This window comes from Mytilus edulis, chromosome 13 (assembly GCF_963676685.1).
Source record: "Mytilus edulis chromosome 13, xbMytEdul2.2, whole genome shotgun sequence".
NCBI classification, from domain to species: Eukaryota; Metazoa; Mollusca; class Bivalvia; order Mytilida; family Mytilidae; genus Mytilus; species Mytilus edulis.
This window is the reverse complement of record NC_092356.1, coordinates 36,775,376-36,842,812: the sequence shown is the minus strand read 5'-3', so window position 1 is coordinate 36,842,812 and position 67,437 is coordinate 36,775,376. Positions and strand designations below refer to the sequence as shown.

Sequence of the window (67,437 nt, the reverse complement as noted above, 5' to 3'; positions counted from 1 at the left end):
ATGTTGAAAGTAAAAATTTCAAGATTTTAAAAATATTTCTTATCTTCATTAAGAGATTTGATCTAGTAAACAGCTATGAACTGATAATTTAGAAACAATACTTTAAATTATGTCTTTGGTAAAGTTCTTAATTTCCACTATACAAATGTTGAGCAATATAATTGTGTTTTACTCACGTTATTTTTTTGTTGAAACGTTGAAGGATGTAATTAACAGTAATCAAAAAGTAATGTAATTACTTTTGATAAAGTAATAGATTGTAATCGATTACATACTAAAATTTGAGTAATCAATTAGTAATCGATTTCACACAATTCTTTCATGTAATCGATTTCTGATCGATTACATTTGTCAGTAATCGTGCCTATCCCTGATTTGCAGGTGAAATGTGCACAGTTTAGTGTATCAAACGTGTCTTTGTTCAGAAGTTGTCGGAAAGAATAACAGAGGAATGAATATCAATACAAAATCCTTTCACAAGAGTTAATATGAAAGAAAAGAGATCGGACTAGGTCTCTATGTAATCTATTTCACGCTAAGGTCATTGACAAAAAAAGCAAAGTATATCAGTTGAATACTTGTGTTTATCACTGAGAATATAGCAACAGTGCAGCGTATTTCTAAACATGTGATAATATTTTAACAGAAATTATGTTAGAATACGGTTAGTGTTAAGTAGTTATCTTCCAAATGAAAAGGAGACATTCTTAACCAAAATTGAAATCATATCAAAAGCATTGCCCTGTTTTGTCTTTCAGATATACTTTAACTGAATTATATTCTTTTGATGCAAAATTCTACGAAAACATGACTGTTAACTATGAGATATTGTCCAAACTCATAACATATTTTGAAGAATTATATTCTTATAGTATATTTGTCATTTGCCTGTCACATTTAAAAAAAAAGAAAAGGCTAGCATAAATGCAGAGGATTTGAAAATACATAGACAGGTTTTAGATATAACGTATGTATATTAACAAGGGTCCATCTTGTAATTCAGCATACAGTCTATTTGACACTTGATCTGCTTTTACTATTTATGTAGTCAATATTCATAAAATTTGTACCTTTATTTCGCTGTTCACATAATTATATATATATAGAAAGAATTCGTTGCTTAAAATCGAATTTCTTTTCAAAACATAAAAACTATTATCAATTTTTTTTATTCTAGATGATCGCATAACGCATTGTTTTCGACTTACCTCTTTTGAATGTGTATATTAATGTTTATTTACCACTTTTGAATGTGTATATTAATGTTTATTTACAACAAACAACTACCAAAACAGCGAATAAATAGGGATTGAATTGTGCATTACCTATGAAAACAACATAAAACATAAAAAAGTCGGGAAAACTAACTTTTGGTTATCATTAGTCGGTGATCCCATTTTTCTATGTGCTAATTTACTTGACCTCAACTGAAAATAATAATTAAAGAATATATTCTTGGTAGATCTGAATAGAAGAATTTGACAATAATTCTACAATCATTGGTTTACAGCTTCCAAAATTTGAACGGAAACATGCATGTATAGAATGATCATACTTTAATAATTACATTGCATGTATGGATCATTATATTACGTTATTTTGATTGGCTAAGAGCAAATTCTCGTCCTTCTGAAATTGACATTCATTACACATTGGAATTTATCATTCATGATTCATGATGACACGACGTTCCAAAATAACGTACACAGGTAAATTAGAACAAAAAAACTTGAAAGAGACCGTGTTTTCATGATCCTAGATAAAAAATGTAGTTATAAGTATTAAATGCTTCTTTTTGTAATTTCATAGGGTTGTAAAAGCGTTAATCGTGCGCGCATTTTTAGAATGAAGCGCTTCCACGCATCATACAAAATGTACTTCGGTCAACGCTTTTACACCCTAATAAACTTACAAAAAGGAGCATTCAATTCTTAAAACATATTTGTGAGTGTTCAATCTCTTTCTTATTTGTCCATACTGTGAAGTGATGTAACTAAACAGCATAGGAGCAAACTGTATATTAAACTCTTATTGATTATTTTTTTTATTGATTATCTCTTTTTTCATTGTTTCAGCATATTTCTTTTATGATGCACTAGACATTTTAGTTAGAAATATGTGGAAGAAAAATAAGGAGGTACTGGTTCACCATTTTCTCGTAAGTCTAATTAGATAAAATTGCAATATTTCAGAGAATCAAGATTTATGAACCTGGTTCAAAATATAATTGCAAGAACTTTTGTTTAAAAAAAAAACAACAAGATTTAACGAAATATAAGACTGTTTTTATTATTGTAACAGAACAGAATTTTACGAAGTCTTTAATGAAATAGATAAAATTACATATATACTCAACCCTAGATCACACATTCAGGTAAATAAGTTAGAATCCTTTTTAAAACAGTCTATTGAACTGAGGACAGGGGATTCTTGGAATATTTATTTCTATTATGTATATTAATGATCTTGTTGTTATTTTTATTTTCATTTTGTTATGTTATGTCACATACTATTAATATGTAGTTTTATATGGCAATAAAGATTTGATTTGAATTAAATTGAATATAATGATAGTGAAATGATCTTGATATTTAATTTTTTTTTGCAGATCTCTACTTCCTTTGTATATCTATGGCATGATAAACATGGAATTGGATATACACATTTATGCCTTCTATCGGAATCCAGCAGCTTCTTTCTCCATGCCAGGAAACTTTTACGTATAGCTAGATTTTCATCGGACTCACTAAAGTGCCGCATCCTTTCAATTATCAATGTGGTTGCATTTTTTATATTCCGTTTAATACCTCTAGGATTTTGCGTCACAAGGATTTATCCAGAATATTTTCTTATGCGAAGACATGTTGCGTATTATAGTTACCTGTCTATATCCGTGATAGTTATATTTTTAATTAATGTCGGATTCTTTGTCAGACTATTAAATACAGATTTTATACGACGCAATAACTATAGGAAACAAAAATGACATATTACTATATGTTTCAATCGGAACATTGGCAAATGATAATCTTTACCAAATTTCTTGATACAGTTTAATCAGTCCAGTATTCATTTACTTTTAGTCATACATATTGTATTACCAATACTTTAAAATATGCTCGATGCCTTAATAGCAATTCGAAGATTATTACAGAGCATTAATTTATGTTGTTTATTTTTCTATAAAAGTTATCAAAGGTACAAGGATTATAATTAAGTACGTCAGATGCGCGTTTCGTCTACATAAGACTCACCAGTGACGCTCATATCAAAATATTTATAAAGCCAAACAAGTGAAAAGTTGAAGAGAATTGAGGATCCAAAATTCCAAACAATTGTGCCATACTTGCTGACGATAATTATAGAGCATTTTTGTACTACATAAATTTGACTGCCGAGTATAGAATGTTTTGGCAGGGCAGATGTAAAACCTTCTGGTACTCGATCAAGTAAGAGCATTTAAAAGACATAAAGTCGAGCTTACGATTTGTGTAATTTGGTCGACAAATAACTCTCTCCCAGAGGTACCTGCAATAATTTAATGTATCACGAAACAGCAACAACAATACTCTCTTATCGGTCGCTGTACAAAAGATTTGAATTAACTTCATACACATAAACAAAATATTACGTTTAAATATTGACAAAGATAAAATGAATTGTAATCCAAAAGTATAAAGATGCGAGATAATTGGCAATGAGACTACTATCCAACCGAGACCAAAAAACAAGATGAAAACCGTCAGAGCATGCACGGTCGATAATATATTATTGAAAGGATTTTAATGTTTAACAGTTTAACGAAAACAATCCCGTCCATTACTTGATTTACATGAGATAGATGTATACATTTTTGTATTTGTAATTGTATTTTTATAACAATCTTTTTTATTTATTACTTAAATCGATATTAAAATGGGGTATACGCTTTGTTGTCACTTACAAAAGAAGGTCAGGTTAAATTAAATCTGTATACAATTAAAGAGCAAGCTGTGACTGATCGAATTAATGTACTTATAATACCAATTGCTTTATGGCCATTTTAATGGCGTTGTTAATCCCATCCACACTTATTAATAATTTAAATCCTTTAATTTAAATCGTTATAACCTGTGAAATGACTTTACTGGTCAGATGACTTTGTAGGAGTTAAAAACGTATTTAGAAAAAAGTAAAATCACAAAAATACTGAGCTCAGAGGAAAATCAAATCGGAAAGTCCCTCATCACATGGCAAAATCAAATGACAAAACATTTTAAAAACGAATGGACAAGAACTGTCATATGTCTTTGTGTTACCAGAGATATATCAATCGTAATAAGTTAGACAACCATGATAAATTCCTCTTTATAACATTAAGGATTTTTAAACATGATTGCCAATAAGACAATTATCCAACAAAGTTCAATGAAGTCGATGTAAGCAATAGTAGGCAACCGTACGACCTTCAACAATGAGAAAAATTATACCGTATATATAATATAGACGGCTACAAATAAAGGCAACAGTAGTATACCGCTGTCAAAAAGTCATAAATCGATTGAGAAAAATCAAATCCGGGTTACAAACTAAAACCAAGGGAAACACATCAACTATAAGAAAAAAAAACCGGAACAACAGAAACACTGATTTTATTTCACAAGAATACTGAACTCAGAGGAACATTCAAAAAGTTCATAATCAAAAGCTCAAACACTTCAAACGGATGGATAACAACTGTCATATTTCTGACTTGGTACTACAAAAACAAACACCAAATTGAATGCTACATAAAACATAGAAACGAACTATTTAATAACAACTGCCATATAAAAGTTGCCTCTGTGTGTGTTTGTGCGTATATCTTTAATATCTTTATTTTTATCAATATTTCAAATAATTTGACATTAGAGGTAAACAAAAATCTATTTCTCTATTTACTCTTTTTTTAACTCCCTTTCCCGGACTACACGAATTCAACGCGAGTCTTGGCTATCAATGATTTTTTTTATATAGTTTTATAGGTATATGCATATTTGTAAATACAACAAACCATTCATGTAACCCCAATGCAAATGTAATAGTATGGACTGTAATTTTCTGAAACTATTAAAACCTGCCTTTTTGTATTTAGGTGATGACTATGTTGTCTTTAAACTCACTGCCACATGACCCCCATTTTTTATTTGATCATTATTACCTTATTAACACTACAGAGAAAATAAACGTCTATAAAGGTTATCAATGTTGTTTTAGATAAGTTTAACTTGGAATTTTTAGTCTAAAAAATGAGAGAGACAAACCCAAGCAGGGCAACCCGAAATCATATATTGAATAGAAAAGTAAAACACAAATACCAAACGCCAAAGTAAATTTAGAAATGAATATTCCTTACACATTGTCAAAATCAAACTTGAGACTATCAACCGACGAAACGAACCGTCATATAACTTACTTAGAACGGGCGTTTACCGACGAAAATGGTAGGTAAAACCTGATTTTTATAACTAGCTAAACCACCCATGTATATGACATTTATTTATCATAAGCGTTACTTTATAGTGCCAAGACTGTATGAGCAATCCAAACATATCATACAAGTGAGAGGTTTAGTGCTATATAGCCAGGTTCTATCCACCATTTTCTACATCTGAGAATGCCTGTACCAAGTCAGGAATATGACAGTTGTTGTCCATTCATTTGATGTGTTTTATCATTTGAATAGGGAATTTCCGTTTTGAATTTTCTTCGGAGTTCAGTATTTTTTTGTTATATTACTTTATACAAAAGGTCAACATGATTATAATTTGGATGCTGCAGCAAAAACTGTATAAACAAAAATCATACTGAAAAAATGCAAACAAATATGCAAAACAAAATCTTACAAAGGCACCAACACATACGTTTTAGTAGTATATTGATAAAGTATAAATTCAGTAAAATATAAACCAAAGGTAAACAAAAGAAAAGCAACACTACAAAAACATCTTGCGTTCGAAATGCACTTATACATGTAAACCCACATTCGTCATGAATGTCCTTTCCTAATACGGACAATACATGACTAAAGGAAGAAAAATGACATAAAACAAAAAAACTACACTAAAACAAAATCACAGAAAAAAACACTTAATATATACCGAAAACTAGAAGTGAAGTTTAATGCGTTTAGGTAATCACAAAAATGTTAATATATTGCTAGTACTTTAAAATGTAATCCTATTTAATGAAAATAGTTTCAACAGGAATTAAATGTATTTGCACTATATTTTTAATTGCACCTTACCAACATGCATATCTATAGATAAGGACAAATAGAAGTACGCATATATTATTAATATAAATATAATCTGTTCTGGTTTTAACAAATATATTTGAAGAAAAAATGGATATATGTGGTATGATTGCGAAGAGTTTTCTAGTCATAACAAAACTAATAATATGGACATGAGCAATTATGAATATCAAGAAAACTTGGAAATAATTTAAACAAAAAACCACACGACAACTCCTTCGCATTTTTTATATTGACCTATGAGAATTATCTTTGAATTTGTACTAAAATGTATTACAAGTCTTATGCGCTGTACGACTGATAAGTAAGCAATTTAAATGGGAAATGAAAGATCAAAATTATTTTTTTCAGCCTGTTTTATTTTAGACGCAATGCTAGAATATATTGTATTAAGTAAGGTTGTTAAACATAAAAAAAAAAATGAACAAAGAGTCGATATTAAGATGTTAACCCAAAAAATGTACGGCATATTCAAAAATTATTTTTAATCACACGAAATGACGTACTAATAAGCCTTAATTATTTTGATTCTTAATCATATTCCAAACTTGATATGCAAATGTTTTCAATTATTTATACATTTACTGAATTGAAAATCATGTTATAGTTATCCCATGTTTCTATTTATAATTATTCTAAACAAAACTAGGATAATTTAAACTTGGATTTCAATGCTTTCTCTATACCTGTCGTAAAGAAAATGTATTGATACTGGTAACAAAAATTAACACACGTACCATTGTTATTTAACCTTTGTCGAACTATGCATTCCTGTACTTATACCTAGTTCCGTACATGTGTACTGGATTTATGTTTCATATAACTATGCGATACACTTATAGTAAAGCAGCATGTGATAATACTTAGAAGAATACTTACCGATATATAAATAGATATTTCTATATTTAAATATGTGTATGAAAGTCGAATTCACATATCTAATTCAACCAGTCAACTACTTTTCGTACGATCTGTATCCGCTACTGATATACTTTATGTATTTAAATGTCTGCATTGTTGTCAAATTTACGTATCCCATCAGGTCAGTCAACAACAAAGTACTATCGTACGAACTTTATCCATAAAAATCACAGTGGCTATCAATTGTATAGAAAATAATTCTAATACTTTAAATAACCAATATGTAGGAATAAGATTACATTTATATTATAACATGTTCATACAACAGTTGGTCATGTGTAGCGATACGGTGTTTCAACCGTGATAATGTAAATCCTGTTACACACCATTTTTGTATTACTGTTATGTGTTTTATTATATGAAATATGGATACAGGAAAAGAACGTGTAAATACAGTGTTTATTCGAAACAAGATGTCAGGTGACGACATTGGTCATGAACAAGGAGTTAGAGATTTCGAATTCTGGTACACGTATATTTTCTTTGCTCTTGTTGTGATTTTCTTTGCAGTTACAAATAGATTAATCAAATATTATGGAACACCGAAGTCATCATCATCTTCAGTGTATGATTCGTGGTTATGGAGAAACCTGTCTGTGTCGTTACTACATGGATTGTTGGTTGGTATTTGGAGTATAATGAGGTATGTTCAGGGCGAGTTACATCCCTTATAGAAAATAAATTCATATTGACACAATGCAAATCGATTGTCATCGGTTCGAAAAAAAAGATACAGGCGGCTGTCATGGTGCTTCAATAATTTTGCATTATCACTTATGATGGTATTTTCAGATCAACGTTAATAGTATGAAGAAAACTAATAGAATGGAAATAATTAGCAGAACGTGAAAATAAAAGATTCCTTATCATTTAAAAAAGAATGAATTAAACATGCAAAACTTTGTAAGATTTAACTAATATGATACTGTAAAAAATGTCTTTCTCGGATTCTTGCAACAGCAAGCCATTATATACAAAATTAAATCTGTATAATATTATGTTTTAGATAATTATGATATTGATCGGTTAAGAACGTTCGCCGAAGAAAATCGCACCCATCATTTATATTTGCCTTTTTATATAAATATATATATATATACATTTACAACTAAAACTATTGATTTTGTTTTAAAATCTTTGAAATTTTCAACATTGTGTTGTCATTCCTCTGACAATGCTATATTATTTGTATGAAAAAAATCTGTTTTATATTGGAATAATCCAAATATTAAATCATAATCAAAGTAGGTCAGATAAATCATATTGTTATAAAGGCTCACACAGAATAGAACAATACGGGTCGTAACAATAGTTGAATGGCCATTTAATTAGAAACAGCTATAACACGGCCGACACTCGGCTAACCGAGAGATTAGTCGGTTAATCTATATTGAGTATAAGGCTTTAACGGCAGTTGGTCTGTTAATCGGGTTGGCTAATGTCTGTTACTAATGTGTTATCGAGAAAATCATTGCAAGTTCAGTATGTTTCATTATATAACTTTTTAAGTATATTTTTATCATAAAAATTATTCATGTCTGACAAAACAATTCAATGTACTGAATCCAGTGGTGTAATTATATGTTGTCTAGCTTCGATAAACGATCTATTAAATGAAAAGGCGGGTTACTCGTCAATAAATGCATACACATTTTACACACACAAAATGTACACAAAAAGACACGTTGGTTGAATTTACTTGCATGCAATATTTTGAACATCGAAAAAAGACAGGCATTATGTTTTTTAACTACATTGATATCATTGTGTGAAAAATCTACACGAAAATCTGACTTGTGATGACATTAATCAATTTTTATTTAAAACCTGGACTGTTAATGGGTCGGATGTATAAAACCTGGTCTGTTAATTGGTCTGTTCAGAGTAATGAATGGCAGTAAAGTATAATTTTATTGCTATATGGGGTGTTATCGGATCAAATGGGTAGGTTCAAGAAGAGCGGCTAAAATACATGGAAACAACATATGAACAATGAAACATAAAATATACGCAAACAACACATGAACAATGAACAATTTAGACAATGGAAATTGAAATTTGATAAAAATTGTTTCAAAAAATGTAATATTAAAGTAATATTAATTTCATTCAAGAATGTGGTCCCATATATCATGTAGATTCTGTTAAATTGTCATGAATGCCACCACTTTGTCATCTACATTGGTAACCAGTATATAAATCAGAGATAAACGTCGTAATGTAACTAAACATCAGTAAGTAAAATATATTGGGATCATAATATAAAGAAAAGAGAAAGAATAAATGAGTAACAAATTAAATGTAGAGAAAATCTAAAGAATACAAAAATAAAAAACACCCCAAATCCGGACCCTCATGGTATACACGCGAAGAATCTGGAGAATAAAAGACAAGGATAGTAGAGAGTGATGCGTTGCTAAATAAAGAGAAAACCCTGGGTGTTGAAACAGTAACGGATTGCGATGTACTCAAATTGGTGACACATGTTAGATTATAAAAAAGAAGATGTGATATGATTGCTAATGAGACAACTCTCTACAAGAGACCAAAATGACACAGAAATTAACAATTATAGGTAACCGTACGGCCTTCAACAATGAAAAAAGTCCATACCGCATTGTCAGCTATCAAAGGCCCCGAAATAATAATGTAAAACAATTCAAACGAGAAGTTAACACGCTGCACTAAGGAACTAAACGGGATAAAATGAATTAAAACTTAAGATAGCCAAATGTAGCTGCATTCGCTTCTTTCCATTTACTTCTTTAGAATGAATTTAAACAACATATGATTAAGTAATAGAAGAAAATAACCAGTCGAATTAGGGTTAAACGTCCAGAGACACATATCATGTGCATATGAGAACGATATATATTGTGTTGTATTAGAAAGACATTTTCAGTCGGATTTTATAACGTGCTACTTTGAACAGACACAAAAATAAAGGTTGATTGAATCGTTAATAATAAATGAATGCATATTCCAGCGGCCAATCCATATCACGCTATATTAAAGTGAAACACTCTTCAATAAAATGCACAAAAGGGCAAAACAAATATGCTCTGACTAGAAGGATACTGTTGCACCATATTGTTATTTTTTCTAACTGAAGAACATCTCATTCTTAACTTTTTTCAATGAGGAAATATAAAGGTAGCAAAACTATTGTCGTAGCTAATTAACTCTTAACTGACACAATTTGAATTGTCCAACCCATTAACATACTTTATTTCTACAGTTTTCACTAAAACGGTGTTTTATTCACGTTATATTACAATTATGAAATATTTACTTATGTCAATGTATTTTTTTTAGAACCAAAGTACTATTTTGTGTCCTTTAAGTGATATATAAAATTGTTTGTTTCGCCTTTTATTAAAAAAAATGCTATACGTATAAGCATAAATACTACATACTTGCGCGTCGCCTTTTAGTTTTACTATAAAATGCCCGCCTATGAATTTTTTTAACAGGTGGAAAATGTTCTATGATAGATATAATTTTGTCAGACACTTTTTCTTTTTTGATTTGGTTCTTATAATATGCAAAAAAATTGTATATTTAACAGAGTTTAACATTAAAATGTGCGTTTTACTCTTAAAAGACGTATAACCATCCCGATTAACAGACCAACCGCCGATATAGCCGCATACTCAATATAGATTAACCGACCAATCTCTCGGTTAGCCGAGTGTCGGCCGTGTATAACAGTTGCAAATCTTCTTAATATAGTACTTAAACCACATTGATTCAAATTGTTAAAGGGCATTTCTAGTGATTATATATGTGTATGTTTATGTGCGTATTTCATTGTATCTATAGATCCTTTGTTTATTGCTTTTAAATAATTCAAATTTTCTTTGAAAGACATGTTTTATAAAGGTCGTTCCTCATTACAAATAAAACACCTCGGATGTAATTGTGTAACGTGTTCATTTCAAATACAGGAGATCTACAGGAAATCACAGATTTAGTTGTGAGCTGGCCAACTCATAGATTTGAAACTAGTATTTGCTGCTTCTCTGCTAAGCACGCAGCATCATTAAGGAGTTAGAGCAAAGGCTGGTCGACACGGAGTCCGAAAAATGTTTCGGTTATACTGACATTTATTTCATCGGTAACCTGATGAACTAGTATTTTAAAAATCCGACCCAGCGTGTCTTACACAAACCATTGTTCATATTTATTACGCATTAATATATTTTGTACTTATATTGCTTCCATTTTTTTTAACAACAGTCGTTCAATATTTCGTACATTAGACCGGGATTATGGGTCAATAATTATATTATACTGTGCCGTAACAAAAATAGCAATCATTTTGAAAAGAATTATTTACGATATTTCAAAATAAACATAATAATAAGTATTCCATTTATCATGTTATATATATACTAGTCAACAAAAGAAACGATACAAGACTTTTTTTCAAATTAAAGATAAAGTTTTCCGTTCATTGGACCAATATTGAAGGAAGTAATACTTAATCATTATGGAAATATAAATCCGTTTAAAAAAAATTTTTTTTTTGTTTTGTGACGTTTTTTCGCGATTTTTTTTTTACAAAATTTACCGTAAACGACAATTTAAAAAACAGAAGTTCCAACTAATGATGCCACCCTCTCATCTAAAGGTAAAGACAGTGTTTGCCATCAGTTTGTTTTTAAAAATCATACAGTTTCTTCGTTTATTAGTTAAGCAAAGTTCGGCCCCACGAGAAATCGTTAAAATGTATACATTATCAACTGATTTACCATAGACAGTATGTGTAAAGTGATATTCAAAAAGCGGTAACAATCTTAAAACTAATCCGAAAGGTTCCAAATTTACTGTGTATTGTTTTCATATCTAAAGCATTGATTTGAGACGAAAATAAAAAAAAAACATTTTTTGCAATTTTTGAGATTTCAAAAGACAGTTTTTTCCCAAAAATTAAAAAAAAACAATATTTCAACCCATTAGTTACAACATGAACATAACTTGATTAGCATATTGGATATTTTTAAACAAATTTGAAATTTTCTTGAGTACTTAGAAAATTATGTGTCGATTTTTTATTCAACTTTCCGCAAAACTAATTTACACCCTATGATCGTTTACACAGAATTTAGATACTTTCCGAAAAGTTTTGATTTTCATTATCACATGTGAATACATTGCAAATGAAAGCTTTTTAAAATAGTGTATATCATTTTGTTTTATTTGTAACACCTTTTGATAAATTTTATTTCAAAGTCGTGTATCGTTTCTTTTGTTGACTAGTTAGTATATATCGATAACAGAGCAATTTTATTTCAGAATTTTGATTATTTTATGTCTCTATTATCAAACAATGATATATAAATAAGATTTAAAGAACATTTTCACCGGTTGAAACAAAAGTTAGTTTGTGTTATAAAATGTTTTGTAAGTATCCAAGCTAAAAAAAAAAAAAAAAAAAATACAGAACGCCATGAAAGATTTAAACGGAAGTCATCCATTAATTGGCAAAATCATAATGTTAAAAGACGTCAAACAAATGGAGAGCTGTCATATTCCTGACTTGGTACAGACATTTACTTAAGTAGAATAGGATGGATAAAATCTTGTTTTATATCTTGCTTAACCTTTCACTTGTATGCCAGTCGCATAAAATTCCATTATATTGAATACAATGTGTCAGCAAAAGAAATGTCCTTCCGCGAACTGCTTGTAAATCTCACAAACTCTTTAAAGACCGATGTTTATTTTTTGGGCGATGACAGCGCAGTACATAAACTCACTGTCGTATAACCATCAGTGACATGCAATATTTGCTAACGCAAATGGAAGATAAAAAAAAAACGTTTTCATTAATTTGACAAATATTCAGATTTAAGTCGAATTAACAACCAGAAAGAACAAAAAAAAAAGACAGCAGCAGTACGCTGTTGTGCAATAGTAATAATTCGAATAAGTTAAAACCAACCCGGGTCAGAAACTACAAATGAGAGACACACATAAGAAACGACGAACAGATGAAAAACATTCCATAACAGACACAGTTAGATTTAGAATCACAAACCTCCAACATAATATACGAGGAAACTCCGGTGTTAGGGTAGTTTCCGCTCCACTAGTGACATACATCGTGAAAGGTAATCAGTCGTATTCTATGTCGTCACTATCCATGAATAAAGAGGTTCATCAAATTGAAAACAATATATTCAAAATAATATGTTATGTTATTAATTTTACTTGTTATAGACTCGACCATTTTAACCTACACAATTAACAACTTTTATAAATTATATTTCTAAAAAAAACTAGTGGAATTAAGTTAAATATATCACTGAATATGTTATGTTATACGCAATCATCAGAAATCACAGATTCGAAGCATTGTCTTTAATTATATATTTTCAGCTTTTTTTACCATTTAGAAGATAGCCCAACAATATATGAAGATCCGCTGTATTATTTTAATACCTCATCGTATTTAATGATGATAGCTTCAACTGGTAAGATGTCGTAATATATTCGGCTTATACTTACCTGCTAAGGGAGTCTGACGAGCACCTGCGTTATACCATTACATCCGATCTGCATAGTAGAGGGGTGGAAGGTACCAGAGAGACAGTCAAACTGATAGATCAAAAATAAAACTGTTAACGCCATGCTAAGGAATAAAAAGACAAACAGTCAAATAAAAGTACAAAAGACACAACATAGAAAACTAAAGACTAAATAACACGAACCCCACATAAAACTGGGGGTGATCTCATGTGCTCCGGAAGGGTAGGCAGATCCTACATGTGGCACCCGTCGTGTTGCTCATGTTATTACAAACCCGGTAAATTGTCTTATTCGGTAGGTCACATTCGTGGTGAAAAGGGAAGTGGATTGTAGTTACGACATATAGATTATCGCCGTTAGATTGCAGAATGTAATTAGTTTCCATACTTTGTAAATATTTTTATGCATTGAAAAAAAAACTGAATGATAGAAATTTAAATCAAATGTGAAACGATAGGTTTCATGAAATACTTTTTGAAAATAAAAAATATCCTGAGCTCAAATTCGTCTTTACAACAAAATGTGAGTAGGTAAAGATAATTTTATCCAACCTTAAAACTGAAATATGTTAGTTATATCAGATGTCTTGTCAAAACTTTGCTGTTGTGAAAGATTTGAATTAATAAAAAATGATATCATCAGATGATGTTTTCTTAATTTAAATTTCAAATCACACACAAATAATTTGTTAGTAAAACTTGCTCAAGAGAAGGATCATTAACCCTGATGATCGACCAAATAACTTTCAATACTAGTTGTTTAACGACATCCCTCAGCCCCAAAAGCAGCCGGGGGATGACATACCACCAAAATAAACGTACATTACTAAAAGAGGGACGAAAGATACCAAAGGGACAGTCAAACTCAGAAATCTAAAATAAACTGACAACGCCATGGCTAAAAATGAAAAAGACAAACAGACAAACAATAGTACACATGACACTACATAGAAAACTAAAGAATAAAAAACACGAACCCCACCAAAAACTAGGGGTGATCTCCGGTGCTCCGGAAGGGTAAGTATAGTGATACACATGTACTTATGAATAGTAGAGTAACTATGGGTTCAACCGAAGTGTGTAACATACTACATACTATATGCAACATGTGTATTTTATTAGGAAGCATGCAGTATATGTCCGGATTTGGCTATACAAGTTATATCTTTTTTGAATTGTTCAGCCATTAAACGTATGACAACTTTTTTTTTTTTTCAAATAGTTTTGTCATTTAATGTCGAAATACGCATCTGTTGCAGTAAAATATTGCTATACCGTTGCTGTTATTGTTATTGAAAGTAAATATAACTCTTATGCTTTTGTTTACTAATTCACCGAGCTATGATAAAGATAACCATTACGTCTTTTACAGAACATGTACATTAATATTCAGAATTTACTCGATCTTTATTTATAAAATGCTCACGAAGGCACTACATCGTTATGAGCAACGGTATTGTAAATAATGAATAAATTATACATACGCCTGAAAAAAGTCACAATCACACAAATATGAAAAAAGGACAAAGTAAATATAAGATTCAATAGATATTTCGGATAGCAGACATATGTCGTCAGATTTCCTATTATTATAGATGTATTGCTTCATAGTAATATATTCTAATTTTAATGATTGACGAAGTGACAGCTTTGCGGAAGATCTATTTTGTGTAGAATATGTACCACTTTCTGGTATGTTATTTTTGTCAGGGTCCTTATGTTATGTTATATCTTGATTTATTTCAGCGTATTTCTTCTACGATGCAATGGATATTGTATTAAGTAGGGTAATAAAGAAGAACATAGAAATTATCATACACCATTGTGTTGTAAGTATTTTTTACTTTCTTACATAAATCAAAAGATGCAGTACCAATCCTATTTTGTTTTTATTTCATACACAGACTCTTACAAAATATTCAAATTCGTGGGTGCACTGTTAAAGATTTTGACCATGTATTCTGGCATCTACTTATTTTTACATTTATACTGCCTAATAACAAAAAGATAATACATGTTGAATTTATTCATGACACAAATTATTTGTACATTTGATTAAAAGAGGGACGAAAGATACCAAAGGGACAGTCACACTCATAAATCTAAAACAAACTGACAACGCTATGGCTAAAAATGAAAAAGACAAACAGACAAACAATAGTACACATGACACTACATAGAAAACTAAAGAATAAAAAACACGAACCCCACCAAAAACTAGGGGTGATCTCTGGTGCTCCGGAAGGGTAAGCAAATCCTGCTCCAAATGTGGCACCCGTCGTGTTGCTTATGTGATTACAAATCCGGTAAATAGTCTAATTCGGTAGGTCACATTCATGAAAGGGAAGGGGATTGTAGTTACGACGTAAGGAACATATCCGATATCATTTGTGAAACGGTTATTCCATAACGGTCAACCAACTCGTGATGGCGTCCGTAAAATTTACGAAGGGATGATTTCAACTTCACCATTTGGAACTCTTGGTTTAATAGCTTCCTTGTGAGCAGTAACCCTCTATCAAGAAAATCATGATAGGAAATGCAAGCACGGGAATATCGTATCAATTGGGAGATATATACCCCGTATGCAGGTGCTGCTGGAATGTTGCTACTTATAAATGGAAAGTTCACAATTGGAAAGCTGAAATCATCTCTTTTGTCGTAAAGCTTTGTTTTCAACCGACCCAACGCAAAATGAACGGAGCTTTATTACTGTTCTCCATATCTAATTAATATTAATGAGATTTTCATCATGGCGCAAACCTTTTAATACACGACACTGTCTTGTGTGCCGTTTTTTTTTTTTATTATTGTTGACATATTTGTTTGTATTTATTGTGATTAAGAATTTTACACATGTTGACTTCTGTGCCCTTTTTATACATTTTTACCTATTATGTCTGTTTGCTTTGTTCACACAATGTTGTCAATATAATGGAGTTATAACATGCGAATGTCATACAAGTGAGAGAGTTAGCTAGTTATAAAACTAGTTTTAATCCACCATTATCTGCATAAGGAAATGCCTGCACCAAGTCATGCATTTGACAGTTGTTATCTATTCGTTTGATGTGTTTCAGCATTGAATTTGCTATTTGCTTGCGCTATAATTTTTGTTATTTACTATTCGCTAGAAAATCAATTTCACATATCAATATAAAACAATTGAAATAGAATTTTATTTTTCAGATTTTATTTTCATTTGGATATTACTGGCACGCCAAAGTTGGAATCGGATATGCCCATTTGAGTTTACTGGCCGAATTCAGTAGCTTCTTACTCCATGCGAGAAAACTAACGAGGATTATAGGATATTCGTCCGATTCTTTACAGTATCACATATTTTCAATTGTAAATCTGATCTCTTTTTTCATTTTACGATTAATTCCTCTTTCTATTGTTGTGTCTAATATCTATCCAGAATATTTCTTAATGCGGGTACATCTATTTTATTTTACTACTTTATCTATATCGGCGATAATTATATGGATAATAAATATTGGTTTCTTTCTGAAGTTAATACGAACTGACTTTATACGTTTGAAACAGAAAAGGAAATAAGAAATGAATGATCGAAGTATGGAGGTGTTAAAAATAGGAAGACATCAAAACTGCTTATATAACATGTATTTTGCATACTGTGTATTTTTTATACGAAAATATTTGGTGTTTTACTTTTTTACATATTTATATTTACAAATCCGATGTTTACATTGAACTATGATTTTTTAATATATTTATAACTTTAGTTGTATTATTTTACGGACTAAAACATTTGCCACTGGACGTAAAGCAATCCACAATCAATCAATCAGCCTTTTACGGACTTCACTAATAACGTTATGTTAGATTTGTTTGGTGTAACAATTTGGAAAGTGCCAATTTGCAGTTGCATATTTTCAAACAAGACCAAACACTTGCTTTATTTCTTCTCTGTTGTTAGAAATTATATATATATAATTTTGTTTTTGACAATTTTTCGATGGTGGTATGAAATCTACCCGAAGTAGAACCACTGACAATTCAATGCAGGGAAGCGTGATTCTAATAAGTTGGTCGAGGATTATGCGCTTGGTCTCAGTAACTATGGGATTTCTGCATCTTATAATTGACTTGCTTGTGCTTTAGTTTTCAATTTGTTTGCACAATGTTTAAAAGTTTACGTTAAATTCAATACTTTTCTAAACTTATGACAAATTAGAACTAGTATATACACTTTTCTATGTTTTTGATATTGTGTAGACACCTTTTGATATTTTATGTCCCTAGTTTTGTTTTAGGTGAGTCTCTCAATTGCGTAATCCAGAATCTCCCTTTTGCATACCAGCTGTAAAAATTTGACAAAGTATGCAATGCGTACCTCTTATACAAATATTGCGATCCTATCAAAATATAACCCATGTTTAAAGTCTGAATGTTTCGTTCAAATATTGCTCTGTCTTGCTGGTCCGAGAACACAATTAATTCGTAGTGCATTTCTTTTAGAACATAAATGAAAATAAAAAAAATCCCACCTGCGCTTTCCCAATGAAACTTTTACAGTGTGTTGTACTACTTTTGGGACAAATTATATCAAAATTATAGAAAACTTCATCGCCTCTAACTCAAAATATGGACAATTTTGTGTTTAGGGTGTCTTGAAATCTTTTGACAGCTTCCGAAGTGCTAATTTTTAACCTTTTTCAGCTAGACCAAATCACTACTTTCCTGTAAAATTCTGGACCCAAATTTTTTTACAGTGTAATTTCACCCCCCTACTTACAATTTGAGGCATTAAACTCGGAGAAATAAATTTGGAAGGGGTATAAAAATTATTGGCAAGTAGCCCACTGTTAACACTAGGGACTATATTCGTGAACAACGAAAATCAAGGGACGACAATTGTGGTCTCGGACCTGCTGCTCTATGATATATTTCTTCTGAAAGTGGAGAAGACAAAAAAATCATTACAAAACCTTATATTAATCTATTGAACTTTCATACTATATCAAAAGCCTTTAACAACAAACAACACTTTATATTCAAGTAGTTTAACAAAAAAGAAAAACAACTACAACGACTGGTTTACACATGACTGGCTTCGGATAGGAACATACAGAATGTGTAAGGCTCAACATGTTTGAAAGTGCTAAACCCTCCCTTTATCTCGGTCAGTGTGGTAATAACAAAACATAAGACATGCGTTCATTATCACTGAACTAGTATATGTTTGTTTAGGGGCCAGCTGAAGGACGCCTCCGGGTGCGGAAATTTCTCGCTACATTGAAGACCTGTTGGTGACCTTCTGCTGTTGTTTTTTTCTATGGTCGGGTTGTTGTCTCTTTGGCACATTCCCCATTTCCATTCTCAATTTTATAAGAACATTGTATTCTGTTCATAAACAAGTTTCTACTCAAATTTCATAAAATTCCATGACGTTTGACAAAGTTATTTAAGTCTAAAAAATGTGAAACAACAAACTGAACTCAAATGTTGTCGCTGCAGACACCGACGACGTTATTTGCTGTCTTACAGGCTCAACAGAAAGGATTAACAATATCTTCTTTCACCTAACCTAAAATTTGGCGGTAAACAATAAAAAAGGCTGTACTATATCTTGTCGTATAATAAAAAGATGGACGCGGAATTGATGCTATCAAGCCAACTATCCACGCGAGAATAGAGTTTGTAGACAACCAAGAACATCGTACAGCTTTCAACTATGAGCAAAAAGATTATCGGTTTAGTTCTTTTTTTTTTAATTGTTTCTACGATAATAAGTTGTAAAATGATAAATTTTATTACATCGAGATCAGGGTCACTGAAAAGCATTAGCAGCGGTGTGTACGAATGTTTTGGTCAAACCAACAGGTCTGTGAAAAATTAATTTTTTTCCACATCTATATACATATACATTTTGTACCTAGGCTTCAAGATATCGGAAACGATAAACTTATCCTAATTATAGTAGTAACTTCTACCGTATCTTAAAAATGATAAAGATGTTTATCTGTGCACTTTTAGTTAGTCTCTTTGTAAATGTTATATAATAAATATCACACTAACTTTTTTAAAATTTCATGAATGACTGATTTTAATCGCAATCTTTCAAATATTTTCGAGTTAACGACACTCATTGGTTTTATATACACATATCAGTAATGGAGTGTTTTATGATCTTAAAACGTTAAAATGACAACAGGTTATATACATGCACAGCATGAAACTAGATAAGATATAGTCGGTTAAAGAGCTCATACGTATAGGATGCTTCTTTTATAAAATCTCTAAGGCTGTAAAAGCGTTGACCGTATGCACATGTTTAGAATGAAGCGTGTCCACGCTTTATAGAAAATGCACTTTGGTCAACGCTTTGACACTCCAATAAATTTATAAAAAGTAGCATTATGTCTTAAAGGTTAAAGTCAATGATGAAGGCGATTTAGTAGGGTGGTATTTCTGATTCTAATGCTATAGAATTGTCATCTTCTCCTTCAAAAATTGAAGGGAAGCATCATATATATATATATAGAATCCGATCTTTTCTTTTCTTTACTAGTTTTTATATCTTCTGATGTTCCTGGTTTTGTACAATGGTATTGATTACCATAGGGTACATGCATGTGTCAGCATACTTGTTGTTAAACATGTACGAGTATCAAAGATTGTTGTATAACAAACGTATAGTCGGATAATGAAGTTCACATTTGTGTGAATGCAATTTTAAATACTGTTCGTAATACAAATTATCCAAATTGTGTTTCATTTTCTTTCCATAGCATCAAGAACGAAAGTTTGATTTTGAAATCAGTGTTAATCACGTTTCCATCTTCCTTCAAGTATACGGTTCTAAGAACTCTGTTGTTTATTGTCGATATACTTTCGCCCAGTTCATTAAAGTCTATAAATTCGCAATCCAATTTAAATACGAGGTACATGAGTATAGTTTTCCGGATCAACATGTTTCCTATTATCTTTTATATATAATACAGGCACTATCGAAAATTAGGCATTTTATAAAATGAATAAATTTTCAGGCAATGTATAAAATGCCTAACCATGACAAGCATTACATAAAATGACTAAAAAAACCTAGTCATTTTGTAATATGACTAAAAATTTGAAACAAAATTTAGCAAATTGCCTACTTCATTTTCAGGTATTTTGTAGAAAAACAATTTCTGAGGTGCATATGACAAAAAGTGAACATAACACAACATCTTGCAAAGAAAATAACTAATGGTTCGGATTATTTAATTTATTCTTTAAAAACCAGTTTATAACGTTTGATGTTCTTTTTAGTAAAACTACGCAAAGTATGTAACTTACTGTGTATTTCACATAATAAATGTATGATTATTTTGTCAAAATAGCAAGAGGACAAACTGTTCTTTCCATGGAATAAAATTTACAAATTAATTTTTAGAAAATCAAGATTCCAAACAGTTAGGTGAAACATATGAAGCAGAGAAAAAAGTTTGTTTTTAATTTGCTGTTTTTTGTTGTTGCTTTCAGTAGCAAACATTTCATGTATTTTTAAGACTAGAATAATTGGTGTTTGGTTGTGATGCCAATATAAGAGTATCTTCATATTCACTGCGTCAAAGAAATTCCTATGTCTATGAAAGTTTCTACAAATGTGCTTAAACCAGATTTAACGTCACTGAATGTTTTTGCATAAAATTGGGATACATATTGTGTAACAGTTCTGTCATGCAAACATTTTATGAAATAACAAATAATTGGCGAGTTCTGTACTTGTGTACATTTTGAATAATTCAATACAACTACTTTTTGATTATTCAAACTCTTTAAAAGTAGCAAGTTAAAACATTCAGTAATTATCATAAATACTAATGCTATTTTGTTCATTACTTTCTATTGTTGCATTTTAACATTTCATTCTATGAAATAATATAATTTGATGTTTCAAGGTATTTTGTAAAATGACAAGACAAACTCAGTAGACATTATGTAAAATGCCTAAATCTTTCAGGCATTTTGAAAAATGCCTTAAGGTGGTATTGGGTGTCTTCCTCCGTCTTGGATTGTAAAAAACAGAGAATCAAAGGTCCAGATTTTCCATCAAGTTAGCAAAATTTGATGCAGGAATGCAGATGTTTAATGTACATTTTCATTTAAAAGTACCAATTTATAAGAATTTAACTTCTAAATATTGATATTTTTGCAAATGTTAATTATTTTTGGTTGTTTTTATTTTTTTTTTAAATTGGCATTTAAAGGGGAGGTAACTCTAAAAAAGTGCATTTTCTGAAGGATTCTGTATGGAATTTTCCTATTTTGTATTTCAGCCGGAAAAAAACGTACGGTGACCCTATCTTTTCTTTTGATATTCTCAAAGCAGTGTCTGAAAGCTATCTTTTCCTGAAGTATTTAACAATTCTATCATTTTGTTTAGTTTCTAATCACAAAATGGTGTTTTTTCCTGTATAATCCATACAAAATGTGTCATTTTGTCCCGTCCTGTAGCTTTGGCAAAGTATGAACAAATTCTATCATTTTTATTTTAGACTCCCATACCACCTTATAAGTTCTAAGCCATTTTAGAAAATGTCTAAATTTAGAAAAAGTCTGTAACAGATACACATTTCGTCGTGTGATACAAAACTGAAGCTTCATATTGCCCATCCTTTCTGTAATTTGTAGATTTTTTCCAGTTCATTTAAAACTAATCTCACATCTTTAAAATATTTATAGTTATTGCTATGTTCATTTATGGAAAATCATTTCTTTTTATTATTTTAACCTCTGTTATAAATAATCCTCAAAAGTGCTAAAAGTAATCAATTTTAACGTAAGTGCTGTTATAATTCTATATCAATTATGCATATGTTTTTTTTCTTCATTTTTTATTATTCGTGATCTTGAAACAACTCATTTGTCACAAATATCGATTTACCACAAAAATACTTAAATTACTAATTTGGTAGCAAAACATATCTTCTTTTTTTATTATCTATGTGTTATTTCCTGAAGATAATTCTCTCTTATACTTATAAAAGTGTAATTTAACAACAGACGACAGCATACACCATTTGCATTACTTATATTGTAATTAAAAAGTACGAAGAAGGGGTTGTATTCGAAATATATTTGTTTCTCTTAACAAAGATAATTACATGAAGTTATCTAAATTCTATATTTTATAAAACATTCATCAGAAGATACCAAGATCTTGTTGATAAATATTCCTTATCAAATTCACAATAATTATGAAAGCTCCTGCAGTATAGATTTTAGGTACTGACGTGATTTTTTCCATATCAATTACGTCTTATAGTGTTCTTTAATTTGCCTTAGGCAGTGTTGACTTTAGATGGATTTGGCTATTTATTTTAGGTATTTTTGTCATATATATATAGCTCTTTAACGGTTTTGGTACTCATGCATCTTCGGATTTCAAATGTTTGGCTTTGAGCGTTCCTGATGAAGGTAAATCAAGAAAAGCGTTTCGGACGCATAGAATTATTAAACGTGTTGTTTTCATTTTTTTATTACTTTAACTGTTTTGTCTATTTTTGGGTATATCCATATGACGTGTTCAATACTTATAAATCCCGTCATTGTGTTATTGTGCTATAGTAAACTCTTGTACATACCTGTCAACCTCTGAAAAAGAAAAGTCAGGTCATGACCTGCATTGAGAAAAAAAATCTCAGGTCATAACGCGTACGACATTTTGCGGGCTCAATTGAAGAACAAAAATATGTTTATATATAATTTATATAGTCAACATGTATATGAAACAGTTAGAACATGTATACAAGTTTATTTCAGACTATTGTTATATTCCATAGTAGCAGACTTGGCATTCTTTAAAAGAACTGCACTTGGTTTCAGTTCATAGCAATGCAAATGTGTATTCATTTTACAAGAAAGAAGAGCACACAGTGTATCCTTATTAAGATCAGCCCTAAACTCTGTAGCTATTTTCTTTACTAAAGAAAATGCCCTCTCACTGTCTGCATTGCTGTTTGGCAAAACCAGTAAGTTTTAGCAAGTTTTGACAAAACAAAAAATCTTGGCTTGTTTTCAACTACCACTTTGTTATTTTCAACTGAAAGGGCCCTCTTTACTATTTGGGTGGTTTTAGTTTTTCCACAGGAATAACCTGAAGCTATTTGGTTACATTGAAAAAGACCGATAAAACCGAAGGTCGTATTACTTCTAAATACCGGAAACAATTCCGGTCAGAAATCCGGGTGAAACGGGTAATGTTAGAAATTCCCGGGACCCGCCGGGTAAAGAAAAACTCCCGGGTGAGAGGTGAAAATAACGGGTGTCACCCGCAAAAAACGGGTGAGTTGACAGGTATGCTTGTATTCTTGTCTTTCGTTTTTGCTAATGTACTTTGTCTATATGCCTGTTTGTTTATCTTTGTTAACATCTTTTTTTGTTTTATAATTATCAAGATTATAACACAATGTTAACATCTGTACCCACCTGTTTGACATTTTTACCTGCTGTGTCTGTTTGTTTTGTTTTGTTCACACATGATTGTTGTCAATATAGGTGAATTTTTGGTGACTGTCATACAAGTGAGAGGCTCAGCTAGCTATAAAATCAGGTTCAATCCTCCATTTTTCTACATGAGAAAATGCTGATTAATAAGTCAGGAGTATGACTGTTGTTATCCGTTCGTTTAATGTGATTGAGCGTTTCCCGGACTTTCCTTTTTTATTTTTCATCGGAGTTCTCCTTTTTTTGCTATTTTACTGGTTTTTTTTTCAACAAATAACTTCTATTTTATAATTAATAATTTTTTTTAGGGTGATAATGATCCATTATATTTTTAAGTTTCTAATGTCATCCATAGGTCCTCTGACAAAGCATCAATCTATGTTACATAATTTGATGATTTACTAATATAAAACACAACCTTTGTTTCTGAACGATGGATATCTTTTTTGGGGTTAGTAGAGCTTGCAAACTTTACATTCACAGTCTTCTGACTTTAATTTACAATAACAAAATAGGGTTTCGAATTTCAACTAATCAAATATACACATTTTAATTTTAAATTATCATAACACATAAATGAATGAATATATTACCTAAAATTATGGTTATTGGGTTATGCGAGATAACTCAAGTTATAAAGAGTTGTTGTCTTTAAAAAAAGAAAAGCAATCTTGTACCGTAGAAAGGAGAATATTTGAACGTTTAATTTTAGTTTTGATACAATACACCACCATTTTGATTGTTTTAGTTCATATATATATTCGCATCGATCATTGAGATTTCCATCCTCCGGTGCCCGTTAGTCTCCAGCAGTAGACTAATAATTTTTTTTTTTATCAAAGTACAACGTTGGTAAAATAGTTTACTACCGCCATTGATAAAAGTAAAATAACAACAATACTGAACTCAAAGGACAATTCAAACGGAATGTCAAATGACAAAATTAAAAAAACACACCAAACACATTAAACGATACTCCTGACCTAGTTTAAGCATTATCCAATGTAGAAAATGGTGAATTAAATCTCTAATGATCACTTGTTTATGTTTGACAGTCGCATATAATTCCATTATATAGACAAACATGTTTGAGAAAAACAAACAGACATAATAGTTAAAATGTCGAAAATGGAATACATCAGTCAACATTGCGTTTTAATTTGATAAGAAATCGCTATAAATAAAAAAAAAACTATGTCATCAAAGAATGGCAAATCGGCATATAGACACTCTATAACAAGGCAACTGTCCTTCGGAAGGATAAACTGCGGATAGATATCAACTATTTTAAACTTCAAATGGCTACGATATGAAGAGTGGAAGCTGCCACTCCGTTCAGGGTTTTTGCCATTATGGTAACATATTCAGTATTGATTGTGTTGAGTGTTAAGTGATCATATAACAATACATTAGTTACATTTTTATATATCTTAACAAATGGTATATTGCTTTAACATTACATTATGTCCATTCATTTAACATTAAATTAATGTTCATTCTTATTATAGCATTGCATTATGTACATTATCACAGCATTACGATATATATATATACATTCTGATATCATTCTTGCTGTACTTAAATAGCATTGTACTGGGTTTGTTCCAAAATGGATAACAATAAATACATTTTTATAACACTCCCTGTATCCATAACATTACCATGTATCCCTTTTTAATAACATTATCTTATATCTCTTTTATATTACATTACCCAATATCTCTATAGCATTACCCTATATATACCCCTTGGCATAGCATCAACAAGAATGTATTCCTTTTGATAGCATTACCTTTTAATCATTTTATAATCATTATTCTGTATCTTATTTATATAACATTACCTTTTATCCCATTTATATTTAACATTACCCTTTATCCCTTTTGTATAGCATTATCCGAAGTCCCTTTTATATAGCATTATTATATATCCCTTTCGTCTGGCATTACCCTGTATCCCTTTAAATAGCCTTACTTTATATCCCTTTTATATAGCATTACCCTATGTCCCTTTTAAATGCATTACCTTGTATCCCTTTTATATAGCATTACCCTATATCCCTTTTGTAAAGAATTACCCTATATATTATTTATATAGAAATACCTTATCTCCCTTTTAATAGCTTTACCCTATATATGGTTTTTAATACCCTGTATCCCTTTTATATCGTAATATTCTATATCCCTTTTATATAGCATCACCCTATATCCCTTTTATATAGCATCACCCTACATCCCTTTGATTAGGATTACGCTAGATCCCTTTTATATAGCATTACCTTTTATCTTACCTCCTATACATTTATAGGAATAAGATTGGTTGAAAGCAACCGCGTGTAGACCGTGTATGTTCCAAATTAGGCTAGTAGGGAGGCGGGGCTTATTTGAATACGCGGTTAATAGTGGTGTCACATCCCTTTATAAAAACAACACGGTGTTGAGGAAAAATCTGTAAAGGTTCAAACAGATAATACAATCACGATGATGAACGATTAAAGTAAATTGATACATAGTGTGCTTATGACCTAATACGATATATATGGGGTCAGTGAATTCCATATAGTATTCGAGCTTCGTTCGATCTCACCCATATGGAATTTACTGACCCCATATAAATCGTATTAGGTCACTAGCACACCATGTAACTAATAATATCCCTTTAAACACATTTCAAGCGAACAAGTTGTTATTGTTTGCATTTGTTTTTGTTTAGACCAATAGAAGTAGGCTCTTAATACTAAAGGTAAAATATTGAAGCGTTGATCACTTTTATAGGCCACTAGTTCAATACCACATGTTAATATAGTCGGTAAGATAAATTCGTTATCAATTTGTTCTCTTTCTGCATAATATTCATATGAAACTTGGAATTAACGTTTAAGCAAGTAACAATTTATATACAAATCTATATCAACGTCTATCTTTTGCTTTCGTTAAAGGCCAATGACGTCGTTTACTACACCGTATCACTTTAAAAGCATCGAACACCTTACTCGGTTGTTTTAGTTACTACAGAGTACATGCTAGAGAACAACAAATGGCTGAAATCTATTATGTATGACAATTAATGATTGCATTCTAGTATAGATATTAACTAGGATCTTTTATGATAAACGGAAACCACAAAATGTGTATATATAATTTACGACATTGATCTATAGCTTTTTAAGTTCTTATAATTAATATTATATATATATTTCATAAGAATCAATATTTTTGATTGATTGAAACCAATCGCGAGTTTTTCTAAAAAATACATTTAATTTTTCAATAAAAATGCAACATTCATCATTGCCTCCCGTAACGTAGTTATGTAGAGTAATGCATAAGCAACGCATACCATATATAACTTGCCATTTCCTGTTTGTAGCATATTTATAAATGTAGTTCCTTTTCACTTTTGATTAACGAACGTTGTAAAACCGTTGACCCATTTTAAGGAACGCTTCATATGAAATATGCATTGAGGTTTAGCGCTATAAAACCAGGTTCAATACACCATTTTCTACATTTTAAAATGCCTGTACCAAGTCAGGAATATGACAGTTGTTGTCGATCGTTTTTGATTGTGTTTTGTCATTTGAATTTGCCATGTGATTAAGGACTTTCCGATTGAATTTTCCTCGGAGTTTAGTAATTTTGTGATTTTACTTTTATTTTATCAATGCTTGATACAACAAACAAATTGTAATAGGAAGCATTCAATTCTTAAAGGAAACTAGTTCACGGGGTCGGGGTGTTATGAAGGAAGGAGGTTTTTGAAATAAATATTGTAGACTCACTGTGGTAATTACTGGAAGCAAATAATTTTGCACTAGACAAGAAGAAAATTAGTATTCTGTCCAAAATACACTAGGACCTCTCCCAAAACTTCCACTCCAAGAATATCAATTGGTCGCCCGCCCCCTAACCACCTTTTCATTGTTATTATTTTGTGCTTCTCTCTATCAAAATAGAATACTACGTGACGTTTCGATACGTAATATAAACATATGGTATCATGCATACTTGATGATATTTCATATTATGTTTTATTATAATATTCATATCTATCAATTTACAAATTAACTACAACAAGGATTTGTATAGTGACATTATAAAAATCCTTGACTACAATTACTTAGTATCATTTTTGAATTAAATTTCTCGCGGATAAACGCGTGTCACCTAAGTCCTTAAACATCACAATTATTGCTAAAAGATAATTATCGACTTTGTGGTGGGTAGAATCAACGTATAGAACGGACTTAGCTTTGCTGGATACATTTTTCAATTGATTATTTGAAGACGAACGTTCATTTTAAAGAATATATACTGAAAACAGAGGCTAAAAAGTTCCATGAATCAATTAAGATACAATATCCGCATGTTAAATTTGACTTCATTTGTGCATGATATCCAAATGTTAAATTCGACTTCAAATTCAAGCAGTAATGAAGAAGTACCAGAAGAAATATATGAATTTTTAGGAGTTTATTTATCTGTGGTATGTTTCGTTGGTATTTTGGGAAATAGCACTGCTTTGATCGTCTTTTTCAGACATGCACACCTCCGAACACGGATCAATGTATTCATAATTGCGCTTCTGATAAACGATTTAATCATGTGTGTTTTTGGCATACCTTTATCAGCGGCATCAAATTTTCATGGATATTTTGTATGGGACTTTTCAGTTTGTGTATTTCAAGGATTTATAATGTTTTTTGGGAGCATGAGCAGCATGTATATTTTAAGTGCCATTTCATTAAGTAGATACATTGTTATAACCAGACAAATGTCTGCAGTGGTTGTTAACAACACAGTGAGCGCTACGATGCTGGCATTTTGTTACATTGTAGGATTATTTTGGAGCGCAATACCTTTTTCGGGATGGACACGTTATGAGTATGAGGCGATAGGAACTACGTGTTCTGTAGCTTTGGATAGTTCGGACTTTTATGTGCTTAGTTACAATATTTGTATATTCGTATTTTGTTACTTGGTCCCTGTAATTACAATGATATGCTGTTACTGTAAAATACTTCAGACGGTAAGTTGCGTATTTTTTTTTTTTTTTTTATTTACATTTTTTTGTTATTCTTTCTTTCAATTTTAACTATCTATCCCCGACAAATCACCAATGCTCGTTAATATTACATTTTTCTCAATTTTTCATTTATCAGATTATTATTATTATTATAACCATTAGTTTTATCATTATTGTCCCATAGGAGTGTTAACTCGTCCAAAGTAAATATTACTTCGGTCCTGTTTAGGACTTTGTATTATGCATATACAATACCCTCAAATTAAATGCTTCGTTTTTTTTACATAAATAAGGCCGTTAGTTTTCTCGTTTGAATTGTTTTACATTGTCTTATCGGGGCCTTTTATAGCTGACTATGCGGTATGGGCTTTGCTCATTGTTGAAGAACGTACGGTGACCTATAGTTGTTAATGTCTGTGTCATTTTGGTCTTTTGTGGATAGTTGTCTCATTGGCAATCATTCCACATCTTTTTTTGTATATTGTTATCATTACCCTAGTCATTTTTAAATTAATATAGATTTTTAATTCGTTACAGTTTTTTCCATAAATTTTTCGGTCAAAGAACAGAAGTTAAAATATATAAAAACATAGTACAGAGATAAATAGAGAAAATAAACAGCCATAGACAGAAGAATTTCGCAACGCAAAAGGGAGAACAAAAATCGAATGCAAATTAGAATAAAATATTCAGATTTTAATTGAAGTAGCCGTACGGTGATCTATTATAGTTGCTTATTTCAATGTCGTTTGGTCTCTGTTGGAGAGTTGTCTCATGTGCAACTATACCACATTTTTTGATTTTATATTATCGTAATTGTGTGAATCATACAAACAACGTGTTCGTCTTTTATTCACAGGTCAATCATATTAATAATAAAAGTCTATTAACTTAAATAGTAATCAATAGCAACATTGCCATTGCATATTCATGAAGTTATTTTCCTTACATTAATTGCTTTGTTAATGGACATACCTGATGTCTTATCGGGATTTCCGGCTATTTACAATTTTCATCCTAATCTAATATGTATTGTTACATTAATCTTACAAAAGGTAGACATGTGAAAAACATTGTTAACCCGATAAGATTAACCGTTTGTTGAACTATTACCTGATCTGTCATTCTTTTGCAAAGTAACTTTTAAAATGGACAGCTTTTACACATTTTTCGGTTTATTTACTTACAGACTGAACAATATTAAACAACATTGCTCTTTAATGAAGACCGTACTGGTACCTATAGTGGTTAATTTCTGTGTCATTTTGGTCTTTTGTGGAGAGTTGTCTCATTGGCAATAATACCACCTCTTTTTTTTTTTTTATATATATATTATAATGATTGTCTTTTGATGAGATAAATACTCATAGAATGATTTCATATTTTCGGTGTATGCATGTACCTTATGTTACGAAGTTACTGTTTGTCATGTATCCATTGTCCTTGCATGTCATCCGTTTCATGGTCTATCTTGACTGCTTGATATATATTTTCCCATGTTAATGTTTACTTAGATAAGAGCGCGGGTTGCTCTTTACTGGGAGACTATCGTACTCGGTTTATATTAGAAGGCAATTTAATGTTTATCTTTGAAGTTTTGTTTCTGTATATATAACATCAGTTTAACCAATGAATGACCCTCTTTCTCTCGTTTTTATCTCTTTTTATCAGTCTTATTTCGGGAACTTTTATAGCTGACTATGCGGTAATTTGCTTTGCTCATTGTGGACGGTCGTACGGTGACCTAATTTCTTTGTCATTTTGTCTCTTGTGAAAAGTTGTCTCATTGGCAATCATACTACATCTACTTTTCTTTTTTTATATTAGAAGCCAACTCAGGAAAAAAATAAAACAAAGGATATATCGACTTTGGCAACACATATGTTAGATATACTAATCTAGTAACACTGGAGTCAAATCGAATACATCGTTGAAAGGCCTGTATTGTTACTAAATTATTAATCTGAATCTAACAATAAATCATTTTCACGAGCAATTGACAATAAAATATAGCATTTCCTTCATCATTCGGAAGTCTTTACCAGTTTCTAGCAGTTTTTTTATTGTGAAGTTATACGGGATCTAGATGGTGTTTCCACATTAACAAATAATGAGCAACAAATGCAGGAAAAAGGGCGAACAATTCAAAAATAGAGAGACAACCAATAAACTATATATAAAGAAAAGGAAAACATGGTAGCAAATTGAAGAATAAGGAAATGTAGGACTCCCCGCCCAGGCCATCATTACGGAACGGAGAGTGCGATTTTTTTAAAAAAAGGGATGATAATTGACTGGTCATTTTTCACGCTGTTTGTTGGAAGCAAAACCTTTGATTTGATATAACCATATTATCGTTGTCATTTGATATTTTCATCTAAATTGCTCTTCCAGCTTTCATAAGAGATTAACTGCTAATTTAAAAAACATTATACACCAGATAATAATATAATCGAAGGGAAAGTAATGAAAAGGTCTAGACGTACATATTAATTAGCTCTTTAACAGTTATTATTAAAGATTAATCTTTCAATGCTATATGTCAACGCGTTAATTATTGCTTTTAATAAATGTAGCGCGTTTGTTTATTGGGCATCAGTCGGTCTATTTATCATGTAAATGGTCCAATACATACTTTCTATAATTTCATTGTGCTGTGGTGCTTGAATATAAGGAGTGGATAGTCCGACACATTTTTTTTTTGCACAGTAAAAGCCTTGGACCGATAAAGTATTACAAGGTTAACTTTTATAAATATCATTTAATTTTTTTCATGAAAACAGGAATGAAATAACATCTTGAAATTTTTATCATTTTTGGACCGTCTAGATTCTACATACTAGATTAAACACAGATAAATGAATAAGACTAAAATCATTTTTTTTATATGAAACCCCGCAGTTCGGTTTGTAATGTCAACATTTAAGTATTAATTTTAATAAAACAAATATTTCATGTCCCTTTGAGCTAATATAACAGTTTATGGATCTTTCGTTTCCTACAAAGACCATGTTGTTTAAGATTCATTAATCATTTATTAGATTATCTAGAACGATGTAACATAATTACAAGTGAAGAAGACACGCAACAAGGGGAATAAGTGGGGGAAAGACAAAATCAAGTCACTCACACATCTAAATGGAGGTTTATATGCAATGTTTAGATGCATATTTCATTTCGAACAGATATGATAAACGTATGTAAAAGGTGATATTAAATGCTGGAACGAAATCATTTGATTTTGATTTTGTGGTGTTTAAACGCCGCTTGTAAGCACCGCTTTTAGGCAGTTTTTAGTTATGGAGGAAGACGGAGTGCCCGGAGAAAACCACAGACCTTCGATAGGAAAACTGACAATCAAATCCTAGTCAATTAAGATTGGAGTCGAGTGCACCCTCACGAGCGGGGTTCGAAGTGACAACATCAGTGTTGACTGGATATTGATTACAGTAGTAACTTCTTAGACCACTCGGCCACCGAGGCCCCTGGAACTAAATCATGATCATTATCACTTTACACAGTTTTCATGCAGCCTCGTTAAGTTTGTACCCCTCAATCATTTTGTTTTGACTCATTCGCTCCAAGAAACAAAATAATGATATGAGGTTTATATGTGTAGGCGTACCTAAATTTACGACATATTAAAAGATCACATAATTTTGCGTACTATAAGGACCCCCCCCCCCCCCCCCCCATCCCTCAAACGCAACTGTCAGTTTGAAGGATTTTTTTTTAAATATCACTAGTCGCATGCATTCTTGTAAAACTTATAATATAGATTTGTTTTTTTAACAGATTCGAAGTTCAAACAAAAATTCAGTATGGGGAAAGCACAGTAGAATATTACAGAACAAGTTAAAACTTGAAAAGAAACTAATGAAAACTGTTATATTAATGATTGGTGAGTACTTTCATAAACAGATTTTTTATTATTATATGCATAATCTATGATCATAAGTTATTAAGTATACTGATATTGGTAAGAGAGGCGAGAGATGAAAATGGAAATTCTCATAAGTCTATCAAAAATGGCCATGACGTCAAAAAAGACACAAAAAAAGACAAACAACAGTATACAAAACATAACCTAGAAAGACCAAAGACTTCAGCCAAACAAATCCCACCGAAAACCGAGAGTTATATCAGGTGACCCGGAAGGGTAAGCAGATAAACGACACGACGTTCTTATTGAAAAACCTTCCTTAAAACCGTAGGAAAGTAAAATAAAATCAACTTGAAATGCAAAATGATACACAATTACAATGTAGAACACTAAAACCAAAGAATGTCACATTTGAACCTTTGTGCATTGCTCAGACAAACTGCCGAAGGAGTTCATTTTCAGTATTCGTATTTTTACATACATTATTTAATCGTGATATACGGTCAAAAGGTTTGCTCGAGTCGAAGCATTTGTGTCATGTTATTCTTATATCTGTATACTTAATGAGGGATATGTTTATTCATTGTTGTTGTTATTATAGGTTTGCTCGAGTCGAAGCATTTGTGTCATGTTATTCTTATATCTGTATACTTAATGAGGGATATGTTTTATTCATTGTTGTTGTTATTATAGGTTTGCTCGAGTCGAAGCATTTGTGTCATGTTATTCTTATATCTGTATACTTAATGAGGGATATGTTTTATTCATTGTTGTTGTTATTATAGGTTTGCTCGAGTCGAAGCATTTGTGTCATGTTATTCTTATATCTGTATACTTAATGAGGGATATGTTTTATTCATTGTTGTTGTTATTATAGGTTTGCTCGAGTCGAAGCATTTGTGTCATGTTATTCTTATATCTGTATACTTAATGAGGGATATGTTTTATTCATTGTTGTTGTTATTATAGGTTTGCTCGAGTCGAAGCATTTGTGTCATGTTACTCTTATATCTGTATACTTAATGAGGGATATGTTTTATTCATTGTTGTTGTTATTATAGGTTTGCTCGAGTCGAAGATTTGTGTCATGTTATTCTTATATCTGTATACTTAATGAGGGATATGTTTTATTCATTGTTGTTGTTATTATAGGTTTGCTCGAGTCGAAGATTTGTGTCATGTTATTCTTATATCTGTATACTTAATGAGGGATATGTTTATTCATTGTTGTTGTTATTATAGGTTTGCTCGAGTCGAAGATTTGTGTCATGTTACTCTTATATCTGTATACTTAATGAGGGATATGTTTTATTCATTGTTGTTGTTATTATAGGTTTGCTCGAGTCGAAGCATTTGTGTCATGTTATTCTTATATCTGTATACTTAATGAGGGATATGTTTATTCATTGTTGTTGTTATTATAGGTTTGCTCGAGTCGAAGATTTGTGTCATGTTACTCTTATATCTGTATACTTAATGAGGGATATGTTTTATTCATTGTTGTTGTTATTATAGGTTTGCTCGAGTCGAAGCATTTGTGTCATGTTATTCTTATATCTGTATACTTAATGAGGGATATGTTTATTCATTGTTGTTGTTATTATAGGTTTGCTCGAGTCGAAGATTTGTGTCATGTTACTCTTATATCTGTATACTTAATGAGGGATATGTTTTATTCATTGTTGTTGTTATTATAGGTTTGCTCGAGTCGAAGCATTTGTGTCATGTTACTCTTATATCTGTATACTTAATAAGGGATATGTTTTATTCATTGTTGTTGTTATTATAGGTTTGCTCGAGTCGAAGATTTGTGTCATGTTACTCTTATATCTGTATACTTAATGAGGGATATGTTTTATTCATTGTTGTTGTTATTATAGGTTTGCTCGAGTCGAAGATTTGTGTCATGTTATTCTTATATCTGTATACTTAATGAGGGATATGTTTTATTCATTGTTGTTGTTATTATAGGTTTGCTCGAGTCGAAGATTTGTGTCATGTTACTCTTATATCTGTATACTTAATGAGGGATATGTTTTATTCATTGTTGTTGTTATTTTAGGTTTGCTCGAGTCGAAGCATTTGTGTCATGTTATTCTTATATCTGTATACTTAATGAGGGATATGTTTATTCATTGTTGTTGTTATTATAGGTTTGCTCGAGTCGAAGCATTTGTGTCATGTTATTCTTATATCTGTATACTTAATGAGGGATATGTTTTATTCATTGTTGTTGTTATTATAGGTTTGCTCGAGTCAAAGCATTTGTGTCATGTTATTCTTATATCTGTATACTTAATGAGGGATATGTTTTATTCATTGTTGTTGTTATTATAGGTTTGCTCGAGTCGAAGATTTGTGTCATGTTATTCTTATATCTGTATACTTAATGAGGGATATGTTTTATTCATTGTTGTTGTTATTATAGGTTTGCTCGAGTCGAAGATTTGTGTCATGTTATTCTTATATCTGTATACTTAATGAGGGATATGTTTTATTCATTGTTGTTGTAATTATAATGATCCTACTTGTGAATAATTTATAACCCCAACCATTATATATAACTCACAAGAGATTATTCTCGAGGCAAAATTTTCCAAAATAGGCATCATGAATCATCCTGAGCTTTCCTATATCAGGAAAATCTTCTTAACAGCACTAGGCAAATACATCAAGTACCATGCATCTTACTTTATGACAGCTTAGTGCTTTGGTCAAGACAGTCCGGTATTAACAAATGATGATTGAACGAACAATTCATCTTAAGATCTTAATGAGAGAGAACAAGAGCTTACCATTCCATTATGTCTCTACCCAGCTAGACAATAATAATTAAGAAAAATATTATACGAGTGGCTATTACCATTGATTAATATCAATAAAAAAAGAATGTTCTTACAAAACTTCGTATGGTATCTTTCTGAATGTTCTGTTTTTATTGTCTTTTAATTTTTTAATTGAAATTAATCAACCATAAAGTTATCTACGAAACAACTATTTGTATTTAAAATGCGCGATCGTCTCCATGAAGGGTAATAAAGTATATATACAAACATGTAGATATGTCATAATTCCTCAGCAAACAGTTGAGATTTTGATAATTAAACCAGGTACAGACTAACAAGATAGTAAAGCGATTCATATTGCCATAAAAAAGCAAAAGCGGTGATAAGGTATCAATTTGATGTCAGAAAAATGGACGCAACTTAAATTTCATTCCAAATCCATAACTACAAAACATGTTCTGAAAGTGTTACTACAACTGGAAAATTTAAGATTATGAGCCTGTTGCTCTTGTTAGAAAAAGTGAGAAACGATTTTAAAATATTCATGAATAACTTCTATGCAAATCAGATGTAAACGAATATATCGCCTTGCAATAATGAGAAGCTTAAACTTGATACATGCATGATATATAATAAGTTATATAGTGTGCTAGTCACCTCATATATATCTTATTAGGTCAATAGCACAATGAATAACGAAATTATCTTACCGACTATCTAAACACTTTGGCGTCTAGACAAGTGGCCTTTCAAAGGGACCAAGTCTTCAATGTAATGTACCTACTTTCTTTGGTCTGTACAAAAACAAATGCTAATAATAAACAACTTGTTAGCTTTTAATTTGTTTTCTGCATCTATTAAGGTCGTTCATCATCAATTTCTTCGTCTGTTGAAACCTTTACAGCCGATTGCATTGAGTGTGTAGGTAAAGGTAATATCTATGGTTAGCTTATTACCAGCTGAACCGTGAAGTCATTATTAGGTAAGGTATATAATCCTCCTTTCGAGATAGATTGGTTACCTGTCGGACTAGTATTCTCTTAACGGAGGGTAGTTTACCTAACCTAATATTGACTCCACGGTTCAGCTATCCAGCAAGCTAACAACAGATATTACCTTTACCTACACACTCAATGCAATCGGCTGCAAGATTTTCCCTCAACAACGTGTTGGTTTTTTTTACAAAGGGACGTACGTAACACCGCTACTAACCATGTTTTAAAAATAATCCACGCCTGCTTACCACATATTAAATATGCAATAAAGACGGTCTCCGAGGGATTCGTTCTAACGAATCATATTCCTAGAAATATATAGGAGATAACTAAAGGCAGTGCAATTTTTTTTCCTTGTAATCTAGCATTTCAGACAAACCCACAAAGGAAACAAAGGTTACGTTCTAACAATACAAGACAATCCAATATTTAAAGCAACCCTCGACAACATTGCATCATCATGATTTCAAAAATCAGGTCACGCTCCCGACACTCCTGATAAAAGAATTACCTGACCTGGACTCGGTTTTAACTGTATTGATATTAATCAATGGTAAAAGCCACTCGGATTATTTTTTTCTTTAATTTCCATAATTTACTGAGGACGTTTATGTCACAATATAACTGTCTCACAGAAAGCAACTGTAAGCAAAAGTAAAATCTTATCAGATGAATAATGTCAATAAATTAACAAACAATAAGACAGAACATGAAATAATGTTAATTTAATAAAATTCTACAACACCATGATAAAAGAAAGAAGCGATAAATATTACGAATGTCATACTGTATAAACGAAACACGTAATAACACTAATAAAGTTCTATATATAAAGAAAAGAAGATATGGTAGGATTGCAAATGAAACACCTATACAAAAGAGACCAAAACAACACAGAACTTACCATTTATAGGTCACCGTACGGCCTTCTACAATGAGCAAAGTCCATAGCACATAGTCAGTTATAAAAGGCCGATATGACAAATGTTAAAAAATTCAAACGAGAAAACCAACGGCCTTATTTTTGTACAAAATAATGAACGGAAAACAAACATATAACACAGCAACAAACTAGAACCCCTGAATTACAGGCTCCTGACTTGGGACAGGCACATACAGAAGGTGGCGGGGTAAAACTAGTTTGTTTGGACCAATCATCCCCTTACTAGAACATAAAACATCACAGAACAAATAAAGACTACGTTATGTTGTTGTTATATGTAACTGATATTTTATTCTTAACCATAGATCATATTTAAAGAATATAAGTGATTAAGATGATAACACAAGGTTGACTGATGTACCCCTATTTTTGACATTTTTACATTTTGTGTCAGTTTGTTTTGTTCAAACATCGTTGTCAATACCATAGAAATTGATGCGACTGTCACACAAGTGAGATGTTTAGCTAGTTAATAAACCAGGTTCAATCCAACATTTTCTACAAACGAAATTGCCTTTTCTAAGTCAGGAAAATGACAGTTGTTATTCATTCGTTTAATCTTTTGGTTTTGCCATGTGATAAGGGACTTTCTTTTTTAAATTTTCCCCGGAGTTCTATATTTTTGTGATTTTACTTTTTACTTGTCATCTTTGCCGTATATCGTCATGATCATATATTAAAATTAGTGGCAACAATAGTTAATCTTTTTTCAAAACTTTTTGAACCCATTTTGAATGTGACAACAAAATACAGAAAACACTGTCAAAATTTCATGATTTCAGATAGTTTAAGTTGCTATTTCTATGCATGCTGCAGAATACTGACCTAGACATAGTACAACTATCAAGATAAGTAAAAACAAATCTATGTCTTGGCAGTGTTTATTGATTCTGACATCTATATGAACAAATGATTGCACCTTCATATCAAGATAAGATGAGATAGGAAAATACCCGACATAATAAGTTAATAATAAACATTTGTAGCACATATCAAGAAGATAGCAATATCTATCGATATTATCTGTTATCTATCCGAAAATTAAAATTATATGTATTTTGCAAAATTACTACAAATTTATAACTTCTCAAAATCGCTCAAAATATAAAATCCCGAGTTTGAATTTTAATTCTTGAAAAATAATTAGGGAAACAAATGATTGCATTCCTTTTCAACCCGTATGTACTTTTACATAAATGTCCTGTACCAAGTCAGGCATTTATTATCAAATAGTGTGTTTCTATGAATGTTTACGAATTTAAATTTCCCTATAGTGAGGTTTTTATTTTACTTTGTATGCTACATTTCAACATAATCATTAACGCTTGTGTTTCATATCAGAATTTCAGTGAAGAGCATTTTTTAAAAGAGAGTGCTGGACAACACGAACAAAAATGTCCACTTTTTAAAAGTTTTCAGACCATCATGGTTTTGTTGGTTACTGAACAGATATATCATGTTAAGGAGGGGTATTTGCGAAAAATACCAGTCGAGAGAATGTTAAATTTCACGAGCCGTAAGGCGAGGGAAATTCATTCTCAAGACTGGTATTTTTCGCAAATACCCCTCAATAACATGATATATCTGTTTAATTTCACCGAATGTTAATGTACTATTAAAACGCATTGATGATCGTGACGTTACAAGCGTCCAGTCGGATAGAGTATTTTTTGGCAAATACCACGGCAGAGAGGGTAAAAAAGGCATATCCTTTTAGCAAATACCCCGGCGGCGTAAAAAATGAACGATATTCATTTGATAACAATAAATTGGTGAAAAATACACTGGCTATTAACCAATCAAAACCCCGGATTCTTACATAAGGTGTAATTATATAGAATATTTGCATTGAAATCACAAACGACATCGTATTTGATTAATAAGTAAATTCAATCTTATCCATATTTTTCTTGATTTTGGATATCAGCGAATGGGAAACTTTGCTGACGGTTTATATTTCTTGAGCAATACAAATGATATGAAGTACATGCAGACCGTCCCGTGCTTTAAGATATTAAGTCCACCATATTTAGTATTTTATTGTGGTTTGAGGTTTCGTCCCTAAGACACTTGGTTTTTTTTTATCGAAGAGATGATTTCAACCTTATCATTAAGAACATTTTGTACCAAACTCTCCTTCCCCTTATCATATACGGATTAAAGATATAAGAAATGCAATACCTACAATAAGTATCAATCGGCTGATATCGATTCGTCACTCAGGTGCTGTTACATTGCTTCATTAAGAAAGAAAGTTTATGCGAAATTGACATCTACAAATGTCTATATTTCTTTATTGCTAATATATATACGCGGGCGCGTATTTTAACAGACAATCAAAGAAATGTGTCAAATTGCTCTTTTATTCATATGAAACCGAATTCATAGCCTTAATGCATGAATATCCCAGGAGTAATGAACATAATCTAACAATATCTTTTAACTTCACGTTCGATCAAAGGTGTTCTGTTAGTATCTGACTAACACTTGGTTGATAACACTGCCAGTGGACTGTTTGTTTCAGGGTGTAACATCAGCTTTGGTAATAACAGATTTTTAACAAACCATATATTAATTCTTTGTGATACATTTTGTAATATTAGGACAATACGGTTCTTACTCTTTCACACATTCTTGCATTTTGGTTTCAAATTTGTGGTTTGAACGTTATGGTTGAAGTTAAATCCAGAAAAGTTGACAAGGATGAATGTTGCTTTTTCATGGACCCCTTTTGTTTTATAGCTCGTTGGTTGTCATTTCTTTTCAACTATGTATTTGGTTTTGGAATTTCATCAACCTTGATTTTGGTGCCATTTACGAGTGGTATGTACCCATAACGCGCTTAAGGTTTTCAAAGAGAAAAGTTTTTTTTTATTTTAATATGAAGAGAAAGTTTTTTTTTTTTTTTTTTTTTTTAGCTATTTCATTATTTTATTCGTTTTCTTAGGTTTTATCGTTTAAGCTTTAACAAATAATTTGCAAAAGAAATGATTCATTTTGTGTCTTTCATTTAAAGGTGCTTTCTTACTTTCATGGACACCATACGCAGTTGTTGCATTCTGGAGAGCGTTTGGATTAGGAAATGTTCCAGTCGTAGCCAGTGGAATTCCTGCGATTCTTGCTAAAACATCAGCTATATGGAATGTTTTTATTTATACGTTCAGTAATACACAATTCAGAGATGCTTTATACCAGTTGATTCCATGTCAGGACTTACGAAAGAAACTAATTCCTTCATATGATAGTTCTGCATCACCTGAGAAAATTAACCAACCGAGTAGTGCTCAAGGGAAAGAGTTGCTCACATGTGAAGATAATGAATGTATACCATTAGAGAAAGTAGACACATAACGATGAAATATAAAATACACAGTGTAGTATAAAGAAGAGAATTTAGAAACTTAAAACAAACTATGGTATATGGAAGAGAATTTAGAAACTTAAAACAAACTATGGTATACGGAAGAGACAGTAGAAACATAATACAAACTATGGTCTTAAGGGCATACGATACAGTTTTGAACCTGTAATTAAAGGTGATGAAAATTTGCATATATTAGGCTATTTTTTACCTGATTAAATCAAATATGAAATAAAAAATATACCTTCATGTGCTACTTTTTGAGTAAAATGAGGTCGAAATTTTCTATATTCGCTCAAAGTTCAGATTTGTGGCCGTATTTTCTTTTTCGAAAGAAAGACATAACTTTTTTGTTTTAAAAGATAAACACAAATTGTTTTTTTGTTAAATAATCGGTAATTTCTGTATTATATAAGAATCATTGAAAATTATGCAATTTTTATTCAGAAATAACTCATATTTATCAAATGTTCATGAATAGAGGAAAAAACGTCATTTGTTGCTGCATGTTTATCAAAATTAAAAAAATTGCGCTATTTACAGTTTTATAAAATTTGGGTCACATAATCTCCTTGCAAAATGAAACAAATTGCCGTTTTAAAAAATAGGGGTCCGTGCACTCATTTTCAAATTAAATCAGTTTGAATGATAAAAATCAGTCGAAAAATGCATCTTTTCCCGATATGTCACAGTTTGACGTCGCGAAAATAACAGTTTACGTTAGCAATGTCATTACCTCCCCTGTAACTGTATCGTATGCTCTTAAGAAGAGAAAATAGAATACATCCTTTAATATTGTTTAGTAACATATGTCAGTTACAAAGTCAGTTTTTCGTTTGTTTGACTTGTTGAACACGTTTGTGTTATTGCAGATGTCAGATTATTTCCGTGCTTAATTACAACGCGGGTTATTTATGTTAACCGTCATATAAAGATAATATTGTAATTAAAAGCTTTTTACAGTTATATGTTGAAAAAAACAACAACAAAAAAAGATTCTATGGTATAGAAATATATAATTTAGATTTGAATTATAATTATTTATTCCCATGCACAATTCGCTTATATAATCGTTATATCATTTTTCACTTGGTTTTGATGATGATTTATACGAACATTACTTCTAACAATCTATGATTTTATTTACCACCACTGGGTCGATGCCACTGCTGGTGGAGATTTATTTCCCCGAGGGTATCACCAGCCCAGTAGTCAGCACACTTTTTTTTATGCTGACATGAATTATCATTGATATGGTTATATTTATAAATTACCTGTTTACAAAATTTAGAATTTTTGAAATACTAAGGCTTTTCTACCTCAGGCATAGATTACCTAAGGTGTATTTGGCAAAACTTTTAGGAATTTTGGTCCTTAATGCTCTTCAACTTCGTACTTTATTTGCCATTTTTAACTTTTTTGGATTCGAGCGTCACTGATGAGTCTTTTGTAGACGAAACGCGCGTCTGGCGTATATACAAAATTTAGTCCTGGTATCTATGATGAGTTCATCGACAGTAACGGAACTGTGTCATTGTATTCATGGAAATATAGAAACACTTAATTGTATGGACATTTATGACTTTCACTAATGTAACTGATTCAATTGTAAAAACGTATCAATTGTGGTGTATTATTGTATTATTTTAGTTAATGCAATGTTGTTACTGTTTGTTATAAATTATTTTTGAAAGTTACAAATTTATTTGTAGTTCTTTTAATATGAGTTTCTATGAGATATATTTTGTCTCTGTTAGAAGCGGAAGTTACTGAGGGAGGATAAATACAAATAATGTGAAGAGAGACAGACAAAAATTAGGCAACTACGCAAAACAAAACTCGTTCCAAGTTCTCCGGTAGAGTATGCATATCCTTTCCACCTTTGGTACATATCGTGTTGCTCAATGTACTATTTCGAGATAAATAATCGTTTGTTGTTGTCACAAACGAGGAAGAGATATTTTGTGATTTGCTATGACAATCTGTCAATAACAGTCAAGTACCTGCTCATTTTGGTATCCGTAAAAGTCCTATAACATGATTTCAATTTTTCATTTAGAGTCGATGTTTCAGTAGATTCCCAAAGAGCAACAAAAAAGGGACGAAAGATACCAAAGGGACAGTCAAACTCATAAATCGAAAATAAACTGTCAACGCCATGGCTAAAAATGAAAAAGACAAACAGACAAACAATAGTACACATGCCACAACATTGAAAACTAAAGAATAAGCAACACGAACTCCACCAAAAACTAGGGGTGATCTCAGGTGCTCCGAAAGGGTAAGCAGATTCTGCTGCGCATGTGGCACCCGTCGTGTTGCGTATGTGATAACAAATCCGGTAAATAGTCTTCTAGTCAATCTTCTATTAACGAAATCATAATTTAAAACCCAAGATCTAGGATATCGTATCAACTTTGAGATAAACACATGATATGTAGGTGTTGTTTAAAAGTTGCTACACATATAGAAATTATCTCATTTTGAAAAATTAGAATCGTAAAGTTTTGACCCCAGCTGACACTTATGGTCAATTTCTGAACGTAATTTTCGCAATAAATATATGCAAAACTTTAACAAAATTCTGATACATGGTTATGTAACAAACAAATAAGTTTAAAATATCATTACATATCCACTTTGTCAATTTACATATAAGTTTCAGTCCAAAATTTGTTTCAAAAGTTGAACTAGCATCAACAATGTGCTTTAAAATTTTTGATCAAAATTAATGTTGACTGCTGTACTCCAATTTTGACATTTTTACCTATTACGTCTGTTTATTTTGTTCACACATCGTTGTAAAGATACTAGAATTTTATGCGACTGTCATACAAGTGAGAGGACCATAAGTGTCAGCAGTGGTTAAATCAATAACAGGTATTATCCACAAGATTCTTCACAAGAAAATGCATGAACCAAGTCAGGAATATGACAGTTGATATCTATGTTTTGATGTTTTGATTTTGCAAATGGATTAGGACATTTCCATTTTGAATTTTCAGTATTTTTTTTGTTAGTTTAATTTTTTTCCATAGCCAGCGGTTATTATCTTTTCTTTGATCAATAATTTCGATGAATGTTTTTGAGCTTTTGATTTTGCGATTTGATTACGGACTTTTCCTCGGAGTTTGGTATTTTTGATATTATATTTTCCTTTTTTCAAATATTTGGCCTTAAGTGTTCTTGATGAAGGTAAACCAAGAAATGTGCTTTAGACACATGTAGTACATAATTGTTGTATTCATTTTTCTAATGACACAATTAGATGAAAAAAAAGTCCTGTAATGTACCAATTTTGATTTTAAATCGGAAGTTCAATAACGTATACTTTGATGCAGAAGTCTAAAATAAATCGATATTAACAAATGAAATTCATTAAAGTAATGTTTTTAAATTTTTAGGAAGCTAATTATTGTGTTCGCCAGACGTTTGTTACATATTCGAAAGAGTCAACATTGATGCTCGAATCAAAAAAAGGAGATAGAAAAAAAACCAAAATTTGACAAAATGACTTCAAGTATGTCGACTGAACAACCACATTCTTTTACGCATCTCATACAATGCATAATCCATTGTTCGATACTATAAATAGAAAAATTACAGCAATTATAATGATTGTCCAGAACAAAATACAACCAACATTAAAATAGGAGATAGTCGTTAAGATGTTAGATTACAGTGTTTACAAAAGTTATTCTGGTAGTTATAACACAATATAACGATCTACAAATCATCGCAATCAGAAGAACTGTATATGGGGGATTTGAATTGTATTATCACGTAATACTATGACTACCACGTATTAGGTACGTTTGTTTCTCCAATTACAATAATTAGCAAATTATAGATTAAGGAGACATGACTTTTCGGATTTTCAATTCTTCGAAATCGATTATATGTCAAGACCGAGTGATTTGACATTATAAGTTATCATGCTTTGACCCAACTAATGTGGTTATTTAGAAGGTGTCGAAAATTGTTGAACGATGAGGGCGAAAGACTCCGTCTAAATAATCATGCTAGTTGGGTCAAAGCATGATAACATTTTTGTGCGGTTATGCTAACCGTATTAGGTATATAATTATTGAAACGTTTAATACACTAGTGTCCTAGATTTCACTACGTGTTAACTCCGCCCACTGACCTCACTCTTAATGTGTATCGTGTAACCTGATGATCTATTGATTTTCCATGTAGTGCATAGTTCATGTGTTTTTATGCCAACTAAAGATGGAGTCGGGTAAAAGACGGTTTGTTGATACTAGTGATAAAGATAGTTTGAAAATGAGTGCTGACAAAACAATAAAGCAGAATATAGCAGCAGCCACTATTTTCAGGGAGTATTTAAAAGTAAAGAAAATGGATCCTGGATTTGAACAGTATGACACCTTAAAACTAGATGAAGTGTTGGGTCATTTTTATATGGATGTGCGTAAAGCTGATTGAAATCATTATAAAACAAATTCACTGTAATGCTTGAGATACTTTTTGAATAGATATTTAAAGGCACCACCGTACAATAAAAAAATTGACATTGTGAATGATGAAAGTTTTAGCGCTTCCAGAGAAAATCTTAAAGCGGCAATGGCAGAACTTAAACCCATGGGATTAGGAGACGTCGAGTATTATCCGTCTATTGAAGAAGCTGACAGAAGAAAAATGTATACCTCAATATATTCATCACCAAATATTCCATCATCAAATATTCGTGCTTTACCAAGCCTAAGTTGTACAGTGCCTCCTAAAATCGGTCCTTCTTCTACATTTCTTCCTCTACCGAATATTACAACAACCAGCACCACTCTTATGAGCACAGAACGTAGTTCCGTTACTTATAACGTTGGACAAAAGACTCTGTATACATTTTCTAAGGAACACAAAGCGCCGCCGTTGCCATTTAGTGGACTTTTGCCATGCAATACATTTAAGCCAAAACATTGAAGTACAACCCAACAAGGAAACAGCACACAGTCATTTAATGAATCATTGCAAGGTGTTAATCTAAATGAACTGTTGAACGATTTTACTGAAACTGCCATAAACATAAATCGTACTACACTTTGTCCACAAGTTTTCAACAACTGTTTCGTAACTATTGTTTATAAAAAAGAATGACTCAATTTTTAGAAGAAGAACAGATCTGATAGTTTTTGAACATATTTTTATTTACCGTTTGGTTTAATGTGATCGGGAGCATTTCACTTTGTTTCATTCCATCTTATATTTTTTTTCTTATTTATATTTTTAAGGGTTTTCTGGACGAAAAACATTTTTTTTAAATCAGTTATTACTGTTAAGTTTGTATAATATAATACAGAGATGTGTAATAAATATATGTTATTTGAATTTCTCTAGATTGATAAAGCCATTGATTGCGTCATGCATGTATAGATGTCAACCAGTGGAGATTTCCACAAGTGGACAGGCTAACAGGTCAACTGGCCTGATGTAGGGCAATACACGAAGGTTATCACAAGACAGCGTGTACCTTACTTTGTTCTTTTTATAGCACACATGTTTTCAGGTCAATAGTTATAGGTTAAAGGTCAACATATTACAACGGGATTTCTGATTGGCTACAGGCACATGTTTTGTAAGAAGGTTTCTTCTATTGGGACAATTTGATTGGGTTGTGTACGGCGAAACATGGTTATTTAGCAGATGGCAAGGCAGCCAGTAAAATTCAAGTTTTCAACTGCATAACCACACAATAATGTATAAGCCTCACTTGTACTGATCGCATCACATACTTTGCAAATCTGGACTCCTTCAAAATTTCACAATCGGTATAAGGTCACAATCAGACAACTATATGGGTATCTCAAGATCTAAGATAGCAAAAGTAGTGTTTGAAACAATGACATTTGTAACGGTCAGCCTATTTGTGTTGCTTTCATGTTCAACCAACCATTATTAACATAAGAAAATGCCTTAATATGACAGTTGTTATCCATTCATTTGATGTATTTGACCTATTGGTTTTGCTATTTGAATAGGGAGTTTCCTTTTTGAATTTTCTTCGGAATTCTGTATTTTTGTAATTTTACTTTTTTTCAGACGTTCTTTATCATAACTCTGTTGAAACTGTGTTGTGTGATGAGCACACCCCAGTTTCGTTCCATAGTTTGCACAGGCAGGAATATTGCTTGTTACTTGGGATATGAAAACACCTTACGATGGAGATGAGGATATATGACTATTAAAAATGGTAGCTTATTTTATAAAAATGTAACAGATTCTTGTTTGAGGTCGTCCATCAATATAGAGGGGAATATCTAGATATGAAGTAACATTTCGAGATTCAACAGAATCCTTAATATAAAGTTTACTTCGATATATGAGATGAAAGTACTCATTAAATCAAGGGACTTCATATGAACAATATATCAGAAAGTTAAATTAAAGATCTTTGCAAGATATTTTTTTGTTATTGTTCATGAGATGGTTTGCCATGAACTGTGCTTCATATGAGTAAACTGTCAAATCTGCCAGTAGTGATATACAATAAGTACATAATTTAAAGATCACTGCTGTTAAATGTCAATCCTCACAACTCTTCAAATGTGTTGTTGTTTAAAAATTCAGCACTTGGATGATATTTTTTTTCTCGGTGTATTTGTTGTGGTTCTGCGCAAAATAAAGTTTTTCATGACCCAATACAAGGATTTTGTATATACGTTTTCTATTTTAGTATACAAGGTATTTATTGAGGCGTGACGCATGATAAATATTCAAAATAACACAAATCTAGATATGAAGCTGATCACCCAGTCTCTGATCTTTTATTTACTTCAAGATAACTGGTAGTGTTTTTAAGATGATAGATATTATAGATAATCATTTGATATGCCAATGTAAATGATTTGTTTTAAATCATCGCTGTTGTTGTTTAATCAGCTTGTACAAATTAAAATAGCCACAGGTAAAACCATAGGAATAGAATGTTATAGTCATATATCAAAGGGCTAATGTCATTACTCCTTCATTCTCATTACAATATTGTCAGCTCTGTTAAATCATATAAACAAACTCTAAAAGCATCAAATTAATCACAATATGTATCATTTTGCGAACAAATCTCCAATCACTTACTGTCAACTCCCACGGATAAATTTGTGCTAGCATCGGATTTAAGAAGGAAGATATGGAAATAATAACATCGTCAATCAGGAATAGTCAACTTTTATAACATTTATGTCAGGATCATATAGCTAAGTGCCATATTATGACATGTAGGTTGATTGCTTAAACATGACATTATACAAAGTAAAAAAAAATATATATTTACATTGGAAGATGAAACTTCAGGCAATTTCAATTGTTTTCCTTTTTTGGTTAGATTAAATTATAATTATTAAATAAATGAAGATAGCACTTCATTAGTTTGAACAATGATTGCCACATCTCCGAGGACTATAAGTGGTTTCTCCCCACTAGACACAATACATTGTAAAACAAAAATACAAAATATCTGAATGAAACAACACAGTAGTAATTCATACACATACAAGCACACGCACATACTAAAGTACACATACACACAACGTAATTACAATCTAAATTAAAGCGACTCTCAAGAATTTTATCCAGCATTTTGGGTATTTAGTATAACTTTCGACTAGTTTCAGGAGTACTCAGATAAACATAATGAGTATTTTATAAGAGCCAATAACAAAATTTGGCGGAAGATACCATGTAAGCTTTTACACTTCCTTTGATTTGAAAAAAAATTATTTTAGTGGACAACATATTTTAGATAAAAGACGACAATTGCAAGAGTGATTGGTTATGTTCTGCTTTGGATTTTCTTTTCAATTCATTTCCGCATTTTTGTTCTTTAAATGTCAAGGTTTCAATATTGTTAATTGACTCTATGACTCTATATTCATTTTGACAATACAATTTTTTTGGGAAGCTGTAGTTAATTTCGGCACTTGAAGATGAGTTTATTTTACACTGTAGTTAGATCTTTGAATAATGCCTGTCGTGGTACTTTCATTGATTTCTTTTTGTATATAAAATTTATAAAAAAATTGGGTTTCTATAGTTGTACTTCATTAGTAGAGGCCTTGTTGTTCATCTGATATCTTGCTTTTCAAATTAACTATTGCTAGAGGTTTCGTCAAATATTTGTCAACTAGATAATTGCTTTTGCTTAAGAAATAGCTTGTTTGACCAAACAGTTTTGAGCATTGATGTCAACATAATATTCGAATCTATAGAAAAACTAATTTGTTATTGTTACATTCAATGACCACTCTCACTGGTCATCAGATAAGACTTTAATGGATTAGACATGTAAGTGATAACTGTATCACGTACTATGGGGAGTTCATCTGTTTATTCTTAAAGATTATTAACAGCTCAATACAATTGCTCTATATATGAAGAATGTTCATTATCACGGACTTATTTTCTATACATGATTTGAACGATACAGATTATATCCTGTAAATGAAAGACAGATGATGTTTCTGGACTTCATTTAAGCGCATTTGACAACAATCTGTTCATTTTTACGATTCTGGAGATCTATCGAGCTCATCAAATTTATTATATATTGATACGGCAATTTCAGATGGTCGTTTGAGAGAGACATTACTCTTCAAAGTGTTTTCAATCCTTTAAATGTTTCAATAAAATGTTAAATGCAAGAATTATTTGAAAGAGTTCCCTTAACTTTCTTGGTTATTTCCCGAATGGAATTTGCATTAAAACAGATCATTCGACATTTCATCGTCTTTTGTATTTAAATCAATCAGTTTTCGACCAAAGAGTACAGACTAAAATAACGATAACATGAAACAGGAAAACATTGTCAATTTACTGCTTAACAAAAGACGAAACCAAATACTAAGTAAAAACATCATATTAATACGATTCAGTTTAGCTGTTAGTTGATGAATGCTTTGTGAAAATCCTTTTCAATGGATTATACAGTTGTGCCTTCGTACAGTGTCAAACCGAGCACTTTACTTTCAAATTGATTTGAAGTTTGTTGAATGATACTATTTTGAGACAACATGATTTTAATAGTATTTAAACTGTTTTGTTTTAAACTCATATATTTAGTTTTAATGTAATTGTTTTTAACACATTAGCAAAATTGATAACACAAGTAAATCATACGCTTGAGGTCTTATCCATGATAAAATAAAAATGTAGACAATAATAGTACAATGAGCATGCATGTAAAGCAAATAGGTTATATAATACAATACGAGCTATAGGATAAAAAAGCAATAAAGAAGAAAAGATTGTAAGTCCTGATGATGTTCCTGTCAGTATCAATAATGTTTAGTGAAGGTATCAGAAATATGTTTGACCTTTAAACGAAATTTAGAAAAGTTCCACGTTTTCGCAAATAATATTTTGTATGTAAATCAAAGTTTTCAGAAAGACATTTATAGATTTCAGTAAATTTTTCAGACCTGAAGTGTATTTTATACAAACGAAAAAGTAATGATAAACATCTAACAAACGTTGAGGGTTGAGATCTCACAAACATGTTTAACCCCGCCGCATTTTGCGCCTGTCCCAAGTCAGGAGCCTCTGGCCTTTGTTAGTCTTGTATTATTTTAATTTAAGTTTCTTGTGTACAATTTGAAAAATAGTATGGCGTTCATTATCACTGAACTAGTATATATTTGTTTATGGGCCAGCTGAAGGACGCCACAGGGTGTGGGAATATCTCGCTACATTGAAGACCTGTTGGTGACCTTCTGCTGTTGGTTTTTTTTTTTTTTCTATGGTCGGGTTGTTGTCTCTTTGGCACATTCCCCATTTCCATTTTCAATTTTATATATCCTTACAATATCAAGACAATCTTACACACATTTAGAAATCAATAATTTAATCAGAACAATGTAGTTAGCTTAATAATCTTCCCTTTGATTAAAAGTTTGTGTAATAGTAATGTAATTTGTGCTAGTAGAACGAACGATGTAGAAAAGTGAACAATTATTTTAAGTTTCAACGGAAAACATGCATATTACAAACATTTTCCTAAATAAAATTCAAATGAGTTAGGTTTTTTTATAATCTGAATAATTCTGAAAGAAACTATGGCTTGAATTTTTCATTTTATATTTTTTTTTAAGGTTTGAAAAGGGATAAAGTATAACAAACAATTAATATGATGTATGGAAAATGACTGAGGTATTGTTGCAAAATAATTTGTTACAACTGATTTAAATCATCTGGGAAAACAGTCCATTATGTAAACCCCATAAGTAAATAAAATATTCATTTGGATGTTAATATTACAAAACCGAATCATTAAGAATCTTCATCAGTGATCATTCAATATGGCCATTTAAAAGAGTTGAAATTAGTACGAATAAAATATTAATATTATAGGACAAGGTACACTAATTATATTGTGATTGAAGTTTACTTTTGAATTTGTAAAAAAAGCCACTGCTAACAAGGCCAATAAATTAAAAACTGGTCATGAATACGAAAACCAAAGTGAATTATATTAGTACCAAATTTAATTCATGTTACCATAGCAGTTTGAAAAAGTATCGTCACTTCACGTCAATTCTAGTGTAAAGTGGTTTTTTGTGTGTCTCGAGGAAACTTTCTAGTTTTGGTAGTACAATTTATCTTTATCCCGGATTCAAAAGGATATATGAAATACAACCACTCATTGAAATGTAGGTTTATTAGCGACATGATATTAATTATTATAAATCCGATTGTAAGTAAAGGATTTGGAAAGTGGTTTTCATCTGTTTGTTTCTGAGATCGTTTTAAGAGGGAATGTTGAAACATTAAACTTTTACAAATCATCAAAAATGTTGTTGACACAAAGGCCAGATTTTTGATGATATCGATCTCTGTGCATTTTCTTTTGGAATAATTGTGGTTCTTCTCCATGTAGAATTTTAAATCACTTTTAAAACCAAAAAAAGAGTTCTACGAATCCCATTGTTGTAGAAAAATCAATGACATATCTTAATTTCTATATCCAATTACTATAGCAATAAAAGTTTTCCATAAGTACATGAAGTACTGGAAATTTTTATCACATAATCAAAGCCTGTCATTTAAGGACAAAATAGTTGTAACTTATTTAGATTTACTGCAGTGTGTACATTTACAAGACACATTTTAAAACCTATAGAAATATCTTCTTGAATATAATTTTGAATTTTGACGGCTTACAAATGTTCATATATTTATTACTATAAATACTATAAACAAGCTGTCTTCGAGGATTTTCATTTCACCGTTTGCCTTCAATTTCTGAAAAATGGAATCCGGTTGCGTTAAGATATCGATCAAATGTGTCGTTTCATGGAAACGCTAAGCGCTTGATGATTTGAAAAATTTGAGGATTTACAACAAAAACAATAAAATCTATTCAAATCTTTTAAGAACTTCGATCCAAAAACAAGATTTCTCAAATACTGTTTAAACATGGTTATTAATATGGATAATAACTTTCTCCGTACGTGACAAGAATTCAGCAGAAACATTACAAAAGAAACAGAACTATTTCTTCTGAAAGTCACATAATGCTTGCAACAGATTATTCAGGGATTACCAAACTTTTCTTTGCTCATTGTTAAAGGCCGTACGTTGATTTTTAGTTGTTAATTTCTGTGTCATTTAGTCAATTGTGAAGAGTTGTCTTATTAACAAGCATACCACATCTTCTTTTTTATATTTCCGTTTTAATGTTTCATACTAAGTACTAGAAAAAAGATTTATTGGAAATTATGAAACTTAGACTTATAAGTACTTTAGGTATACAAATGAACTGAGATTGTAGTAGATCTCTCTTACACTTAAACAAACAACGAAGGGCAGTCTCTCAAAACGATTTCTCATATCACAGAAAATTGACATTCATTTAATTGACGATTTAAACTAAGCATTGGTATAATTTTAACTCTAATTATATATTTTTAGTGTCTCTGTATATATTGATGAAGGAAAGAAGCTCTTCTGTGTTTGTTGTTCCTGTTGTATAAGGGTTCATATCGCCTTACCTGAGAGTATATTAACGTTGAATACTTATAATAGGCTTTAAATCGTAATGCATTATCTTATGAAGATTCAAAGACAGTAAAACAAAAAAGATGTTTAACTTAAATTAAACTGGATGTAGATATGAATTTAAATTGAAATGCATTTCCTGAAAATTACATTTAATTGAATCGTAAAAGCAAAAAACAAAAAAACAAACATGGCAGATTTTCTTCGGTGACACGTTCTGACAGCTTGCCGATTGTTTGAGGTCTTCTTAAAACTACAGCGTGTTAATTCTTTACGTTAAATGACACACTATGACATAACATTTGCAAACATGTTAGTTAACTCTTCCGGTAAAAAAAATCATTAATCTTCTAACATAAAATGAAGTCGCTATAGGAAATTTACATGTGCTGCAAAACATTCGCATCCATTGAACAGAATAATAAATATTTTACCATTATGAACAGACTATTGAATTGTGTGAATGTGGTGAATAGTATCAGACTATTTAAATGTGTTACACAGTTAATACTTTGTAGTTGAACAGAAGAAAAATGGAAATCAAGGGATATAATTCGTTCTTACTTGCTATGACATAACTCAAGGGTTGAAGTCATAAAACTTTGCTTAGTGCTCAGAGCACAAACATCATGCTTAACACATTAAAGCCAACATTTTGATTGGTTGATTTTAGAGTATAAGTAAAAAAAAACTGACCCGAAAGGAAAGGCAGCAAAAACTAAAGTTTAAATTTGTTTCAATTCAAATGAAAAAATATATATATATTTATATTTGTATTGTGTGCATCGTTGGCTGCATAATTGTAGTGAATAAGATACTACATGTATATTGTATACGATAGAATAACGACTCGCAAATACATACTGTTAAGTAATAATGTAATGCATTGTCTTTATAGTATAACTGCTCTGTCGTAACTCCCATTAGGACATTAATATCTTAAAATCCAGTATCAGATTGTTAAAATTATTGTTCATCTTCATTCAATACTGCACTACGTCCTTTCAATTCTGATTACCCTTTCGGAGCACCTGAGATCTACCCCAGTGTATTGTGTGTTCGTGTTGCTCAGTCTTACATTTCTATGTTGTGTTTTGTGTACTTTTTTTTTGTCTGTTTGACCTTTTTCTTTTTTAGCCATCGGGTTTTCTGTTTATTTTGGATTTATGAGTATGAATATCCCTCTTTTAAAAATATTTCCATCGGTGAACACTTCTTTGAAAGTGTCATGGCATAGATATATCCATAAGGGGAAATCATCTGGACTTATGGAGATGAACAAAAAGAACATCACTTTGAAAAATAATAAAGAGTATGAACAAACGATAGACGTAACAGATACTTTTTAAGTTATAATCGGTTTATGTTCAAACAGTAATTATGTTCTTATTGTAATTGTGAAATGCATCGTCAATATTTTTTTGTAAACCAAAAAGATTCACTCGTGACTTTATGACTTACTATTAAAATAAGATTATGTGGTATGATTGCAAATGAAACACCCCTCCACCAGAGTCCAAATGACATAGAAATTGATAACTAAAAGTCACTGTACTGTGTTCAACAATGTGCAAAACCCATACCGCATAGTCAGCTATACAAGGCACCAAAATGACATACGTGAAATAATTTAAACGAAAAAACTTACTGCCGTATTAATTACAAAACAATGAATAGAAAAAATATATGATTATAGCAAAGAAAACAATAATCACTGAATTGCAGGATTTTGACAGACAAAAACAGAATATGTCGGGGTGAACTAGATTGCTATCACTAAGCCCTACATCTAACCTTAGACAGTAAGAACATTGTTAAACATGTACTTTTAACATAACTAAACAATTACGTTTTATGATAAAACTGTAATAATGATCCTGGCTTATGAAAACAAAACATTGCAAATATCTAATTTCGAATTTAATAACTTGGTTGAACTTCATGGACTTTGTTATATACCACAAATTCAATTTACATAAATGCTCTAAATAGAGATATGATAGAGTGCACATACTAATAAACAAATGAATGGGTATATTGTTACATATGTTAGTGCACGTACTAATTAACAAATTTTATGTAAGTGCACGTACTAATTAACAAATTTTATGTAAGTGCACGTTATAGTAAGATCAAAGAAGCCTGATCATTTGATTTTACATTCAGATATATTGATGACGTTTTTCAATCAACAATCCAGACGCTTCTGACTGGGTTCCATTAATATATTCTCCAGAAAGAGAAAATAAATGTGAATCGTGCAAATTTCAAACGGACAAGACATGGTTCTTCGACAACCTAAGCATCTCCTCCTATGCATGCATCATACGAAATGCAAACCCAAACTGAACAAACATTTCCAAAGAGACATAAGGACATAGTCAGCAAAAGCCGAACATACAACTATTTGTTAAACAAAATAGATCCGACGTCGGTAGCTGTCTCCAGTGTAGGTCGAGTAGGTCAAACAGTCCATGATCGTTACCGAATTGTAGTTGTTCATCTCCAAAACAATGCTTGTTCAATTTAACGTCTGTATCGCAGTCATATTAATGACGCTTGTATAAGGTGAATTTGCATGAGTGTTAAATGTGAACCGAAATATGTGAACACTGCAATATGAGAATATATATTATTTCAAGTTTAAGATGAAATAGCAGAACGTTTTAATTTCTGTAAATATATAATCCTTTTAGGTTGTTTTAAACATTTTTTTTATAAAAGGAACATTTGACGAACGTAAAAGATCAACGGTGCTTTGTTCGGTTTTTGTAATATCATCTTCTCACCTTTTTGAAAACATGCATTCCCGAATTCCTGGATTGGCAAATACTACTATTACTATTTATAATTTGATATTGACTCAATTGCATATCATTTGTGTACTTATATCAGTTCTTAAAGCATTACACAATTATATGCTTAATTAATAAAGACATTCTTATGTTTTAACACCACACATCTTAAAAGTTATTCTTTTCATTTACTTTGAAATCAATCTTGATCCTGGCTTATGACAAACAAAACACTGCAAATATCGAATTTCGAATTTAATAACTTGGTTGAACTCCATGGACTTTGTTATATACCACAAATTCACTTTACATAAATGCTCTAAATAGACATATGATTGAGTACACATACTAATAAACAAATGAATGGGTATATTGTTACATATGTTAGTGCACGTACTAATTAACAAATTTTATGTAAGATCAAAGAAGCCTGATCATTTGATTTCACATTCAGATATATTGATGTTGTTTTTCAATCAACAATCGAGACGCCTCTGATTGGGTTCCATTGATATATTCTTCAGAAAGAGAAATTAAAGAAACCACAGACACGACTTTCTCTGCTTTTAGACTGATACCTCGAGTTTGACATAAGCGGTCATCTCAGTACTAGAATCTATGACAAAATATACGATTTTAATTTTTGAAATCATCAATTTTCCACATCTTACTAGCAAAGTCTTTTTGATTTATCATTCCTGTATACCACCATTCCCAATGTGAAATAGAAAATTCGTTTACTGGCTACTGGGCTGGTGATACCCTCGGGGACTAATAGTCCACCGTTGCATCCCTATTTTTTTGACATTTTAACCTATTATGTATGTTTATTTTGTTCCCACATCATTGTCAATATAATGTAATTTTATGCAACTGTCATACAAGTGATTTGTTAATAGTTATCAAAGGTACAAGGATTATACTTTGGTACGCGCGTTTCGTCTATATAAAACTCATCAGTGACGCTCATATCAAAATAGTTATAAAGCCAAAGAATACAAAGTTGAAGAGCTACATGTAGCTATACAACCAGGTTTAAATCTCATGTACCGAGTCAGGAATATGACCATCCGTTTGATGTTTTGAGATTTTGATTTTGCCATTTGATTAGGGACTTTCTATTTTGAATTTTCCTCGGAGTTCGATATTTTTTTATTTTACTTTATACCACTTTCACCTGTAAATAGGACAAACATATCCCAACTAATTCTGTATGCAATATTTTTCAGCTGCTACTCAGACTTTGTAATATGTAACCAGTGTATGAGCATAAAGTTTTTGGAACAGGGGTATGACAAAGAACGTCTATACATTTCTACACAAAAAAACTCATCTGAAGATACTAAGACCTTGCTGATAAATATCAACATCACAAATAATATAAGATGGTCTGAATTAAAATCAAGAATGGAGATGGAGAATGTGTCAAAGAGTCAAAAACCCAAATTAAGAGTAGAAAACAGCTGAAGGCCACAAACGGATCTTCAATACTGCAAAATAATGTAATCTTAATAACTTGATAATGTATTCTTTGTTTGTTTGACTTTTCAATTATCACTTTTATTGCTCAGTTTAATTTTGGTAAAATCCATTTGGAGTAATTCGTTACGTATAATCCCGTCATTGTTTTGATATGATATGGTAAAACAAATTGTGTATTCCTGTCTTTCATTCCTGTCAATGTGCTTTGTCTATATGCCTTTTACTTTTTCTTTGTTGATATATTGAATTGTTCTTATATTAATTAAGATTATAAAACAAGATTGTACGAAGTCAGAAATATGACAGTTGGCATCCATTCATTTTATGTGTTTGAGCTTTTGATTTTCCCTTTTTGTTAGGGACCTTCCGTTTTGAATTTTCCTCGCGGTTCGGGATTTTTGATTATTTAACTTTGTATATTCCGTTAACTCATATTGTATATCATCAATAAATTACAGGAAATTATTGTTCATGCAGTGATCCCGTATATTGTAAGGATATAAGAAATTGAAATCCACAGCTAATTTTAGAACATGTATAGGCTGACTTTACTGAAACTAATTAAAGAATGTGATGTATATGTAATCGCATACTTTTATATTTTATTTGTATATTTTTATTGGTGTCTCTCTTTTATCTTTGATATTTCGTATGTCTTATCATTTTCTAAGTTGCTTTTGACTTGTTTTGTTTGTGTGAAGCAACATACATTTTGATATCGTGATATAATCTTTTATAGCAATCAGTAAAGGATCAAATGACCATTTTAAAAATACAGTTAAAAGATTACACAAACAACCCTGTTTAATTACAAACACAAGTTCAACTGTAAGGAAAATGTAGGCTGTCCTTGAATCTCTTAATTGAGTCACTTTTTCTTAGTATTCCTTTTATTGAACAGACAACAGTGAAACCCCTTACACTCATGGCCACCATAGCTTAAATTAGACGGTTGAAATATCATTGAATGTTAGAATGCTTCGTTCATATATGCGTTATGTCTGAAGAGAGTAGAGTTAATATTTACGATGAAGACGACGATGAAACAATTTCAATCATGGCCAGTGCATTATATAGGATTGCCTTAATGGAAAGAAGCTCTATGTATGTTGTTTTTCCCATAAAGGGAAATTGAAAATAAGGGAAACACAACATTTCAATGTTAATATAAAACAATCTAAAATGAGGTTTAAAAACTGCTAAGAATATTGAGGAACACTTTAAAAACTAGAACACACCCGCGAGATCGCGGTCATTCAGAATGTAAAGTGCTGTAGGAAGAATTTTGGTAAAAGATTTAATGACTGGATAGTTTCAGGAAAGGTATCAAAATAGTTATCAAAGGTACCAGGATTATAATTTAGAACGCCAGACGCGCGTTTCGTCTACATAAGACTCATCAGTGACGCTCATATCAAAATATTTTTAAAGCCAAACAAGTACAAAGTTGAAGAGCATTGAGTATCCAAAATTCCAAAAAGTGGTGCCAAATACGGCTAAGGTAATCTATACCTGGGATAAGAAAATCCTTAGTTTTTGGTACTTGGGGACAATTGTTTTTTTACCCCTCCTCCTCTTTTTTTTCCAAAATTCCAATTTTTTTGTTTTCTATTAATTTCAATATGAACATACATTCATTACTATAAATAAAATGTATTTGCTTTTTACTAACAATTCTCTGTTTACTAATCAATCCACGGCGGTCATTGATATATATTATATAGACCCTCTCTATTTAATATACTAAGTGACCCGGTCATTTTTATAAATTTCCTGTTTACAAAACGTTGAATTTTTCGAATAACTAAGGACGTTCTTATTCCAGGCATAGATTACCGTAGCCGTATTTGGCACAACTTTTTGGAATTTTTGATCCTCAATGCTCTTCAACTTTGTACTTGTTTGGCTTTAAAAATATTTTGATATGAGCGTCACTGATGAGTCTTGTGTAGGCGAAACGCGCGTCTGGCGTACTAAATTATAATCCTGGTACCTTTAATAACTGTTTTTGTAAAAGATTTTATGACTAGACAATTTCAGAAAAGTTATAAAAAGCCATAGGTACTTTGGAATAGGACAATTGTTTTCTAGTCCGGGTCCTCCTTTTTTTTTCAAAATTCCCATTTCTTTTTTTCTATTAATTGCAATAAAACATGAATAGTATTAGCGCTTTTCTGTTTATTATGAACAGTCATTACTATAAGTAAAGTGTATTTGCTTTTTACTATCAATTCTTAGTTTACTTATCGATCCTTTGCCATGTTTGCTGTCAGTGATATATTATACAGACCCTCTCTATTTAATAAACTCTGTGACCGCCGTGGATATTAAACTTGAAAATGATAGCAGATAGCAAGTACACTTTATTCATAGTAAATGTATGATCAAAGTATACAGAAAATTGCAAACCGGAAGTCTAGTCTGTCTTGAAATTCCGTCAAACGACGGAAAACACACCGGACGCCTTTTTTCCATTTTCCTCACAAAATAACCTATACGGAATAGTCATATGCAAGGATGGCAAATGTGACTATACATGGTACCTATAGGACACAGAAGCATGATAATTGATTAATTGTGAAAGAAAAAGAAGCGACACACACAAAATGAGGTCTCCTCATTTAATAGTGTAGAAGAGTCAAAATGACTTGGACTCATTGTGAAACAATTGAAACGAAAAATGGTTTACTTATGACAAACAAAAACAAAAAACATATATGACAGATATCAACTTACACAAATTAAAGGCACATACATGATGATGTATGGTACAGAGACAGTAAGCAGCACAAAATGACAACAAACCTGTAAGACAAATGTTTGAAATGACGTGTGTCGTCAAATTGGCAATAGGGAAAAAAAACATAAAGTACTCCTAGTTCAAAGGAAGTTCAAACCCATTTACAACTACTAAGTTAATCTTGTTTCCTTGACTAAGTATGTGTTATCAATTTAAGTTGTTTATTTCACGTCTAATTATGATTATATTCAAATGCTGTTTTTTTATGGGTATAATGGATTTAAGTTGTAATGAATATAGAAAATCAATTCAGCGAGAGAAACATAAATACAAGTTTAAGAATGTTATTTCTATTTTGACAAAATTAATTAAAAAAATATCGACAAAGATAATGATAATAATTAATAGACAAAAGTAAACATTATTTTTTAGTTTGAAAATTATTTTATTGTAGTTTTTTTTAAAATGAAGCATAACCTTTGTAGAACTATGTAGTTACGCACATCCTCGTTGACCTTTGATGATAAAGTTACGACAAACTCAGGTGTTCATCTAGCTTGATCATCGAGGCAAAGGTCAATAACTGTTATATTCTAGTAATCATGTACAGTCTTGTTTTATTGTACAATATTCAATTACATAGAATACAGTTTTGATCATGCCGATGTGACAAACGATAGATCCAATGAATGAAATCTAATTCAATAGATGTTAAGCCTCGTCGCTTTTCTTCCCAGAAGACACATTCATGTATTCTTAATTTTATCGTTGTTTGTTTTTTACATTTTAAGACAAATGGAAGACTAACGTAAACCCGAAGAAATATACTCATACACTGAAATTTTGTTTTGTATTTTATCAACAAAAAACATGTATCGATTTATGAAAAAAATTAAAAATTTGTTTATTCTGAGATCACAATATGTGAAATATAACTGTTTGAAATATTAAGTGGTATTATATTAATGACGATCTTTGCAAATTGAGGGCGATTATAGTCTGATTCTGTGAAATTAACGAATATACAATGACCTTAACTATGACCCATCCCATTAGAAACTCGGCAAATGTACAACGTATTTGCATAGGAAATAATAAATGAAAAGAATCAAATTGGCAAGAAATATTAAAATAATCTATTCTGAAAGAGAAGAGAAGATTTAGTTCACCAAAAATATTAACAAAAGAGAGGCAACAGTTACTGAAAGTTTCCATAAAGGTACATTCAAAGAAGTATTTTTATGAAAGAGTTTAATTTGAAAATGTACACATTTTATCATGTTTATGATAAGGACCAGCTGAAGACCGCCTCGTGTGATATTTACTCTCTGTGTTCAAGACCCATTGGTGACCTTTCGGTGTTATCTGGTATTTGGTCGAGTTATTGTCTCTTTGACACCTTCCCCATTTCCATTCTCAATTTCATAAGTTGAGTATAGATATGCATACATTGGATCAATATTTTTTAGAATTTCCAGACATCCGTTATATATGAACTAAAGTGTTTTCTTTAGAAATATTAAAAAAATGATTTAATCATGTAAATACAACCATCAATCTTTCTTCATGAATTTTAATAGGTAATCTAATTTGCTAGAGTTAGTAAGTACAAATACATCACGGTGGTCTCTTGACGATCAGTACAATAATTATCATTACAACCGCAAATGTGCATTAAAAGTCAATTAACTTATGAGACAAACTTATATAAACTTTTAATCTTAAATAATTCAAGGTAATAATTCAAAACAGTACGACTTTGTTATTTAACGATTGAATTTATCAAGCATTGAAGGGAAAGACCTTATTTACCGTTTAGTCTTCCTTAAAATCAATACACAGTTATCTCAGTGCATGTATAGAAATGAAATAAATATCAAATAAACTGAACTGAATTTTTAAGTATATATTAATAGCGGTAAAACAATAACATCTATTTCTGTTTGAAAACACTACACAGAAAGTATGGATGCTCATGACAAAACCATCGCCAACTTGTTTCATGATCAAAGAAAAACATCGCCATGGTAGTATCATCGCCGATTAGTTGAATTATGTGATGTCGTATGAAAGAGGATGGGAGTGTGGTTACGACTTTTTGAATAAGTACGTGGGCATCTGTAGCAGACATATTTCATAAAGGTCAACCAAATAATGATGTAGTCAATTAAAAGTTTCCAGATGTTACTTTTGAAATCCCCATTTGTCACTATTGGTTTCAAAGCCTTCTGAAGTATGGCAATTTCAGTTAGTAATAAATGTAATATGCATATATTTATTACACTTAAAATGTGCCTGCTTGAATGTTTTTGTACATTATAATTGTTCATGCTCTTAACATGAGCTTTATACCACAATATTCTTGTTGAAACACAATTACTTATAACATAATTTTAATACTTTCATCCAAACTAACATATCGCTTAATCTTAAATTCTTAGAAATATGATTAGATAAACCAATTTTTAATGTAATACTAAGTAGATATATATGTGTTTGAATTAAACAGTTGGCAATGGATTTTATGCAACTGTCATACAAGTGAGAGGTTCAGCTAGCTTTGCATCCAGATGTAATCCACCATTTTCTACATAAGAAAATGCCTGTACCAAGTCAGGAGTATGACAGTTGATGTCCGTTCGTTTGATGGTTTTTTTTTGGCTTTTGATTTTACCATTTGATGAGGAACTTTCAGTTTTGAATTTTCGTCCGAGTTTTTTATTTTTGTGATTTTACTTTTGACAATGATACATAAGCCGACTTAAAATACAAGTTCATGAAATATTATTTTTTTAAACAAAAATGTCTAATTACTAGAAATTGGATCCTTATAATAAAATTATTATAACACACCAAGTTTCGCTGCTTTTGGTGTTCATATGATTTCCTAATTTTTCCATTTTTTGGTTAGAACCTTTATTCGTATTAACTTTTTCGATTAATGAGATAATTTATTTGTCTTTTTTTAAAGAGAAAACCTTGGTTCAAAAGTATAGACATCGCCCTCAAAGGAACAAAAAGAAATATTTTTGAAAATTAGATCTTTTAAGCATTTCAACTGATCATTTAAGCTACACATAAGCACGTTACCATTTTTGTGAAACAGAATTAAATTTGTTTTTGATATCCCTTGCAAATACATGCCAATTAAAAGATAAAACCAATAAATGCTGAGAAAGCATTAAAAATTGACATTTCCCGTCAACGACAAAAAAAAGTATAAAATAAAGTTATTTATCTCTGAACTTCACGCAATATCTGCAGAGACAGCATGCATTACTTGTATTTCCTCAAGACATTTGAAGAAACATTCCCAAACGTTCATTAGAAAATAAACACGTATGCTATATAAATCAAAGACTCAAACGTAGTAAAACACATCGTTTTAACAAAAACCCAAAACAATTCTTTACAACTTCTTTTTATCTGCAAAGTCCTTTAAATAAATAAGTACATAAATGAAGAAGCTGTTGACCATTCATTGAAATTCATAACACAGATTTCAATTTAGAGAATTCGTGCTATAAAAATGAAAACTATTAATGCACATATAATGACATAGGAGAGTTTAATGTATTTTTAACATTTGCTACCTTTTTCATTTTAACCTAACAAATCATGCATGAAAACACAACGAATAGACCAATAGTTTTCTTAAACCGCTTTTATGAACATCAATAAGTATTATACTGACAAAACACTAGTTACGTTAGATGGACTTTTTCTTTATCGGCTTTGTGTAACCGTTCAGGAATCAGATCGAAGAAACAGCTTTTGACTCCAACACAATTCAATAAATAACTGAATAATAACAATAATGAGAACAAAACAATACTGCACATGTACTATTTACATCTAATAAAAAGCATCATTAGATATAGAATGTATCAGCCTTTAAAAACAGCAACCATTCCTCCATACATGATATTTATTAATTGCAAAAGAAAAGATGCATTTAGATGTAGTATAAATTTACTGTTTGCACATGTATATTATTCGAATTACTAAGGGTTGCCTTAACCCAGGCAAAGCTTACCTTGGTCGCATTTGGTAAAAATTTCAGGAATGTTGGGTTTTAAAAGATCTTCAACTTTTCATGTTTGGCTTTCTAACTATTTTGATCTGAGCGTCACTGATGGGTCTTGTGTATACGAAACGAGCGTATGGCGTATCAAATTAAAAGCCTGGTATCTTTGAAAACAAATTAGAGCGTATTTAACCCTATAAATTCAACAAAAATAAAAGATTGTATGATTTCATTTCTTATCACAGACATTCTTAGTTTACAAAAGTTGTGCTCTATACGATTTCTAACCAAGTGCTAGCCAAATAGTCAGGATTTTACATAAATTTGCAATTTTTGCTGAATTAACAAAATTTGAAGTCTATCAAACAGATGAAAGAAATAACTGCAACTCCCTCAGCTTTATTATAGTATACACTTTCAATGTATTCATACAAATGAAATTTAAATAGTGATATTTTTATTACTAGCACTAGGTATATTCCATTGTTAAGGGATTGTTAATCCCTTAGAGTGTCATTAGTTCAGAAGTAAATGCTTTGGTACTATAATACTTTTTTTTAAAAGTCAATGTATATTAAAGTTATCAAAAACAATATCCTCAGGCAAAGTTGATCCAATATATATGTCTAATTCTTTTTGATCGCTTTTCTGTCCTAAGCATTGTAACGTTGCTATGCACTGCCTTATAAATGATTATGTTTAAAAGTTCTAGGTGGAGGTAAATCTCGAAATGCATCGGATAAACAATATATATAAACTCTTTTTCAATAAAAATGCTACTACAAAATTGATAAAACTGTCAGTTGTGTTTCAGAGATTTGTATATTCAATTCCCGAGTACCCGATTAATAGCCTATTTGATTACAATAAAACTTTTCAAATACTATTTGTCATGCCAATAGAGGGAAAATTTCTATAAAATCAGATTCATCATTAATCATTGAATACATTTGTTGTCCTTTTCACTATAATCTTGGGCATACTTACACATTCAAAAACATTCATCAAAATATAAATGAAATATAACCTTGCTCACTCAATTGCATCGGCAATTTGAAGCATTTCACTGTTTTGTGAGATTACGCCCCGGGGGACAAAAGCCCTCCCAAAAAAAAACTAATGGAATTGCTTGAACTGCAATATCGTGTTAGTATAACAAATCCAATTTTCTCACAAATGTATGTTGAACATACAAAAAGTCATCTGACAGAGAGAAACAGCTTTATAATCTTACACATGACTGTTAATACATCTTTTAGCAATGACAATACCCATGTATTTGATAATGTGTCACTTAATTTCTGATATTAAACATTAAACGATTATCGGATAAGAAGAAAACATGTGGTGATAAATAGAGCATATAAGATGATAACCAAAAAGGTAATTGAACCTATAAAATCAATAGTGCTGTGTTGTTTATCATGTTTAAGGTTGTTTGTCTTAATTTATTTTAGCTTGACACGAAATGTTTACTCAGTCATAAATGTCGGGTAAAAAAATGTACCATGTGCCAATTTGAATTGTAATTTGTGTGTGTTTACCTGTTCAATTCTACAATCTAGTGTTAATTTCTTTTGTATATTACAAAATAAAAAAGATTAAGTGGCATCACAATAAATACTTGCAAAACACTGCACTTTAAAACCAATAAAATTGAGAATGGAAATGGGGAATGTGTCAAAGAGACAACAACCCGACTAAGAGAAGACAACAGCAAAAGGTCACTAAAAGGTCTTCAATGCAGCGAGAAATTCCCGCACCCGGAGGCGTCCTTCAGCTGACCCCTAAACAAATATATACTAGTTCAGTGATAATGAACGCCATACTAAAGTATAGAGATCTCTTATGTCCTAATCCTGTATTCATGTTTTATAACTGGCAACATTTGGTTGACATGAAAATGCAAAAAGTGTAATTTTGAAAGTATACCATTTTCGTATATATTGGTGGTAGATTATTAACATGTGAAAGTGTTCTGAACAATTGTTTTCGATAAATAAATAGGCTGAATGGTATTAATTTTACATAACTAATTATCAATTATTAGGTTATGTGTTATATGATCTTCTCCCCCCCCCCCCATCCCCACATTGTTAACTTTCTTGACTTGATTGTCACTGAAGAGTTTATTGTATATGAAACGCTCGTCTGGTATACAACATTGTAAACCTGCTATATGTGATAAGTGTATTTACAAATAATAGTGTTAACTCTTGTGATTAGCGTGAAATGAGTTGTGAACTATTCTTATTTGATAAACAAAATAATTTTATTCTAAATATCTACATTTAAAATGTTTGATAATATTACATAGGGTTTAAATTATTTGTTTTTAGATTGAAAAAATACCAACCGAATGCCTATACACGGGGCAAAATAATGATTTACAGAAAACAAGGAAAAAGAGATAATATGATAAACATGTTAATCTTAGTCTAAAATTGCAAATCTGTTTTGAATCAGTTGACCTTAAATATTTGGAACGTATACACAAACATTTAAGGTAGGGTTAATGTGAGTTGTATCAGGCAAATTAAAGATCAAAAGCAAAGGATGCGTACGTCTATTGCTGTTCTTAATCTAATTCGCCGATATATTTTCATCACGTAGCGAAATATCGCAAATAAGTTCTTCTGTGTTTCAAACATTTTGTGTATCATAATTAATTAATTGATTGATTTATTGGTTGGTGTTCAATACCGTCATTCGTTTTATGCTATTTCTAGGTGATAAGTTTTTATAGGTGAAGGGTACAGAAATGTCCTGAGAAACACACCTTAGGATTGTAAGTATGACTTGATATCGGAATGAAAAACATATGATATCTGGTCTATTTGCAATGACAGTCGTTATCTTCTCAACACAACATTACATTTACTCCTCGTAATCTGACTATTAGGTTGAGCAACACTAGAACTGTTTTGAATGGCTTGAACTTATCAAGGTTTTATGTTTATTAAAAGCAATCAACACGACTAACCACAATACATAGTGTTTGAATATTAAGAATTGAAAAATAAGACATGTTTCTTTCAGGGGACGTCCTTAACTGGACAGACAAAACAACAGACAGCTGCTGCTACCATTACTAATCATTTAAAGGATACCAGAGCGTCCAATGGTTTGATATTTGATGTCTTATTATATATTTCACTTACCGTCAGACAGTATTTCATTTTAGATCGTAAAGTATTTCTAT

At 31.1% G+C, this 67,437-nt stretch overlaps 3 protein-coding genes across 5 annotated transcripts in view; all 3 read left to right on the top strand.

Annotated features, from left to right (window-relative positions):
* Window positions 1–3,139, top strand: part of LOC139501464 (TLC domain-containing protein 2-like) — a 10,504-nt gene extending 7,365 nt beyond the window's left edge. The window contains exons 3-4 of the mRNA XM_071290538.1: window positions 2,076–2,158; window positions 2,609–3,139. Coding sequence (XP_071146639.1) covers window positions 2,076–2,158; window positions 2,609–2,986 — 461 coding nt within the window. The 3' untranslated portion in view covers window positions 2,987–3,139. The remainder of the gene's footprint in view (window positions 1–2,075; window positions 2,159–2,608) is intronic.
* Window positions 3,140–7,253: 4,114 nt separating this feature from the next.
* LOC139501463 (TLC domain-containing protein 2-like) lies at window positions 7,254–17,514 on the top strand. The gene is made up of 4 exons (XM_071290537.1): window positions 7,254–7,838; window positions 13,580–13,674; window positions 15,475–15,557; window positions 16,918–17,514. Exons 1-4 carry the CDS (start codon window positions 7,561–7,563, stop codon window positions 17,287–17,289), a joined length of 828 nt encoding a protein of 275 aa, XP_071146638.1. The 5' UTR covers window positions 7,254–7,560; the 3' UTR covers window positions 17,290–17,514.
* A 10,957-nt stretch (window positions 17,515–28,471) lies between these two features.
* LOC139501343 (green-sensitive opsin-like) lies at window positions 28,472–42,877 on the top strand. Of its 3 annotated transcripts, none has more exons than XM_071290388.1 (3): window positions 28,472–29,217; window positions 33,010–33,115; window positions 40,838–42,877. In XM_071290388.1, exons 1-3 carry the CDS (start codon window positions 28,528–28,530, stop codon window positions 41,170–41,172), a joined length of 1,131 nt encoding a protein of 376 aa, XP_071146489.1. In that variant the 5' UTR covers window positions 28,472–28,527; the 3' UTR covers window positions 41,173–42,877. The 3 variants fall into 3 exon arrangements, with proteins under 3 accessions (XP_071146489.1, XP_071146490.1, XP_071146491.1); XM_071290389.1 differs by lacking the exon at window positions 28,472–29,217 and adding an exon at window positions 31,277–31,410; XM_071290390.1 differs by lacking the exon at window positions 28,472–29,217 and adding an exon at window positions 32,485–32,755.
* The last annotated feature ends 24,560 nt before the right edge of the window (window positions 42,878–67,437 follow it).

What these genes read in the sequence shown, in the direction of transcription:
- LOC139501463 (XM_071290537.1), top strand. Translation starts at nt 7,561, where the DNA reads ATGGATACAGGAAAAGAACGTGTAAATACAGTGTTTATTCGAAACAAG. An exon ending in GGTATTTGGAGTATAATGAG is followed by an intron (nt 7,839 to 13,579) that starts GTATGTTCAGGG and finishes ATATATTTTCAG; the next exon opens with CTTTTTTTACCATTTAGAAG. An exon ending in AATGATGATAGCTTCAACTG is followed by an intron (nt 13,675 to 15,474) that starts GTAAGATGTCGT and finishes GATTTATTTCAG; the next exon opens with CGTATTTCTTCTACGATGCA.
- LOC139501343 (XM_071290388.1), top strand. Translation starts at nt 28,528, where the DNA reads ATGAATCAATTAAGATACAATATCCGCATGTTAAATTTGACTTCATTT. An exon ending in ACTGTAAAATACTTCAGACG is followed by an intron (nt 29,218 to 33,009) that starts GTAAGTTGCGTA and finishes TTTTTTTAACAG; the next exon opens with ATTCGAAGTTCAAACAAAAA. An exon ending in AACTGTTATATTAATGATTG is followed by an intron (nt 33,116 to 40,837) that starts GTGAGTACTTTC and finishes TTTCATTTAAAG; the next exon opens with GTGCTTTCTTACTTTCATGG.